At 46.0% G+C, this 71232-nt stretch overlaps 2 protein-coding genes across 5 annotated transcripts; both read left to right on the forward strand.

Moving 5' to 3' along the window:
* The first annotated feature begins 1047 nt into the window (after positions 1-1047).
* On the forward strand, positions 1048-40006 carry LOC111859933 (dynamin-2-like). Of its 3 annotated transcripts, none has more exons than XM_072711826.1 (20): positions 1048-1495; positions 11434-11507; positions 14141-14290; positions 14376-14579; positions 14783-14881; positions 20751-20911; positions 21187-21329; positions 21429-21564; positions 21937-22004; positions 23924-24062; positions 25749-25835; positions 25942-26012; positions 26108-26153; positions 33739-33849; positions 35182-35291; positions 35373-35484; positions 35882-36046; positions 36931-37157; positions 37880-38092; positions 38176-40006. In XM_072711826.1, the coding sequence occupies exons 1-20, from the start codon at positions 1335-1337 to the stop codon at positions 38237-38239; spliced, it is 2541 nt and encodes an 846-aa protein (XP_072567927.1). In that variant the 5' UTR covers positions 1048-1334; the 3' UTR covers positions 38240-40006. The 3 variants fall into 3 exon arrangements, with proteins under 3 accessions (XP_072567927.1, XP_072567928.1, XP_072567926.1); XM_072711827.1 differs by lacking the exon at positions 23924-24062 and adding an exon at positions 22675-22813 and having other exon boundaries at positions 1049-1495; positions 37880-38099; XM_072711825.1 differs by lacking the exon at positions 23924-24062 and adding an exon at positions 22675-22813 and having other exon boundaries at positions 1049-1495.
* A 22545-nt stretch (positions 40007-62551) lies between these two features.
* Positions 62552-70862, forward strand: LOC111859932 (tumor necrosis factor ligand superfamily member 14-like). Of its 2 annotated transcripts, XR_011991651.1 has the most exons (5): positions 62552-63016; positions 65342-65384; positions 65791-65868; positions 67776-69704; positions 70626-70862. XR_011991651.1 is itself a non-coding variant. In XM_072711828.1 (4 exons), the coding sequence occupies exons 1-4, from the start codon at positions 62813-62815 to the stop codon at positions 68156-68158; spliced, it is 708 nt and encodes a 235-aa protein (XP_072567929.1). In that variant the 5' UTR covers positions 62552-62812; the 3' UTR covers positions 68159-70862. The 2 variants fall into 2 exon arrangements, 1 of the variants encoding a protein (XP_072567929.1); XM_072711828.1 differs by having other exon boundaries at positions 67776-70862.
* Positions 70863-71232: the final 370 nt, after the last annotated feature.

Here is a 71232-nt window from a genome sequence, read left to right on the forward strand (position 1 = left end):
TACACCATACCGACAGGTTCTCCACCTCCCTCAAGTAGGCCGACTCATCGTTGTTGGTGATGAGTCCAATTACCACTGTGTTTTCTGCAATCTTCACAATGGTGTTGGAGCTGTTGGAGGCAACGCAAGTTATTGGAGGTAGCATTTGCAGCACTGCACTATGACTATGTATGCATGTCTATGCATGTATGTAAACATAATCTGCGCAGCCCAAGTTCAGACCACAGCCCGGCACTGTGTGGAGATGATGCACCTCATTTGTTTATTCAAAGTTATCATCTGAATAGAAAATCATTTCACCTGCTGTGTTACTTCTGACGCCTGCGAATACTGGAAAATATGCGCTTTCCAGTAGACTCATATATATATATATATATATATATATCAGGGCACATCATGCACTGCGCAAGTTCTTCATTAGAGCGCTACTGAATATTAACCGAGGTTCCCAACACCTGCAGGTCCACTGATTGTACGTGTCATTTATTGCCACCATGTGGACACAGAAAATAGAAAACACAAGGCAAAATGTTTCACTGAATCGCAAAGGAAAATATCTGCCGTCAGATCAATACAGGATCTTCGCTGATATTTAAGATACAGATAAGTGAACATGTTAGAATTAAAGAGCATGGAAAGGTCACGGGTAACGTACTATCTTTTAAATATTGAGACTTCGGTGAACATGAATAATGTATGGATAACTTCTTAGATTTCTAGTAAACATCCAGAAAGGATAGTGAAAGGTTATCGCTGATAATAAATACCAAAGTGTACAATAAACACAGCACCAGTAATCTATAATTATGTCAGATTGGAAGTTTGACTAAACCTGAACGAAGTTCATTTATTACAGAAAACTAGGTGGATAAAAAGCCAAAACCACCCCAAGTAAAATATACACCCGAGGACGCGAGTGACAGGAGAAATGGCCAATCGTGAGACTCTATGGAGTTCCGCGGTCCTGGGCTAAATATAACGACCTCCCTCACTTCGCCAATAACAGAGCTGATCGGCCAGACATTCAGCTATATTGGCCAATCAAGTAACGGTCGTTTGACATAAGGCGTGGTCGCAGTATCCAAGCGGAGGTCGGGTGTCGCCTGACCGGATGGTTGAAGTTTTGGGTACTGACTGGAGTTTTGTTTTATATATTTTTTTAATGCCCTGGAGTGTGCAAATTATATATTGGCATCTTTTGATAACTTTGCAAACATCCCTCGACGCCATCCCCACCTCGTCGGAGGGTACGCTTGAGACAAAAACGGAGAGGCAGAGTATTTCTGCAGCCCTACCGACTGTGAGGCAGGAATCCAGCTGAGGCGTGCGAAGCCATGGGGAACCAGGGTATGGAAGATCTGATCCCGCTCATCAACAAGCTCCAGGACGCCTTCAGCTCCATCGGGCAGAGCTGTAACTTGGATCTGCCACAGATCGCGGTGGTCGGCGGGCAGAGTGCCGGAAAAAGCTCAGTCTTGGAAAACTTTGTTGGCAGGTAATGAGGAGAACGAGTGCTGACGTGGGGAGCGCTGACATGGCGTTCGGGGCGCATCGGCTTTTTCCCTCGGGCTGAGCGTCCTGGGAGAGCTGCGGTCCGTCTCGAAGCGTCCTTATTCACGGTCATATTTGACGCTTCTCTCATTCTCGGGATAGTATTAGGCCGCCTGTGTCACAGTTGCGCTTGGGCTCCTTGAGGGAGCTAGGAGCTGGTTTAAAAATAACGGAAAAAGCAGGACGTGGTTTACGCATATGCTAAAATGGGGGAAAACTATGAAAAAGGTTGAGGGGGGGGATATGGCATGATTTTTTTTTCGTTATACACAACACCGTGGGTTCTCGGATAATGCAAGATTGGCTGTCGCCGGTAATTTGTGTACTAGGTAGCGGACTGAGTAACTGTGACGGTAGAAATTAAGTAGTTAGATATATTAATGAAGTAAAGCCTGTTTACTGAATATACTACCGTTAAAGTCGACTAGAAATTTTCGACCGGCCGGCGTAAGCGCATCTCTTCAGTTTTATCGAACTTTTCTCACGCTCATTCCTCCTGCTTTCCCTCGCGCGGCTCCCAATCTGTACTTACGAGCTTTCTGGTCTCGCTGCCCGGTTCGAGCCGGGTCCTCGCGGTCACCCCGGTGCCTCGTGAGCTTTTCCGAAGGTGGCGGTGAGTGAAGCGTCCTTTACGGTTTTACAGCTGCACATGTAAACTGTTGAGGTATTTACCGGAGTTATTTTTAATTTGTGTTTGTCGTTTTTTTGCCAATCCAAGTGCACTATATAGGCTTGATGGCGTTTGAAGGGCATCTAATTGCCTAATTGACACTTAGACTCAGCTGTGAAAAGTGGGATGCTACCATATTACAACACGATGAATTCGGTCCAAACCGAGACTCATTTAACATCTGCATGTAGAGCGAAAAACGCGTCGATATTGGGTATTAGACAAAAAATTAAGAATTAATTCCCCTAGACACTTTTGGCCAACATCGCTTAAGTAGCAGTGTTTTAATACGGCTCCTTCGCTTGAAGGAAACTGTACTGCTGCACTTTTGCATTTTAGTGCAGCCACACATGCGACCCGGTGTGGTGGCTTACGTACATGGTTTGTCTTTGCATTGATCAGTGAGTGACGGGGAAATTGATTGGGCCTGTTGCCCAGAAGCCGGTGGCCTAGAACAGCCCGGTCTTGGCGCACGTGAACAGTGACGTCATGGCAGGAAGACTGACTCAGGACCTTCTCTAGTATCTCAATGTATATTTGAATGGGTCAGTGTAAGCTTGTTGTTCTGACGTTTCCCTCTCTGCGTGTCCTATTTGATGCTGTCATTTGTGCCTTTTATTGTTTTTTTTTTTTTCTTTGTGGTGTTTCTTTACAAAGAGTAATGACCCTTAACCAGCCACTCCCTACCTCTGAAACTACTGACTCCCAGTTCTGGGAACCGTTTCTTTTTTTTCTTTTTTCCTCTCCTACTTTTCAAATTAATCATATATAATTGGCAGAACTCTTCATCTGTGGAACTAATCTGCCTCAGGCTGGTCACCCGTGTTTGTAGTGTGGTGCGTTCTTATGCAGCCAGCATGCAGCACATGTCTACCTCTCTGTCTGTGATTTATCATCTCACATGTGTGTCGCCCTCGGTCTGAGGTGATGCAGCATTATCTGCATGACAGCCCCATAATGCCACTAACAGGACAGATTGGGGTTAGAACCCTCCACGGTGCCAGCTGGACACTGTGGCCTGAACAATGACCCTTCAGTCTGCTGCCTCTGTCTTTCTTTGTATAATTACTTTGATTCTTCTGTTTTTTGTTTGTCTGTTCTTATGTTCAGTCGTGCATCTTAACTACGCAAAGTGCTGCTGCCATAGTGGTTGTGCAAATAAACATTGAACATGATTGGCCATACTTGTATATTATGTGGCTGTTCATTTGACATGGTGCTGAATGGACTAACTTGGCTTGGACAGATGTGTAAATGTTTAAATATGTTTGGATTCTTCAGAGCACTTTTTTTTTGAGAGGGAAGTTGCTTTTTAAAAATGTTTTACCACTAACTTAGTGACTGATATGGAAGTCATTGTACTTTAGGTTACTTCTGTTGCCTTTGTGATGTGAGGGAAGTGTCATGTCCTGTGAGTTAGGCCCTTTTTGAGCAAACATTCCAGTTTTTTCAGTTGGCAGTGCTTATAGTTGTAATTGGTTTTTCCCTTTAGCACCATTGACCTGGATTTAAATGACGACTGACTGGGTGTAATTCTGTCTCCATCGTCACTATAAGAACTTTAACCGTCTGCAGCCTAGAAATTAAACTTCCATAAATAATAACTTCCAGAGCAAGGAAGGAAAGGATGCATATAGGGAGGAATGGAATTTCTGCACTAGTGTTGCCAGGGATACCGAAATTTGCATGAGGACCCTCTTGCTGTAGATGTTGGGGTTTTGGCACTGTGTGTGTCGTACTAACTGGGTCTGGGACCAAGGGATGAATTTCATCAGAATGCAGTTACCCCGTCCCGCTGCATTTGGAGGCTTCCCTGGCTTGTTACTTTCTTCCTGGGTGTGAGACGCAATTTCTCTCAAGGGGAGAACATCACTGGTGTTAAAAGCATCTCTCTGAGAGAGACATGCAGAGCAAGTGCACCATTGAGTGCTAACTGTCACACACGAGTATCAGTCATAATGGCCTTTCGGGATTTGTTGTTTTCAGTCTCTCGCTCCCTTTCACACTCTCATCCATTGTCGTTAAAGGATTCTCTGCTTTTCCACTTTGATCTGTTTTTGGGCTGCAGTAACTCCTCCCTGGCCTCTCGACTGCCCATTCGGTCCGCATGCCAGTCTGGTCCAAAAGAAGACCTGCAGCTTGATGCCATAATGGGTCCCACCAGTGCTGCTGCCATCATGGCATGCACGTCCCAGTACTGTCTGAAGTGACCATTCCCATGTATAATTCACAGTGCTTCTGGATGCTTAAAATGCAATGAGCTCAGAGGCACTCTAAAGTGGTTTGTGTAAAAATGGCCTTCTTTCAGGGAAGAGTGGACAAGGTTGATTGAAACCAGCATTGACTGATTTGATTTTGGTTTGCAATTCGGTCTTATTCTGCATGTTTTAATCTTTAGCAAGTTTTAAAATGCAGTTCAGATTCTGCTGGAAGGTTTTTTGGAAAAACTGTGTTGGATTAAAATGCACAGCTGTAGATGACATCAGTTTGGTTTGTTTTTTTTTTTTTTTTTTTTTCTTTTTTTTTTTCTTCTTTTCATGACATGGTAGTCTTAAGACCATGAGGGAAAAGTGGACTGGGCAGTAAACTGCCTCTGGGCTGGACGTCCTCCAGTCTGACTAATCACAGCACTCCAGCTACATGTCTGTTACGGTTTCATCTTTGCTCTATACTATAAGGTGAGCAGAGGGAGGTGTGTCGGGCAGAGGGAGGTGTGTCGGGCAGAGGGAGGTGTGTCGGGCAGAGGGAGGTGTGTCGGGCAGAGGGAGGTGTGTCGGGCAGAGGGAGGTGTGTCGGGCAGAGGGAGGGGTCTCGGGCAGGAAGGTGGGGCAGAGGGAGGTGTGTTGGGCAGAGGGAGGTGTGTCGGGCAGAGGGAGGTGTGTCGGGCAGAGGGAGGTGTGTCGGGCAGAGGGAGGGGTCTCGGGCAGAGGGAGGTGTGTCGGGCAGAGGGAGGTGTGTCGGGCAGGAAGGTGGGCAGAGGGAGGTGTGTCGGGCAGAGGGAGGTGTGTCGGGCAGGAAGGTAGGCAGAGGGAGCCTCCAATGGCACCTCCCGCCCCCCCTTGAAGGTTTTTATTTAACTTTATTTTCTATATAGCGCCAGATCACAATAGAAGTCATTTAAGGTAACCTTTCCTATAGAACAGGTCTATACATTGTCCTTTTATTAAACAAACTAAATAGCCTTATGTTATCTTTTTTACACAATAGCTTGTCATTTTTGTCTCTACACAGTCGCGCGTTTACAGTTCTCCAATGCTCTCTGTTAGGGATGCACCGAAATGAAATTCTTGCCCGAAGCCGAATAATAATGAAATGCTTGGCCGAAGGCCGAAGGCCGAACGCGGTGTTTCGCATTTTTTTCCATTTATTTTGCCAATTTTTTCACCATTACAATAATTAAATAGTAAAAGTTTGCTTTTTACTATTTTGTGTTGCTTTTCAGAGAAATAAATCAAATAACAAAAATACAATTTCAAAATATTTATTTAACACTGAACATTTTTTTTTAACATTCCAGCAGATATTATACAAAGCACAATATAACTTAAAATAAATAAATTAGTAAAATAAAAAAATATTTTTATTTGGCCATCTTTGAAGCCCCCCTTCTTGAATAGCCTATGTTAGGCCTATAACTGACTGCTGAAAGAATGTAACTCTGTATGTCTACAACAACAAATGTGCATTGAATAGTGCAAAAAATGTGGATGAACCCACAACAAATGAATAACTGTCCTAGACATAAGCCTACTTAGCCTACTTCTTCAGGAAAAGTGGCAGGTTCTTCTTTATGAAAAGTAGCTTCTCTGCTTTCTCACATGAAAGTCGGTTCCTCTTCTCATCGATGACATGAGATGCAGCACTAAACAGTCTCTCGCTGTCTGTGCTTGTGCATGGAGCAGACAAGTACCTGCAGAATAGTTGAAATTTTTATTGCAGTTTTCTGACAGTTGCTCATTTCAAAACGAACAATGTCTTCAAGATAATGAAATGGTTGAAACCCAGTGTAGGCCTACTATTTTACTACACTGAAAATAGTTACATTTTCACAAAATACTACCTATATTTTATATTATGTAACACTTTACAATGTTTCCTTTTGTTAACATTATTGCATTAACTAACAATGAGCAATACATTTGTTATGGTATTTATTAATCTTCGTTAATGTAAGATAATAAAAAATATTTAGTTCATGTTAGTATAAGTGCATTAACAAATAGGCCTACCACTTTTGATACTTTTTAATTCAAAAATTAAAAATGTGATACTTAACATTTACTAATACAGTATTAAAACTAACATTAAGATTAATAAATGCTTTTAATAAGGGTTTTTCATTGTTAGTTAATGTTAAAAATAGAAACTACTTATAAAATGTTACCATAATCCAAAATATAAATAAAATCTTAAATTAATTTCCCATAGAAGTAGCCTACCTGCGTGCCATCTGCGCCAGGTCGGGAAAGTGGCCTTGATTGGTCCTCCAAAATTCGAGAGGGTTATTGCTCCTTGGGATGGGGACTTCTGAGAGAGAACCATCTAACTGTTGAGCGGTTGAGCTTGTCCTCTGTCTTGCAAATGGGTTATTCTCTTGGAGGATCTCATCGAACATGTCAGACAGCGAGACTGTGCGCGGCTCATCTGTAGTACGAGCCCGTTTATTCTCTGCGCTGTTTTCATCTCCTGCGCTGTGCATCACTTGACCGTCTCCATCACCTAGCGGCTTTCCCAAATCCAACTCGGCCTGGATCATTTCTCGTGTGCGCAGCTTTTTCCCCACATCCAAGTAATGATCTTTATATCGTGGATCAAGCACAGTCGCGATGCAGTACAGGGGTTCTGAGTCCGCCTGACTAAATCGTGTGCTGACAGCTTCTAAGAGCGCACTTTTAGTTGTTTTAAGTCCGTGGTCTGCTTTAGTGCTGCAAGTAAAGGTATGACGTCTGCCACAGATGCATCAGATGAGCTTATCTCTTTTGTTATCTGCTCAAAGGGGGCGAGAAGAGAGAGAACGTTCTCGATTAACACCCACTGGTATGCGGTGAATGTCGCGGGCAGGTCATGATCTGCTATGTATGTAGCCAAGACTCGCTTGTGCGCAAAAAGGCTTTCCAGCATATAATATGTACTGTTCCACCTTGTGCTCACATCTTGTTGGAAACGTTTTTGTGGCGTTCCGAACTGTTCTTGGATAGATTGTAGGCGCGCATAGGCAAGCGGTGAATGTTTAAAATGGCCAACAATTTTCCTGCCTATCGCTATCACATCTGCTATACTGCGCTGACTCAACAATCCCTCGTTGACCGCCAGTTGAATTGTGTGTGTGCCTTACACCGTATGCCTTTCAGATCACTATTTTCCATGGCTTTAGCCATATTTCTTGCGTTGTCACTGAGTACCGCATGCACTTTAGATCGGTCGATACGCCAAGTGTCAAACATGTTGGCGAACGCCTCGGATATGGCTACAGCTGTATGGGACCCTCTAAACTCTTGTGAGTGAAGTACAATCTTTTGTAGCTTGAAATCTGTGTCGATCCACTGCGCAGTTAAACTCAGCATACTGGTGGGGCTCACATCCGAGCTCCAAATATCAGTCGTGAAGCTGAGGGCTGCAATATCTGTAGCCAAGAGCTCATGGACGTGAGTTGAAACGACGTTATACATCTCAGGTAAGCACACGTCTGAGAAATGCCGTCTACTAGGCATGGTGTAACGGGGCTCAATATGGTCTATAAGCCTGCGAAATCCAACATCCTCTACAACAGAGAATGGTTGATCATCCAATGCGATGAATTCCATTATCCTTTTAGTAATACCTTTAGCTTTGGCACTGTCATTGGCAAACTTTTGTGCCTTTTCTAAGAAGTCAGCCACAGATGGAGTGGGTGTCCTAGGACTGGGAGGAGCTACTTTCCTTTTCACTGCTGCTGTTGCCGTAGCCGCCGCCGTGTCTTTCTCATACTCTGCATGATGTTCGGGGTGTCTTGATTTTAAGTGATAAATTAAACTTGAAGTGCTGTACGTTTTTGCAGATGCACCCCCTCTGGACAATTCAGCAGAACAGTGTCTGCAAACGGCCGTTTTTGCCTCTTTCTCTGACACTTTAAAGTGCTTCCACACTGCTGACATGTTTGCTGCATAAAGCACGCGCCTCTCACTCTACGCGGGTTACTATTTGATCGTGTCATTAAAAACGTCATTGTTCGGCAAAATTTATTCTGCCTTTTTACTTATTCGGCCGAACACCGAAAGTGCTTTTTTTGGCTATTTTCGGCCGAATAATTTCAGTTGCCGAACATTCGGTGCATCCCTACTCTCTGTATCGTGCGTGACGGTGAAGGTGAGCACACTCCCACCAGCGGACAGAGAGCGCGCATTGGAAAATATGTTGCATCAACCAGCAGAAAAGCAGACAAAAATGAACAGGGTAATAAACACGTTTCACAATGGGATTTTCTGCTTTAAACTAGAGATGCACCGATACCGATATTCGGATCGGTATCGGCGCCGATCCAGACCTATTTGACGGATCGGGAATCGGCCATGCGTGACCGATCCACGTCCTATACTTACTTATTTAGTTTTTGGCAATCAATCGCACGACAGCTCTTTCCCATTTTACATGTGTGTTTTTGCGGAATTCAAATCGAACGCTATCACTGCCCCTAAGTCTTTTTTGCTACTCAGTGGGTGTGAGTACAGTGACTTCCGCCTGCTGTGAGGTCATGCGCATACCCTTCGCAGTACGAGGAGCGTAAGATAAGACGTGACGATCTGGGAGTATTTTAGGCTTTTAACAGAAACCGGAAGCACAGCGTTTTGCAATCTATGTAAAATAAGGTTTTGAGGTGGGAATAGCGTTTAATGGAAAATCCCAACTGCGAGACAAAACAAAGCAATGGATGATTTGGGAGTCGCTAACTTAATTGGACTGTTTTGCGAACTCGTTCCTTGTGATACAAGAGGGGCTGCCATCGCAACAAAAGTGTAACTGCGCTGATGCCAATGGGAGAAAAACTGTTAAAATTTTAAGCATTCGCCACTTGTGTATATTTGCTTTGAAGATATTCATATTGAACTGCAAATGCCTCAAAAACGCTTAAAACAAATGAAGTGGAACAGTACGTTATGTATGTTTGTAGCAGCCTAATTAAATATTTTTTGTCATACATTTTTTCCATCTGTATTTACTAGCTTAAAAAAAATAATATGTAAAGTATAACAAAGTAAAAAGAGCTCTTGTATCGGAATCTGTATCGGTGTCGGCAGTTGTGTATCGAAATCGGATTGGAACTGAAAAAACGTGGATCGCCCATCTCTACTTTAAACTATCACTATTTTAAGCTATCAGCTATCACTTTTAAAGCCTAACAGTTGATGTATTTGCAGGTCAAGACAAACATACACAATAGGCTGCAAGGAGACCATCTCCAGATCTCAATAAATGGGCCAGACATTTCTGATTTCCCATATCAAGGCTCTAGAAATGTTCTTCCAGAAGCCCAGAAAGATACACTGCAGTGACAAAAGCTGCACACTTTGTGGATAATTGTCATAAAAATAAATGTTCTGATGTGTAGTTCAGTTGTTATATTGACTGCTGTCATTAAGACAGCCCTAGGGGAAACACTGAATTTATAATAAATGTGTCGGGGCAAAGTTACGAGCCTGGGACAGATCAGGACAAAAGAGAGGTAGCTAACGGCAATGTAGGGGTTAGTATTGATAATGCACTTTAGTGTGTTTTAGACAGTCTCATAGCATTTAAGGGTCATCATTAAATCAACTTCACATTTATAAAAACGCTCAGCTTGGCTTGTCTCCAGGGAACCCCACACATCTCCATGTGTGGCTGAGGTGAATGTGTGTCTTTAATGTGCATTAAATACATAAGGATGGATCCTCCATACGTGTTGTGTGGGACTGACTGGTTTGAAGTTAGATTACCCTTCAGGGCCTTGCCCTGGCTGTCAGGGGAGGTAGGTGACTGGTGTTCAGCACCTTTCAGGGCTGTGCGCATCGCTGCCCTGTAACGTGTGTGTGTGTGTGTGTGTGTGTGTGTGTGTGTGTGTGTGTGTGCATATGTCTGTCTGTCCTTCTGTCTGTCCCCGTCTGATCATGTTATATTTGGTCCCCCCAGTGTGATTAAAACACTGTTATGATTTTCGGTCCCACAATGGGAAACTCAATGAAAAACCTGTGACCCCAATCAAGAAAACTAAAAATGTCTTCTATTTTGTTTGGTAGCTTATGGTTAAGGTTAGGGCTGGGTAGGGGTTAAGATTGTCATTGTTGGGATTAGGGTTATGCCCACGGAAATGAACTGAGAGTCCCTATAAACATATGAAGTGTGTGTGTGTGTGTGTGTGAGAGAGAGGGAGAGATGGGAATTCAAATTCTGATCAGGCTGTCCAATCAATGCCTGTCGCACAGAGAGGTATCTTTTCATCCTCCCTTGTTCCCTCACCATCACTCGCTGTATGTGGAGGCCAAACTGCAGCCCCCACCGCTGCAGCTTCAGGACAGCAGCCTGTCTGGCTGTTTCTGCCCAGCAGTAGCGCTGCTCCTTTGTCAGGCTATTTGCTCATGTGTGCAATTGGTAATAAATGCCGTCATTCATGTAGATTAACCATCCATTAGTTTTTGGGAAATGTGCTATTCTCGACTACCAGGTCATGTCTTATTTGAAATTATCATACAGAAATGTCCTATATCAGCTTGTTATAAGCTGTTTTGGGTTAAATACTGACTTTACTCCATTGTCTGTGTGTCAGCATCGTATCATTTTATTTGTACTGTAAAACTGAACGCACCGGTAGAACATGGTCCGATACAGCCATTGGCTGGTGAATCAATGGCGTCATGGCAATAAGTGGGTGATACTTACCAGGAGACTAAGCAATCCGTAGTTTAAGGTCTGTGTGATGCAAGATGTGAGGCTTTTTTGGGGGAAGATTGTCTGTTATGGCACCACATGTCCCTGGAGGTGTGGCTTCCGCTGGTGGTGTGCGGAGCGTGTCCATTCTGTCTGAAGATGTATGCGGCTGCCTGTGTTTTATAAGCCCCAGCTGAATTCTGGCTGCACAGGCTATCAGCCCGAGCTCAGCGCTTGGTGAAAAACGCGCCGGCCTCCTAAATGGGCTCACTGTGCACTCCCTTGCTCTGTGACAAAGGGCTTCCTTGTGTCTCCCTCCTGCTCCACTGTAGGGACTTCCTTCCCCGGGGCTCCGGCATCGTCACCCGCAGGCCTCTCATCCTCCAGCTGGTCAACTGCGGTACAGGTGGGTTTCTGCCGTCCCACGTCTACCTGCCTGCTCACCCGGCTTCCTGCTCACCCGCTGCCTGGTTTCATTGTGTCCCTTGTAGCACTACCAGTCACAAATAATCTGGGTTACTTACATTTTCATAATACATATTACAGGACTCGCAAAATTCCTGAATCCCTGGTAACCTTTTGGCCTGGTATTATTGAGATTTTGGTAGCCCAAAATTAATTTTGATTGGCCCAAATAAAAAGACTATTTAAAACTTAGATTTATTTGAGAAAGCAATAATAATAAAATGATGATAACCTGGGACGCAGCGTGGTGAAGTATCCTTCTGCATCACGGACATCAGAGGAACGCAAAAAGAAAGGACTCACTCCCTGCAGCCGCACATCCAGGGATAATATATCGATCAACAATTTGCCTTTAAAACACATTCACTTATGTGCGATCAAGCCACATTTATTGTAATAACAGGCACAGCACTGTAACGTTAACATTACATCACAGATCAACATAATTGCTTAGCGTTACCATTACATGATGAAAATAATATAATACTAAACAATATATAATAAATTAATAATAAGCAGGAGGTTTATTTTGTACTTATCTATGACTACACAGAAATAAAGAAATAAAACCTCCGTTATTATCCACGATGTTTAAAAAGCAGCTAATTAACGATATTCTCATCACGTAACTGGTGGCTCAACCATTTTGCTTTCAGTGTGAGTCCCATCCAATAATATCTATTTTCTCTTTATATAGTTTGCTTTTATATAATGTTAGTTCATGTCACCTTGTGCATTGTACTGGATATGATTGGTGTATTAATATGGCCATAATTGTTTAACATGCTGGGAGTAATCTATTACCGTGACTGATAGTGCACCAAGACGGCGGTGGGCAAATAGCGATGAGAGAGCTTGATTGTCTAAGGACATTAGGATAGCAATTTTGTGAACCCTGAATAATAATAATAATAATAATAATAAACAGCACAGAGAGAATTTATGGTAAATCTCTAATAATAATAATAATAATTATTATTATTATTATTATTTATTTGGCTTTTTCTGTGTGAAGGTGTTTCCTTGTCATGTGTATATAAGAGATAAAAGAGTTGGGCAGTAGAAAGACATTTTGGGTGGTGTAGGTACTTGTTTTATTGCTGGAGACCTTTGCATTGCTTATTTATTTATTTAGCTGATTACTCTTTTCAATGTCGGTGGTCTTGTTTGGTCTTGGTGGCCAAATGTCCTTGCTCTCTCTCCCTGCAAGCCGCATCCCTTTTGTTAGGTGGTGATTAAATTTGGATCAGGTCACATAACACCTTTTTGTGTTTATATGTTGACGGAAAGCCTATCCTCGTCCCCATTTCCAGCTCTCACGGTGGTGCAGGTTTTGGTTTACACCCGCGGCCGGTCAGCCAGAGCTCTGACCTTTGGGCCGTTCCCTTTGGCAGGCCATCAGCCGTGGCTTGACCCTGGTAACCTCCGGGTGCACTTCTGATTGCAGAGCGAGACGCTGTCTGCTCTACGTTCAGCCTGTGTTCCAGTCTGCTGTGGGTGTCCCCAAATTGCACTGCTTTTGTTATTTGGAAAAATCTGTGCTTAAGTTGGTAGAATGACGGGAGTTTCAACTTTGGGTGCAATTTGTCTGGATGATAGTGGTGGTCCTCAACATGATGGCTTCGATTAGCGGTCCTCGTCTCTGTAAGTTGGTCTTTACAGCCTCATCTCCACATGTTCTCCTACGTGTTCCCAGCCTGGTCCCATGATGACGGAGATGAAAAAGCATTGTTTAAAGCCACCCACCCTCTAACTTTATGAACCATTAATCAACAGCAAAGAGCTTGGGGAATAGAGCCTACAGTCTTAATTTACCAAGATGATTGGAAATGCCGAAGTCTCATTGGTGAGTGAGACTCCTTCACGTTAAGGTCCTGCTCTCTGTATCCGTATGCTGGGGAATTTGCAGCTGAGTCAGCCATTAGTGTTTCAGTCATATGATTCTCATTTAGCCAGGGCAGCAGGTGACGCACTCATTAGGGACCCTGAAGGTTTCCAGTTCCCAGAAGCCCCAGCAGGGGATGAGTTGCTGTGAAAGAATATTCAAGAATTTATTTTGGCAAGAGATATTTATTCTGTCAACGTGGGTGGGGGGGGATAACTTGGTTGCTTTGACTAGAACTTCCTCAAACAACATCACTGCTCCTCAAAGATCATGAAGTTTTAGTCACCCTTTCTCATTTTGGGTGTGTGTGTGAGTGCAGTTCTTTGCTGTCTTTGTGTGTCTATTTTCCTGCAGTTTATCTTGTTGTGGGTCACAGGATGCCAGCATAGGGCACGGGGCTGGGGTCCACCCTGCCTTAGAAGTGCCAATTAACCTGACTACAGGGTAAAATAGCAGCATTGTAACCGGTGCCTCACTGGTAGAACATTAAGACTCTGCGGGATGTGGAAGCCCGGCTCTGATGGTGCTGAACAGAAGCAATGCTGTCAGGCTGACCCAACAAAACAAATTTGTGGCCTTCATTCTCTCATTTAACGGCACCTTCGTCACAAAGAGTGATGCACCTGCATGTGTTGAAGTGTCAGCGTGTTCTCCTGGCTTCACCTGTCTGTCTGGATGGCCCTCTGTAGAGTATGCTGAGTTCCTGCACTGCAAAGGCCGCAAGTTTGTCGACTTCGAGGAGGTGCGACTGGAGATCGAGTCCGAGACGGACAGGATCACAGGCTCCAACAAGGGGATTTCGTGTGTCCCCATCAACTTGAGGGTGTACTCCCCCAACGGTAACACACACCCCTATGCCTCATGAGCGTCAGTCGACTGTTGGAGTCAGACACACACACAGACCATGCCCCTGCTCATTTGCAGTGCTGAACTTGACCCTGATTGACCTGCCCGGGATGACCAAGGTGGCAGTGGGTGACCAGCCCATTGACATTGAGCATCAGATCAGGGACATGCTGATGCAGTTCATCACCAAGGAAAGCTGCCTCATCCTGGCTGTCACGCCTGCCAACACTGACCTGGCTAATTCCGACGCCCTCAAGGTTGCCAAGGAGGTCGACCCGCAGGGTAGGATTCACCGCCCGGCTTCAGAGCAGGACTGGGGACAACCGCAGGACATAAGAGAAGAATATAGGACAGTGCTTACCTCCTGGGCTGTTAGTCTGCATTATGTCAGGAGTGTTATTCTTTATATTTAATGTAATGATTAGAGGAGGAATACTGTTGCCATGGTGATGATGTATCTGGTGTCCTCCCCCCCCATGTCTCAGGGATGCGCACCATCGGTGTAATCACCAAACTGGACCTGATGGACGAGGGGACAGATGCCAAGGAGGTGCTAGAAAACAAGCTGCTGCCGCTGCGCAGGGGTATGTCAATGCAGTGTCAGTCATGCTGGTGTGTATGCGCGCCGCTGCGCAGGGGTATGTCAATGCAGTGTCAGTCATGCTGGTGTGTATGCGCGCCGCTGCGCAGGGGTATGTCAATGCAGTGTCAGTCATGCTGGTGTGTATGCGCGCCGCTGCGCTGGGGTATGTCAATGCAGTGTCAGTCATGCTGGTGTGTATGCGCACCGCTGCGCTGGGGTATATCAATGCAGTGTCAGTCATGCTGGTGTGTATGCGCACCGCTGCGCTGGGGTATGTCAATGCAGTGTCAGTCATGCTGGTGTGTATGCGCGCCCCTGCGCAGGGGTATGTCAATGCAGTGTCAGTCATGCTGGTGTGTATGCTCGCCGCTGCGCTGGGGTATGTCAATGCCGTGTCAGTCATGCTGGTGTGTATGCGTGCCGCTGCGCAGTGGTATGTCAATGCGGTGTCAGTCATGCTGGTGTGTATGCGTGCCGCTGCGCAGTGGTATGTCAATGCGGTGTCAGTCATGCTGGTGTGTATGCGTGCCGCTGCGCAGTGGTATGTCAATGCGGTGTCAGTCATGCTGGTGTGTATGCGCGCCCCTGCGCAGGGGTATGTCAATGCCGTGTCAGTCATGCTGGTGTGTATGCGCGCCCCTGCGCAGTGGTATGTCAATGCCGTGTCAGTCATGCTGGTGTGTATGCGCGCCCCTGCGCAGTGGTATGTCAATGCGGTGTCAGTCATGCTGGTGTGTATGCGCGCCCCTGCGCAGTGGTATGTCAATGCGGTGTCAGTCATGCTGGTGTGTATGCTCGCCGCTGCGCTGGGGTATGTCAATGCGGTGTCAGTCATGCTGGTGTGTATGCGCGCCCCTGCGCAGTGGTATGTCAATGCGGTGTCAGTCATGCTGGTGTGTATGCGCGCCCCTGCGCAGTGGTATGTCAATGCCATGTCAGTCATGCTGGTGTGTATGCTCGCCGCTGCGCTGGGGTATGTCAATGCAGTGTCAGTCATGCTGGTGTGTATGCGCGCCCCTGCGCAGGGGTATGTCAATGCCGTGTCAGTCATGCTGGTGTGTATGCGCGCCCCTGCGCAGGGGTATGTCAATGCCGTGTCAGTCATGCTGGTGTGTATGCGCGCCCCTGCGCAGTGGTATGTCAATGCAGTGTCAGTCATGCTGGTGTGTATGCGCGCCGCTGCGCTGGGGTATGTCAATGCCGTGTCAGTCATGCTGGTGTGTATGCGCGCCGCTGCGCAGGGGTATGTCAATGCAGTGTCAGTCATGCTGGTGTGTATGCGCGCCCCTGCGCAGGGGTATGTCAATGCAGTGTCAGTCATGCTGGTGTGTATGCTCGCCGCTGCGCTGGGGTATGTCAATGCAGTGTCAGTCATGCTGGTGTGTATGCGCACCGCTGCGCAGGGGTATGTCAATGCGGTGTCAGTCATGCTGGTGTGTATGCGCCCCGCTGCGCAGGGGTATGTCAATGCGGTGTCAGTCATGCTGGTGTGTATGCGCCCCGCTGCGCAGTGGTATGTCAATGCGGTGTCAGTCATGCTGGTGTGTATGCTCGCCGCTGCGCTGGGGTATGTCAATGCGGTGTCAGTCATGCTGGTGTGTATGCTCGCCGCTGCGCTGGGGTATGTCAATGCGGTGTCAGTCATGCTGGTGTGTATGCTCGCCGCTGCGCTGGGGTATGTCAATGCGGTGTCAGTCATGCTGGTGTGTATGCTCGCCGCTGCGCTGGGGTATGTCAATGCGGTGTCAGTCATGCTGGTGTGTATGCTCGCCGCTGCGCTGGGGTATGTCAATGCGGTGTCAGTCATGCTGGTGTGTATGCTCGCCGCTGCGCTGGGGTATGTCAATGCAGTGTCAGTCATGCTGGTGTGTATGCGCCCCGCTGCACAGTGGTATGTCAGTGCGGTGTCAGTCATGCTGGTGTGTATGCGCGCCCCTGCGCAGTGGTATGTCAATGCCGTGTCAGTCATGCTGGTGTGTATGCGTGCCGCTGCGCAGTGGTATGTCAATGCGGTGTCAGTCATGCTGGTGTGTATGCGCGCCGCTGCGCAGTGGTATGTCAATGCGGTGTCAGTCATGCTGGTGTGTATGCGCGCCGCTGCGCAGTGGTATGTCAATGCGGTGTCAGTCATGCTGGTGTGTATGCGCCCCGCTGCGCAGTGGTATGTCAATGCGGTGTCAGTCATGCTGGTGTGTATGCGCGCCCCTGCGCAGTGGTATGTCAATGCGGTGTCAGTCATGCTGGTGTGTATGCGCGCCCCTGCGCAGTGGTATGTCAATGCAGTGTCAGTCATGCTGGTGTGTATGCGCGCCGCTGCGCTGGGGTATGTCAATGCAGTGTCAGTCATGCTGGTGTGTATGCGCCCCGCTGCGCAGTGGTATGTCAATGCGGTGTCAGTCATGCTGGTGTGTATGCGCGCAGCTGCGCTGGGGTATGTCAATGCGGTGTCAGTCATGCTGGTGTGTATGCGCGCCCCTGCGCAGTGGTATGTCAATGCCGTGTCAGTCATGCTGGTGTGTATGCTCGCCGCTGCGCTGGGGTATGTCAATGCCGTGTCAGTCATGCTGGTGTGTATGCGTGCCGCTGCGCAGTGGTATGTCAATGCGGTGTCAGTCATGCTGGTGTGTATGCGTGCCGCTGCGCAGTGGTATGTCAATGCCGTGTCAGTCATGCTGGTGTGTATGCGTGCCGCTGCGCAGTGGTATGTCAATGCCGTGTCAGTCATGCTGGTTAGGCCTGTCACGATAACAAATTTTGCTGGACGATAAATTAGATTATTGCGATAAACAATAATATCGCAGTGACGTCATATCCGCCAGTGCGAAATACAGCTCATTTGCTTCCGGTTTGAGTAACTATGAGCACAAGAAAGGATAAACTTGTTTCAGAAGCTAAAAAAACAACAACAATAATAATAATAATAATAATAATAATTTCCTAAGTGCACCACGTCCTCAAAATACAATCGAGTTTTTAGTTTCCACGCAAACCTCTGGGAAATTCAGCAAATCCAACATATTTATACTCACATTTCATATGTTTTATTGCCACATTTTACTTTACCGCTTATAGTGAACACGTCTGCCTGGGCGAAATTGATAATTTTTATCGGATGATCATCATAACCGATTTTCTTCTTCATGTCTCAGTCTAACTGACACGTGTATATTTCTTACATGAATAATAGGTAATAAAACGGACAACGTCACTAACTGATTGCAAAATATATTACAACCGTTTCAAACGTTTTTCAAATTATAGTACTGTACAAATTAAATTACTGAACTGTGTATTATTAAAATATGCTATATAATACAGTATAATACTCTACCTAAATATTCAATTTTATTTATACAATTTCACAACATTGTCTGAAAGCGTTCGCTGCAGCATCTCCGTGGCTCATTTTATGGCAGTTTATCATAAGCTTTGATGAGTCTATATAACACAAATCTGAATATTGAACAGCTTTAATTAAAACTCTGAGAAATTACCAGTGCTGCCATACTTTTACACTATGATGTTTGACGTGCTTCTTCATGGATCTGAAGCAGCAACCTCCCCTGTTTGACACTAGGAATAGCAAAGACAGATTAACGCAATGTGTACTTAAGCACATATAGAACAAACTAAGTTAAACATTCTCCGCTAGAATGACTGGGGATGTTCATTGTTACTTCATTGCCACATGCATACACGATCACTGTCCAGGAGTCTATTAGCGTAAGCTATAGCTAACGCCAGCCACAAAGTTGAACGAATAAGACTCCCCTTCGTATCTGTGGATGTAAGACAAGGCAAACATCTTAAATCCCCTCTCTAATTTACTCGTCGGTACTTTGAAGAAGGATTTACAAAAGCGATGTACATCATTGATCATAAGTTTGGGCAAGTCCTGTAAACGGCATGTATAAACCAATGCCATTTTTCACAGTCCGGAAATGAGCGAGCTGCATTTCCATGAACGTGAAAGCTAACGTGCAAAGAGCCCACTGACACGACAGTTCACGCCTCATTACTAGTGATGTGTCGTTCGCGACTCTTTTTAGTGAACGATGGGAGCCGGCTCCTGTTCAAAAGCCGTTTTATTAATGTTTTATAGAATTGTCCGGGTTGTTGAGCTGCCTAAACATTAAGGACGACCGTGGCCGGAATACGTTGTCTTCCGAAAAAGCCCGCCCACGAGACGGCGTCTTATTTTTAACAAGCTCAAATCAGGTCACGCTAATCAGCATCAGGTTAAACGAAGAGAGGGGCGGGTTTTTTGTAAAAGAACCGTTTAGGAGCCGGAAGAGCCCGCTCTTCTTGGTGAGCTGAGCCAAATGAGCCGGTTTGCTAAAAAGAGCCGATATTCCCATTTGGTAGAGAGAGACACACGAGGAAAACAAACAAGCATGCAAAAGAAAATTCTCGTGGCTGGAAAAATTATCGACCTCATTTTAATTATTGTGCAATTAATTGGTTTATCGTTTATCGCGACAGACCTATGTGTGCGCACTGCTATGCTGGAGTATGTAAATGCAGTGTCTGTTATGCTGTCTTGTTTGCGCACTGCTGTGCAGGGGTATGTAGACTGTGTCGGTCACACTGGCCTGTATGCGCACTGACACACATACTGTGCTGTTGTGGTCAAAAGTTTGCATACAGTTAGCACAGACATTCATGTCATGGCAGTATTGCACTTTGTGATTTTTTTCTGCTCTTTTTCTGTTGTGAAATGATTATTATAACCAAAAAAAAAACAAAAAACATGGTACACACATTTGAATTTGGGCTTTCTGAAACCAAACCAAATGGTCATAATTATACATACCTTCTAGCTGATAGTTTGAGGTTCTGAAGAGCTCCTCCTTCATTAAGCAGCAGAACAGCCCCAGGGCATGATGCAATCACCAAGCTTAACAGCTGGTACAGTGTTAACCTCTTCACCGCCAAACAACTGAGTTTTGTCTCATCTGACCATAAAACCTTCCTCCTGGAGTCTTTTTCTTTGTCCTTGTGATCGGTCACAAACTTCGGCCGAGCCTGAACGCGTCGATTCTGGAGCAGGGCTTCCATCTTGCCCATGGCCATGTAAAACTCGCTTGACTGTGGAGAGTGATGCTGTTGTAGCAGCTTGCGCTCCATGGCAGACCTATTTCTTGGTGGTTCTTGGGTCGCATCTGACCACCCAGAACAATGTGATGATCTTGCCATCTGAAATTGTTTTGAAATTGCTCCAAGAGACGTTCCTGACCTGTGTAAGTCTACAGTCCTCTTTGTCCAATCAGCACCGAACTCCTTGGACTTTCACAATGGCCTTGACACCAGTTTAAATGACATTTTGGAACTCTCAGCACCGTGTAATTAATAATCTAAGTAGGTGTATGTATATGTGTATTATCTATCCCATTTGGCAAAAAATTGTTCCTGTGATGGTTTTAGAAATCCCACAATAAATGAAATTTAGCATTATTATTATTATTATTATTATTATTATTATTATTATTATTATTATTATTAATATTAATATTAGAGATGTGTGTTGTACAATGATTCTGCCACCAAAAAAGCAGTGGAGTTGTGGAGAACATCGAAAGCCCAATACTTCATGACAAGCTTGTCAGTTTTTGTAAGTGTATATAAACTTCTGACCGCAGCTTGAGGTCATCAGAACCTTGTGTCATCGAAACCTTTCAGTGGCGACATCCTGTTCAAGTTGATTCCTGCGCAGCCTTAGCTGTAATGTCAGCGGGTGCTTTCAGGCTCCCTCTTCCCTTTTTGCTAACTGATATAAAGGACGTCTTCCTGCCGCCGCCCAGGGTGACTAAGACCCCATTCAGGCTCCTTTGCAGCCTGCCCCACTCAAGGCTCACCGCTGCCACCTACAGGTTACATTGGGGTTGTCAACCGCAGCCAGAAGGACATCGATGGGCGGAAGGATATCCGAGCTGCGCTGGCGGCTGAGAGGAAGTTCTTCCTGTCGCACCCGAGTTACAGACACATGGCTGAACGCATGGGCACACCTCACCTGCAGAAGACCCTCAACCAGGTAGAGGGTGTGGTCTATGGTTGCACTGCCCCCTTTTCCTTCTGAGGCCTGCTCTTTTTCGTTTCATCCTCATGGTCTGCATACCTCTTGCTGTCTTCATCCATCGTTTCCCTTAAAATGAAATGTAAATCGTAAGCTTATTTATACCACTCACGGACATTTGGACACTTGGTTGCTGTTTTGATGACATACAGAAGTGTTTGATTGCGATGGTTGAAGGGAATGAAGGTGCCTCCCTCACCCCTTCTTGTCCTCCGGTGCCCCCACCACTATAGCAACTGACCAACCACATCCGGGACACCTTGCCTGGGCTGCGAAACAAGCTGCAGAGCCAGCTGCTGTCCCTGGAGAAGGAGGTGGAGCAGTACAAGAACTTTCGGCCTGATGACCCCACGCGCAAGACCAAGGCTTTGCTACAGTGAGTGCTCCAGCAGTCTGTCGGTGGTCTGTCATGTTGACGGCCTGTTATGGAGGTCTGCAGACGCACACGCATGGATATGGACATGCTGCCCCACAGGATGGTACAGCAGTTTGGTGTGGACTTTGAGAAGCGAATTGAGGGCTCGGGAGACCAGGTGGATACGGTGGAGCTTTCAGGGGGAGCCAGGATCAACCGCATCTTCCACGAGCGCTTCCCCTTCGAGTTGGTCAAGGTACATCGCCAGTTACCTTCGATGGCACCAGTGTTGTTACCATAGTTACACACGTCAGTGGAAATGCAGTCCACGATTTTCAGTGTTAATGTGCATTCCACTCAGAGATCTCTTTGGTAAAGTCTGCTTTGAACCTAACAGACATTGTAGTAAAGTACAGCGTGTTTACTGCCAGTGGTGCCTGAATAGTCTCCTTGCTCTGCCTGTGTTTGCCCCGCCTCCTATCCAAAGCGGGTGCTGAATGCTGTAGATTTGCCCGTCCACAGGGCAGCAGCAGGTGCCGCCCGCTTGACGTCCACATAAACGGTTCTGTGGAAGCCCGAGCCCTGATTGGTTGTCTCTGCTGCCACAGAATTTTTCTTTGACCCTCAGATGGAGTTTGATGAGAAGGAGCTGAGGCGGGAGATCACCTATGCCATTAAGAACATCCACGGAGTGAGGCAAGTGTGGGCTCTAGATGAGCCATCTCGCTGCCGCGTCCTGCAGATCCCATCACCTCAGTCCCCTGCGTCTCTGTGCCATGGCCTCTCCTGTCCTCCCTCTCCCTCTGTCTCAGCCCCCAGTCTCGTCATGCATTCCCTCTCCGTCTGTCTCCGTCTCCCTCTTCCTCTGACCCCAACTCTGTCACCCCCGAGTTTGCTGCTTATTCCTGTTTCACCGCAATGTTTGTCTTTTCTTTAAACAGTCCAGCTTTGACAAATGAGTGTTTTGTCTTTTGTGTGAATTCTAAATCTCTCTCTCTTCTCTCACACCCCCGTTCCTCTTGTCTTCCACCGCCGCCCACTTTGCTGTGCCTGTATGTTGTTTCTCTATAATGTTTGGGTGTGATCATTCATGTGTATTTTTCTGTGTGTGTGCACATGTGTTTTGGTTGTCTGTGTGCCCACCTCTCTGTTTCTCTATGTTGTCTTTGTTCTACATATGTCGTTGTGTAAATATGTGGTCTCTGACTGGGGTTATATAAATGTTTGGTCTGCACCCCTGTGTGTTCATCTGCATGTGTGATTGTGTAAATGTTTGGTCTGCACCCCTGTGTTTCGTCTGCATGTGTGGTTGTATAAATGTTTACTCTGCACACACGGATGTGTAAATGTCTTGGTCTGTGTGTAGGACGGGCCTTTTCACTCCAGACCTGGCTTTCGAGGCCATTGTGAAAAAGCAGATCATTAAACTGAAAGAGCCTTGCATCAAATGCATTGATCTGGTCATTCAAGAGCTCATCAATACCGTCAGGCAGTGCACCATGAAGGTATCTCCGCACGGAGGCTCTGCTGAAGGGGCGCCAGGGGCTGGCCAGCTAGTTCTGCTGTCCCGAATACCTTCTCTTGCTGTATCCATTTAGGGCGGTTCCCCCATATGTGACATGAATTGGTGTTTCTCAACCCACAGTCCCTGGAAGAAGTTAATTGGTCGGTAATTGAGCACCGGTCTGGGGCCACCGTTCCTGACAGCAGAGTGCTGCTGGTTGCCTTAATGGAGATGTATGTATGTTTGTGCACCCAGAAGTGTGACGGAGTTTTTCTGGCAGTATTACTTTCACACTTTTCCTCCGTGTGATAACCTTTTATTGGAGAGAATTGTAGCTTTCACAGTGGAGCAGGGTTGAGAAGCACTAATGGAAATGTTACCGTAAAGTGTAGAAAAGCTGGCTAAGATAATACGAAATGGACCTTCTAAAATCTTAATCTTAAACTTAATCCAAATCCAAGCACCATGTGCCCCACCCCGGCTAAAGTTCAGTGTGTTTTGGGGAAGATTGTAGTGGACCGTATCTGCTCAGGCACGCTGCAGGTTTCCTACCCCCCCTGTTTTTGAAGGGTGCCCAGCCGTTTGTGGATTTGCTGAAAGAGTAATACTACAAAACCCTCTGTGTATCCCCCCCATTATGGGACTTAACTGAATTTATGTCCTTGGAAAAAACAAATCCTATGATTTTGACCACAAGTATAATGAGTCAGACTCTTCCTGGCCCTTCACCTGGGCAGCTCCAGCTCAAACCCAGTTCATACCCTCCATCAGCATCGCTTATGGAGGGGGTTTGGCTTTTTGTGGTGTTTTATCCCTTTCAGGAGCTCTGCCCTTGACCCATCCCTGTGCTGGACATTGGGTTTCATATGAAAACCTGCAGCTTGTGCCCATGATGGTTCTCGCGTGTTGGTTTATGTCTTGTGTTGAAGTGGAAGTGCAAACTAACTAACTAAACAAAGTACCTTTTTGTCTCCTATTTTTCTTGCTGTCTTCTGTCTCTCTTGTGTCCTCTCTCTTTCTTTGCTGTAAGTACATTTTATTCCTCCGTTCTGTTCCTGCTCACCTTTCCAACTCTGCTCATTCCACGTGATAAACCCCCATAATTCCCCAGGACAGGCCTCTTTACGCCTGACCTGGCATTTGAGGCCATAGTGAAACAGCAGATCCTCAAACTGAAACAGCCTAGTTTGAAGTGTGTTGACCTGGTTTTGTCGGAGCTCACCACTCTCGTCAGAAAATGCACTGAGAAGGTAAAGACAGGAAGGAATGAATGGATGTAAGTTGAGGGAAGAGTGGATGAGAGGACAACAAGAAAAAAGAGATCCTGCCTTGATTTGGCCGGCCTGTTTTCCTGTGTAGTCCCCCTCCCCGGCTCTGCTGATTACCTTCCTCCTTACTTTCTGATCCTTGATGTCTCTTTCGAGTCATTCACTGCTCATCCCTGCACAGCAGCTACAGGATCTCTCTCCTCAGACGCTATCCTGTTGCTCTGGTCATTGTTCCTGACCCAAATCGAATCTAAGCCAGATGGATTTACCTCCCTGACCTAGAGCTGCTTGGTCTACCTCGTGTGTCAACCTGCACTGTAGCTAGAGCTCAGGTTCCTTCTGGGTCTGTACTGTTACATTTACATGCTGAAAAGCATCAATGAAATAAGACCAATACATCATTTACCACAAATACCTCCCCCCTGTTGTGTGTTGTCTGGCCTGGACACAAAACCCCTTACACTAACTGTTCCTGTCTCTTCTGCTTGGTAATTTAATTTCTTTGTGACACTTTTAAAGTGTACTCCTTGGAATTTGAACCCGCAACCCTTTGTATTGTTAGTGGAATGCTCAACTTGTTGAGCTATAGGAAGTTCCTGTAGGCTGCCATTTGCCCCCAATCTGCAGATTTTCAAGGCAAGGCGTTCTTCACCACATTGTTGTCTTTCGTGCTCTCCGTTAAAGCAAGAGAGTTCCATGATCACACGGTCAGATAAAAGCCAGTGTCTGAAAACGCGCCAGTCTGGCTGAATGGAATAATTACTCCATGGCTGTAACTGTAGACCAGCTATTTCAAGACACTCTAAACCCCAGTGACGACTCATCTCAGAGGCGCCCAGAGGAAACTGTCAGACTTTAAGTGAAGGTAAAATGACTGCTTTATTATTCAGCTCGATTCAGAGAATCGTGATGTTTCAGCGGAAAATCAGGTCTCTTCTGGGTGCTCACTAGAGAAAGCCCTCTCGTGTCGTCATGGTCTTGCTGATGGCTTAAAGTATGTTGGCAATTGAACTTGGTTTTAAAAATGCCAGTTCACAGGCCTTTGCCTGCTCCCTCTTGGGTGGGTTAAAAAAGCAAAAGGCCATGCTCTGTCACGGTGCTGTACTTGTGCGGTTGCCGTGGCAACAGCTGCATGTGTCTCCACCTTGTGGAAAATGGTGGAATGGCAGGGTCTGTTTCCTTTGCCTTTCCATTCAGATGATCTCCTTTAACTGCAGCTCCTCTGAAAAACCACCTCTGGTCCCTCTTCCTGTCTCCCCCAGCTAACACACTGCCTAATCAGAATTTTCCCATCCACTTGGAATGACTGTAATAAATACACGTTCCACCCAGCTGTATAAATCATGCATGAAGTTGGTCAGTTCTAGTTGATCTGAATGAGCTGTGTTAAGACGGTGGCCTGCCTTTTGGAGTAGAAACCGGTTCAAGCAGGTTCTGCTGTTCTGGTGTATCAATAAAATAAAACCCAGACAAACAGGTTCATTTCAAGTGGATTGTGAAAGACCAGCATGCATCACTGTCTGCTGTTTGTTGTGCCCGCATCAGCACCAGTGTGTGAGTATACAGTGTGTATACCCATAGTGTGCATTTGTCTGAGTGAGCGTGAGATTAGAGGAGATGGCATGAGGCCTTTCCAGCAGCTGCAGTCTGTGGGTGTGTCGCTCACAGCTGGCATCCTACCCCAAACTGCGGGAGGAGACCGAGAGGATCGTCAGCACCTTCGTCCGAGAGAGGGAGAGCAAGACCAAGGATCAGGTGAGACTGGAAGGGTGTGCCCCAGCATAGCACACAACAAGCAAGAGTGTTCCTATAGGTGCCAACTGAGATGCACCTCAGTATTAATGGGTGTCGTCCTGTGCAGGTGCTGCTGTTGATTGACCTAGAGGTCTCCTACATCAACACCAACCATGAGGACTTCATTGGCTTTGCCAAGTATGTACTCCAGTTCCCGACTCTTTCTCCATTTTCATGCATTTTATCTACCTGTATTCATACCTTTCTCTCTCTTCGTCCTGGTTATCTGACAGTGCCCAGCAAAAGAGCAACAACAAGAAGCGAGCCGTCCCGAACCAGGTACCCTTGATGATTCCGGTCCATTTTCACTCCCGACTATTCAGCAAGTTTCTCTGTCTGGCTCAGACCAGGTTCCTACACTCCTCACTTGCTTACTATGCCACTGTTCTTCTATTCCACCTCCTCCTGGTCCTTAATTAAAGGAACTGTCCTCAAAGACTCTCTTCCCTGTCCAGAATTAAAGGCCCCATTTGTTTTCTTTTTGACATTCCTGCCCACCCCACCAGCCGCGAATGCACTGGACATCCTTCAGTTTTGTTCAGCCCTTCAGAGTGGCCCGTAGGTCCTCAGTCAGGTGTCAAAGCTGTGTCTCTGGTGCTTCCTGCACATTCCCACACGACCTGCAATACTGTGCTGCTTCTGTAATGTCACTCTGTTTCCGCACTGCTTTGCACTGCAAGACAAATCAGCAAATGTAAAACAATGTGACCCAGTTGGTTTAAATTTGCTTGTTTAATTATTCCTTCCTTATTGTGTATAAGCTGCATGGCTCACCCTCTGCCAACCATCAGGTGGTGGTATAATTGGCTTGAGCTACACCTGATCTAACTGCATATAACTGTCTGTCTGTTGCTGCTTCTGTCCTCATTCCTTGTTTAAACCTGACCTGCATGGTCTGTTCCCTCTCTTTTCCTCTCTCTTATTTACTCTTTCCCTACTCTTAAACTCACCTTGACACTGTCTATCTACTCTCCCCACTGCCGTGAGATTTTGGTAAGTACCTCAGGGCATGTTATAGCCCATCCTGTCCCAGTAGATGTGATATTGCAGCAGTTGTCACCTAGTGTCCACTGTGCATTGACCTGAGGCCCCAGTAGGTCATCAGTGGGATGGGCGTTTCATTCCTCCTGCTTTGGCCATTTTCTCTGGTGTTCTGCTTCATCAGAAGTCTCCAGTCATCCTGGTTCAGTCATTCTCGTCTGTTGTTCTTACCCAAGTGTATTTACTGTCGTTAGTAGTTAAGGCAAACGTTTCCAATCGTAATGCTTTGGCCATTTTCTCTGGTGTTCTGCTTCATCAGAAGTATCCAGTCACCTAGGTTCAGTGGTGTCATCTAGGGCTCTTGTTTATCACAGTGTGTGTAGAACAGTTCCTAAAAGTACAAATCATTGGTACACTCAGGCAAATTGGTATTTATCACTCGTGGGTACAAACAGCTATACGGTCACAGCAAGACTAATTTAAATGAACACCCTCAATGACCCATATATGGGCATGTAACTTCCACATGACACACGATGAACCGCGCAATAGGAGAATGTGTTTTGAAAATGGAATCGCTTAAGAGACGTGTGTCTTTATTCCTGTTTGTAATACATTTTGTATTGTATGCTTGCATTGTTGTTTTGCAACTTCATTTTGCTGTTAAAGATTACAAAACAAACAAACAAAACATGCACGATAAGTAAAATGGAAGCACCAATAGGATCACAGCCCAGAGCTGGCATCTCCGTGCCACTGATAGTGGCCCATAGGGAGAGCCCATAGCTGCCAGCATAGGCGAAACAACTGTAACAGGAATCTCTCTAGATGGTGACAATGACAATGCACCTCCATCACCTGAGGCTGAGGCCAGACTGCCAGGAATGGACAAAGTACTGGGACACCTGGCCATTACACCCACAAGAACTTTTATGACACTCCATTGTAAACCCATAGGCATCAGTATGGAGCTGGTCCCCCCTTCGCAGCTGTAACAGCTGCCACTCTCCTGGGAAGGCTGTCCACAGGATTATGGAGTGTATCTGTGGGAATTCTTGCCCATTCATCCAGAAGAGCATTGTGTGGTCAGGTACCAATGTTGGGCTTAAAGACCTGGCTCACAATCTCCATTCTAGTTCATCCCAAATGGATTGAGGTCAGGGCTCTGTGTGGGCTAGCCTAGATCTTCCACACCAAACTCACCCAAATATGTCTTTATGGATCTTGCTTTGTGCACTGGGGCACAGTCATGCTGGAACAGAAAAGCCCTTTCCAAACCAAGTTGGGAGCATAGAATGATCCAAAATGACTTGATATGCATATGCCTGGTGTCCTTATAGTCCTTATATATGTCTGACTGGCTGCAGCGAGTAATATGTGTCAAATGCCAACAAGTCAATATTACTGAAAATGAATTGTTCTAGACGGGTCCGTTGTCTTGTAAAGCATTTATTTAGTGACAGTGATATATTTCTTTGGCGTTATATGACTTATGCACAGGAAGAAATTGATAAATACCATTTTATGCGGAAAAATTTAAGCACAAAACTGTTTGGACCCAAGGTTGATAAATGTGACCCCAGGTGTTCAAATCCAGTTCTAGTTACTGGATGGTCATATGTTAAGGCAGAACTTTCCAGTCGTGCTCCTCCAGCTGCCTTCTCTGGTTCTAATCCAGCAGCCTGTGCTTATCCTGTTTTGGCTGCCTTCTCTGGTTCTAATCCAGCAGAAGTCTCTAGTCATCCTGGTTTGACTGTCTTCTCTGCTCTTCAAGCAGCACTTCTTGTCCCACTAGAAGTCCTGTATGCTGTAATGTGATTGAGTTTCGCATCCTGTAGGTAGAGAATGAAGATCCTGAAGCTGGCACAGGTTCTTCCTATGGTCACTCTGCTCTGGCCCTATTTGCTGTCTAGCCCATGTGACCTCTTTGTGCTCCCAGTCCCCTCCCCACCACTGGAATGTGGCATAGAATTGGGGACCACAATGCTGATTTAAGTATTTTCCCATGTGTTTGTTTTTCCACATTTCAATCATGCAGGAACCAACCGCGGAGGATAAGGTAGCACATATCTCATCTCATCTGCTGGTGACTTGGGTTCAATTACGTAATTGTGTAATTCACACAGTCCCCACAGTTGCCTGTAATTGCTAATGACGGCTAGCTGTGATTACGCTAATTCAATGTGATAATTGCGGCAAACTTCGCAGATGTTGCCGCAGCCATCTACATTTATGTAATTGAACACTTGCATGTCTTGTCTTTGTAGAACTTAAAAACCGTGTGTGATGCTTCATTGCTCCTCAGTGATGCAGTGATTTATACTGTCATTGCCTACTTACTCTTTCTGTTTACAAAACGCATTTTCTCAAAAACTGCATTTATTGGAGGTCACTTGAAAATGAGATCAGTTGTCCTTCTGATCTTAAATATCTGCCATCTGATGTGTTTTGGTTTTTTTGAGTCTGTACACACACACACACATACAGACTCTCCATGTTCTACAGGTATACCACTCTGGAGATATTTGGATAACTGTGTGCCTCTGTGTTTATGATCTGTAAATTGGATAAACCCTGCTGATACCAATCCTCTGTCCAAGCTAGTCGGAGTTCCTGTTGTTTAGGGTATTTCATGGTTATATAAATGACTGTCACTTTAAGACTCTAGTTAGAAAATGAGTTGTATGTGAGTTCATGCTCTGTCTTAATCCCTATTTGCTTTCAATGCCTCAGCAATGTGTCATTGTTGGGACTGCAGTGCCCCCAGTGGTGGCACCCCAGTAATACAGCGATATGTCTGATGTCGGTGCCCCTGCCCTGGTGGTTACTGGTGCACCCTTTGCCATGTTTCCCATGCACACTGATTAGAAGATCAAAGGCCTGCACCAACCCGGACCCCCCTCCTCAATCCTGTGTGTTTGTGTCAGCAAGTGATTCTCAGCAGTTTCTCCTACATCTTCCCTTTTTTTAACAATCCTTCCAGAAGGAGACCCTCCCGCCCATTTTACCTGCCACACCCTTGGTCCTGGTTTTTTCCCAAGTCTGGAAATGGACCCTTTCAGCTCGTTGGCCACATGAAGCCCATACATGGAGTATTTTTATTTAAAAAGTTTACATTGTTAAAGTTACCAACCCCAGGAATAAGTCATCGGATCTTTACGTACTCCTTTAGAAATGTTCATGTGCCGATGCATAATGGATGCCACCGAACCAGCAGAGCCCCTTTTTGATGTTGGTATCGTCAGATCCATTGCAATGGATCTGAATACCAAATTGCATGTGTGGATCTGCTATTCTTCTCGTTCTTTTCCTCATTTGTCATGTTCTCGTCCTCCTCTGGATCTGTCTCTGCTCTACTCCTACTCTTCTTTTACCTGCTGAGTCTGATCCTTTTGCCTTGCCAGTCTTTGCTGCTCTGACCATAAATGCTGTCACTCTCTGCTTTGCCATGAAGCTTCAGGCATTTCCATCCCTAAGTAAACTGTGAGTTAAGGGTCAGTTTGGGTTTCGTTTTCTAATCCAGTGTTGCCCTAATGTACACTCTGGGGAAAGAGGATTAGTCCAGAGGTCCCTCCTCAGCAAAGGTGGCTCCCTGAAGCACTTCATCACCTGCTCTGTACTGTCTAACCCAGCAGGTTGACTTCTGCCTCGTAGACAGGTTGGCCTCGTAGCCTATTAGCTCAGCAAGTGAGGCTGATCCTATCCCCCAACACCAGCAATTCCCAGTCATGCAAAGTTGCACATGGTCTAGTTTAAGCGTAAAAAACAAGATGGAAAGATCAAGTCTGGCAAAACCTCTCCTGATTTTCTGTCTGACCATTGTGCTTCTCATTTGTACTGGACCAGCTGCGTTTTCACTTGGGACCTCCAGCAGCACTTAAACTGGAGATGAACCTTGCAGGCTTGTCTAAAAATGGGCTCTGTCCCCAGTGCACTGCACTTTGTATATTTAATTCATGTACAGTACATTAGACTTGATTTCAGATTTAGAACAGTAAGCTGCTGCTTTTAATTCTTCTGTTAGAAATAATTCAGATGACGTCCTCATTTCATTTGGTTGAATGTTAACATCATCCGCCTTGGTCTTGAGCATTTAGTTTAAGCAGAAGTTTGTTGCTCTATATCGCACGTGGGTGAGTTTCTGTGGAGGAGCCGAATCTAAGCCTCACCATGCCAGCAGGGGCCATTTTTAAATAATTATTTTCACAAACCATTAAAACTACAACAGAAGACTTGTTTTGTGTTGAGTGTTTAAACTAGGGACTAGGGGGCAGGGAGGTTACTTAAGAATATAGGAGGGGGGAGACAAAGCCCATAATAATGAAAGTGGGCCCTGTGAAAGGTCTACCCTTTGTGGTCTGTATGTAAACACTAGGAGCATTAGAAGGAAAATTCATGATTTAGAGGCTTTTATTTCATCAGACTCTTGCGACATTATATGAATAACAGAAACATGGTTGAGTGATGATGATGATGATGATGGAGAAGAATATAATATGGATGGTTTCATGTTGTTCCGTAGAGACCGGATAGGCAAGAAGGGAGGTGGTGTGCTAGGACTAGAGAACTTACAGGCAAGGGAGCTCACTGATAAAAATGAAAGTACAGAAGCTATATGGGTAAAACCAGATGCTAAAGACTCAAATGGCCTAATTGTCGGTGTTTGTTATAGAGCATCTAATGTAGCTGCAGAGGAAAGCAAAATGTTGTATGGTGATATCTGTATTATGAGCAATACAAATGATGTGGTAGTCATGGGTGATTTTAATTTACCTGGGATACAATGGGACACAGTCTCTGGCTCCACTTTGAATGAAATTGAGATGGTGGTATTGGTACAAAATTGTGTTTTAAATCATTTTGTTCAAACCCCTAACAGGGGAGAAGCCATTCGCAATCTTGTGTTCTCTAATATCCAGGATAAGTTGGAAAATGTTCACTTGACAATAGTTTCATGGTTAAGTTCGAGGTTAATTTTAGTGTCTGAAGAGCAAAGTCCAAAACAAAAGAATGCAGTGTTAGGAAGGCTAACTTTAATGGTATGAGACTGAAACTAGGAACAGTAAACTGGATGGAGTTAAATAGCAAAACTGTTGAAGAGGCATTGGGAATTTTAAAAAAGCACATTGTTGCAAGTGCAAGAGGACTTCATACCTGTTTACAGCAAAACTAAATCTAGGAAATGACAACCAAGGTGGTTTACTACGGATATTGACTGTAGTCAGGAGGAAAAGGGTTCTCCACAAATGGACAATATCTAGTGATGTTGGAATAAAGCTGGAGTATCTAAGTCTACAGGTTGAGTAAAACAATATTAGACTCCATAAGAGGAATGTAGAAAGAAAGATTGCATTGGAGGCTAAGGATGACATTAAAATTTCTTCCAATATTTTAACTCCAAAAGAGCTCTAAAAGCTGAAATCACTAATCTGCAGGATAGTAAGGGTTGTTTAATTGAAGATTAAATTGTGTATAATTAATGTTTAATGATTGTTTAGCATGGGTATTCACTGTAGAGGACAGAAGTAACATGCCGACTCATTTCTAATGAAGCTTCGTAATGGCCTCTTATGTACAGTTTTAAAAGGGATGAGGGATATTAACTTTAACTTTACTATTTCAGAAATCCTTATCTGCTGGTGTGGTACCTCTCATTGTAAGCATGCTAATATAACGCCTATATTCAAAGAAGGGGGTAGAAGTGGTCCATCAAACTGTAGGCCAATCAGTTTAACTTGCAAAACTGGAAAAGTAATGGAAGCTATAATCCTAGTGAAAATGGTAGATTACCTGGATTCAGAGAACATTCTGAGGGATAGCCAACATGGATTTAGGAGCGAGAGATCCTGTAACTAATCTACTTGGGTTCTTTGAGGAAGGTACAAGAGTAATTGATCACAGAACGGCCTACGATGTGATCTACTTAGATTTCCAGAGGCACAATATCACAGTGGACCTGCATTCAAAGTGCAGGAGAACATTTTAAACTAGATTTGAGAAAGCACTTCTCAAGGTGTAGTGAAAACTAAAACCTTGGGTTCCTTTAAATCAGAGCTAGATAAGATTTTAACAACTCTAAGCTATTAATCGAGTTTTCCCCAAATGAGCTTTATTGGCCAAATGGCCTCCTCGTTTGTAGATTTCTTATGTTCTTATATATTTTTTCCTTCCATTCTTTTTTAAGACCTACCCTCTGAATCAGTTTTTCTCTTTATTATTTTCTCTTTTCTTCTGGAGAGGCTTATTTTTGTGTGGAAGAAGCCGTTGAACCTGAGATTTTTGCGGTACCTTTACATAACATGTTCAGGGGGCATGTGTGACTCTGTGGTCGGAGCCTGACCTCAGCACGATAGTGTCATGTATATGGGCCCTTGGGCAAGGCCCTTAACTTCCAGCTCCTTGGGTGCCGTTGCCGGTGGCTGCCTTTCGCTGCCAAGCTTGCTCTCACCTACATGTGTTTGTGTTATGGAGAGCAAGACTGGGTGGGTAAAAAGACCATTTTCCCACAAGGGATCAGTAAAGTGTTGCTGCTCCTGCTGCTCCTGCTTTACTGATTGTGCAGGCCAATGAAAACTGCTCTTTCGCCCAGGTTTACCTTCTGCCATGTAGACGCAGGGTCAAGGTTAGGGGAATGTAATGTAAAGTACTTAGAGTTCAGCTTCCAATGTTTTCCTATTTAAGCATCTGACTGTTAATATAGTTAAAAGTATTGTAACTCTCTCCTGCAATCGATACAGTTTGCTCCCCAATTGTGAAAGGGCTTTGCGTCTGGCTGTCTTCCACCCTCCCCAACAAGCCCTGACACTGAGGCGAGAGCTGCCCAGAGTGTCCTGTAAGGACCAGATTTCAAGCTGACGTGTCCCACACCCCACTCCCCCTACAGACGATCCGTCGAGGGTGGCTTACCATCAACATCAGCATCATGAAGGGAGGATCCAAGGAATACTGGTTTGTCCTGACCACGGAGTCCCTGTCCTGGTACAAGGATGACGAGGTAAGGGATGGGGGAGCGTCATGCGTACTTACACTGCATTGTGGATACAAAGTTTGTTTGTCCTTTAACAGTGACCTCTACCACTCATTCTCCTTGTTCTCTCTGCGTTAGAGGTCCCTTCTGGATCGTTGCTTTGGTTTTGGGCTTCAGTTCATTTACCTTTTTTCCTTGCTGCAGTTCTGGGTTTGATGGGTTAAAGTTGATGTCCTGATTCATTCCATTCTTTTGATTGGTTGAGGTTGGTTATTGTTTTCCAGTGTACAGTTTTTTTCAGCAAAAGGCACCTCCGTGATGTTATATTAGCACAGTTTGCTCGGGTTATTCTGGTGAGTTGATGTTTAATCAAACTTTATGCTTTCTCAAGCACTGGAATGTTCTCACTGAAGGCTACAGCACCAGTACAATTTTCATCTGAACTGTATTGATGAGAAGCCAGGCTGTTGTCTGGTTCTTGAATGTACATCGCATCCGTCCAGTGCATCTTTGTCATCTTCAGCTGTATGATGCATGGGTCATACACTGGGGTGACATTTCAATCTTGGTGGTCGCAGTGCAAGAAACGTTAATAAATGGAATATATAAATATGTAAGACATTAACACGTGACATTGATACATGCACATAAGACTTTGTTACGCTTGCTTTCATGTTTAAATACCTGGTTTAAGGTACAGGAGTGTAGAAGAAAACGGTACACAGTCAAGTTCACATGGAGTTGCGTGGAGTTCTTTTCCTCCTGTGGTAGCTGTAGGGGGAGAAGGAGGAAGTTCAAGGTAGTCTGGGCTAAATGCAAGTGAACAAAGACGAAGTTAGCAGAGGTTATCATTAGCTTCCGCTATTTTTTGTTTGTTTTTTTTTGTTTTTTGTGGTTTAACGTTATCAAATTGAACTTTGAAGTTAACGGATTAGTAGTTATTGACTCTAAACCTCTAAACTTTCAGTTAGCTGTCGCCCACCAATGGGCATGGCAGGTTTCAGCTTGGTTGAACAACTGGGGAAAGTGTGTCACCAGCTACTGAGTCCTTGGGGATACTGCGCATCGTGTGCGGTTGGGGATCTTAAATGGAAAAGTCAAGGTGTGTCCCCACACACACACATCGTCCCAACTGGGTGGTCTTGTCCACAAAGTAAATTAAGGGCAATGAGCTAGACTGGCAGGAAATGCCCGTTGTAGCCTTATATTGACTTCTCGCACCTTTTGATGTACTTTGGAGGCCCTGGCGGGTAGGTTATGCCCGCCGTGGCACAGTTGGCACCTGTGGGGAGATGGAAATGGGTCCGGCAGGTAACCAACGAGAACTGATTGTGATGCTGTTTGGGTGGATGCTTGCAGGAGAAGGAGAAGAAGTACATGTTGCTTCTTGACAATCTGAAGATCAGAGATATTGAGAAGGGCTTCATGTCCAACAAGCATACCTTCGCCATCTTCAATACAGAGCAGAGGTATGGTGCTGCCCGCCTGCCCAGTCTGTGTTGGACTGTGTGCGACGAGCTGCCTCAGCCTGATGTTCCAGTTGTCCTCAGGAATGTGTACAAGGACCTACGGCAGATTGAACTGGCCTGTGCCTCCCAGGAGGATGTGGACAGCTGGAAAGCCTCCTTCCTAAGAGCAGGAGTCTACCCTGAAAAGGACCAAGTATGTTCACAGTGAACACCTTCCACACACCCTCCAACATATCGATGGTCAGGAGGAACTTGGCCTCCTCCAAGATAATTAAGTGGTTTTTCTGCTTGTTCTTCCATATTCCTTTAAAAATATATATGAAATGTTTCCAGCGTAGCTGCTTTTAGGAACACTGACAGTTCCTCTGAGGACGTTCTCACCATCTTGCAATATTTAGTGTAAAGTGATCTGGGACACCACTTTCTTATAGCACAGGCTTAGAAGGTGGGTCCTATGTAGCCTGTGTAAAGCTTACTTAAAATACTTTACAGTCATGAACACCTGGTGTGTACATTTGTAGGCATAGTTCTTCTTAGTCACCTCCAACTACGAGAGGATTAACATTGAGATTCTCTTCCCTCGGTCTCAGGTTGAGACTGAAGAGGCGGCCCCAGCTGACACCATCTCCATGGACCCCCAGCTGGAGCGGCAGGTGGAGACCATCCGGAACCTGGTGGACTCCTACATTGGCATCGTTAATAAGTCTATCCGTGACCTGATGCCCAAGACTATCATGCACATCATGATCAACAGCGTGAGTCAGCTGTACTGTAACACCCCTCCCAGCATGCACTGGGGCTCAGCACGGCTTCCCGGGCTTGTCCTTGGCGTCCTTCTCCAGCATGAACTTCTTCTCTGTGTTGGTGTAATTTACTTGGGCACCAAAGTGTCCCCAAGCTACTGACTTGGGAGGGTCTTTGAGCTCCACAGTATGTGACATAACCAACTCACAGCTGCCGTTAGCATGTTTTCCGTCTTGAACATCCACTTTGGGAATTTAGGTTTTGCCCATGTCAAGACATATGTTCTGATCAGCAACGACAAGTATGTTTACTGTTATGGCCCGTGTCTGTACATTACATAAAGCGTGGATTTGAACTTTGCAGCCAAAGCTGTTCTTTGTACATATTGAATTGGCAAAAAATGTTTGATATAATATCAAATCAGAAAATCTGCCAATTCCTACCACTAGTAAATACCATGCTCTGGGGCTGAAAAGCAGTGCAAACTGGACATGAACCAGCAATGTCTTGGACCCAGTCTGTTCCCTTAATCATTGTGCTGTCTGCTGTCTGAATGCTCTTCATTAACTCCTATTAAGCTGTTGCCCTTTGATAACCTCTGCGACATAAAACAGAGCATGTTTAGCAGGTGTTTTATGCTACAACAACAGACGGGAAGCAATCTTTATAGCCATCATAATTTCTGCCTAGATGATATTATATATTAAAAATTAAATTATGAAATTTTTGTTCTAATAATGTGATTTATTTTTTTTTCTCTTACCAATCATTACTATTATTAAATTGCTGTCTTCCTATATCAGGCAGATAAGCTTTGCCTCCTGGGCCTTCATGTTAGAACAGAGAGCAAGAAATGTTTGTTTATTCATGGTTATAAACACTCTCAACACCCCAGACCAAGGAGTTCATCCACTCGGAGCTGCTGGCCTACCTGTACTCAGCAGGCGACCAAAACTCGCTGATGGAGGAGTCTGCAGACCAGGCCCAGCACCGCGACGAGATGCTGCGCATGTACCACGCCTTGAAGGAGGCGCTGCACATCATCGGGGACATCAGCACCTCCACCGTGTCCGTGCCAGTGCCCCCACCTGTGAACGACGGCTGGCTCCAGAAGGACACCAGGTCGGGGCCCTCACCTGCAGTAGCAGTGTGGGGTCTTTCAGACACCTATGCTCTAATTCACTGAACACAGGCTCTTCCCCTTAACTGTGCTGTGACTTTTGGTTGGACAGTCTGGCCATAAGTCCCATCTGACTGTCTGCTGATGCCAGTAGGTGTGATGCCTCACTGCTGTGTGTATTTCTCAGGCTTCTTAGGCCTAAAGCAGGTCCTGCCTTAGCGCCGTGATCGCATGGCACTCGCTGCCTATGCTTCTGGGTCAAGTAGGACACAGGGTCACTTTCTTACAAACGAAACAAACTGAAAGAAACACGAGACCTTTCAGAGGGAAGGACAATAAAACCTAAGATGCATGTCCTGCATTTAAACTGCATTTGCACAATGTGAAATGTCATGTTGGAAATGCATCTCTGGAAAGGTTTGTTGGGAGCGGATCCCATCGCCTTCCGGTTGGGAGCAGATCCCATAGCCTACCGTTTGGGAGCGGATCCCATAGCCTACCGGTTGGGAGCGGATCCCATAGCCTACCGGTTGGGAGTCATGATGACGTTATCATTGCTGACGGATCTACTGTTTCCTAAATAAACTGGCTATTCGTTCAAAACAAAAGCAGTAATGAAAGCTAGAGAGCATTTTGTTCTTCCATAATGAAAGAAACCTAAGATTGAGGTGAGTGGAGCAGCACTTCACAGGTTCTCTCTCACACCTTTTATATTCTTTTCCAGCCCTCCATCCCAGCACCGGCCCCCTACGGCTGCCCCTGTCCCCAGCCGCCCCCCCGCAGCCAGGGGCCCCACACCAGGACCTCCCCCAACCCCTAACTCCTTTGGAGCCCCACCCATCCCCTCTCGGCCTGGGCCAGGGGGCAGCATGGACACCCCGCAGGTCCCCTCCCGGCCTGCCCGCGTCCCCCCTGCTCTCCCCCCTGGAGTGCCCAAGTGAGCTGTGAGCTGTTTAATCCTCCTTTGGCTCCCCCTGCTGGCTGAGCTGTCTTACTCACTTGTTGCTTCTCTCTCCACAGCCGAAGACCCCCGGCCGCCCCAAGCCGCCCCACCATGATCCGGCCAGACTCCCTGATGGACTAGGTCCCACTCCTCGGCACTTAATAACCTCCATGGGGGGCAGGGTCAGGTCTTGCAAAGGGGAGTGGCTTGTAGCATGGAGGGGTGGGGTTACCACTGGGTGAGGAACTCCACTGGTGGAATTAACCATACATCTACTGGCTACCCATTCGTCCAGTTCTCTTCCCATGTAATCTGTTTCAGATAGACACTAATTTTGGGATTTTCCTATGATCTGGCCAAAGTGAAATGTGACAGATTTGGATTGAATGAATAGTTATAATACAAGTGTGGGCCATGTGAGTCATTTCTGTCCCTTCTTAAATTTTACCATTAAAAACAAAAAAACCCAAAATCACAGTTGCTCAGTGGCTGCCCTGCTATCGACCCCTTTTGTAAAGCCCTGACCTCTGACCCTTAATACCTCCGTTAACATCCAGAAACACATTAGCCAGCCCCCCCTGGTTTTCTAACCTCTGTCTGAAAATAGACTTGTTGTTGATGTTGATGATGATGATGACACTATCATGATACGATTCTTTTTATTTTTCATTTGCTCAAATTGTGAACTTTCTACTGACCTTGTCTCTAGCTTTAAAGCAATTTTCTAAATGCCAGTATGTAAGAGGAAAGATGAGGAAGGGGTATTCGTTAGGTGGATTTGGGAGTGTGATTTTTCTCCTCAGTTGTGTTTAAAACGTTTTCTGTTCTTTCTCAACGCACTCCAAAAGTGACGTCTCTCCCTGTCCCAGAGTAGATCCTGGGAACACCAGCACTTCTGGGAGAGTCTCTGCACAGCAGAGGAGTAGACCAGCCAATGCTGGGCCTTTTAGTTGGCGTGGAGCATTCCCGGAGGAGCTACATGAGCTCCTTCCTGTAGTCAGCCCGCCTGCCTCAAACAGGGCAGTACAGCATTCCCGGAGGAGCTACATGAGCTCCTTCCTGTAGTCAGCCCGCCTGCCTCAAACAGGGCAGCACTTCCCTTTATGCTCAGTTACTAGCGCATGAAGTGAGTGATGGAATTTTATGGCGTATATTTTATGGATACGTACATTTTCAAAGAGCCTCCTTTCATTCTGTCATTGTGTTTTTTGCCTGTGCAGGTTGAGTGGTTTGATTCCCTGCTTCTGTCACCCCGGTGACCATCAGTCACATGCGCTGTTGTAGAGAAAATTTAGGGAGACGTTTGCTACCAGAGCGGAAATGACACTGAATTATTAGTGAGGTCAGCTGGCTCACCCACAGTAACGAGTAACAAGTACAGTACTAGTAGATATAACATGCTAATCCACGGTAACTCCACTGCCTGGACATGCAGAGCTTTGATGCTGGGCAGATAAGGGGGCCCCTGGCCGCGCGCTAAGGGGGCCCCTGGCCGGCTTTCATGCTCAAGGGAGAGTAGAATTCCCATCCCTCACAGAAGCAGGCCCCTTCACTTACTCTGCCTGGGCACCTACTCTGGTCCTTGGTGGTTTGGCACTACCCATCAGGCTCCTCGCTTGTTGAGTATGAGAGGCAGCTGCATCTCTCTGCTGCCTCGTGTGGCACTGATGCTCGCTGCAGCCTTCAGGCTCACACATCCCCTCCATCAGCTCTCAGCTCCCATGCCCTACTCCAGAGCTCTGCTGTCCATCAAATGTGGCTCCTGAGTGCCTGTGTGACCATTGCAGGACCTTCAGATACATCAGATATTATATCCGGGGAAAAAAATGCCCTGAAACTCTAAAGAAAGTTGTAGAAACTAAGCTGATATGACGGGAGAGTGTCCAATAAAGGAATTGCTTAAGGTCACTGGTCTGTGTCATCTTGTTTCTGTTCAATGGTCCAGAGCTTCCCCCACCCTACCCCCAGTACAATGACTCCTGACTCTCAACTCCTTCATCTCCATCCTCACACCAATAGTATGTAAAAGGTGGGTTTCTCAACCTATGGTGAGATACCGTGTTATCAGTCTCACATGGACCAGACAGTACCGCAGTCCTGAGTCGCAGTGTTAATAGTCATATTATCTTTTTGTAGTCTTTCCATTCATCTATCCATGGGCCATCATTTATCCCTGTCCGGATCACAGGGACAGCAGTCTAAGCAGGGATGCCCAGACCTCCCTCTCACCAGCCAGCTCCTCCGGGGGAATATCAAGGTGTCCCCAGGCCAGCCGATAGATCTAATCATACCAGCCTTTTTTTGTTCTGCCCTCGGGTCTGGTAGGACAGCCCCGAAACATCTCCCCAGGGAGGCATCCAAGATAAATGCCTGAGTCACCTGAACTGGCTCCTTTCAATGAGGAGGAGCAGCTGCTCTCCTTTGAGCCCCTCCCGAATACCAGAGCGTCTCACCCTGTCGCTAAGGCTGAACCCAGACGCTCAGCAGAGGAAATTCATTCATGCCACTTACATCTTCAATTTTTATATAGTGCCTTTCACAAGAGTCGTTCCAAAACGCTTCACTTGGATGTGTTGTGATACGTAAAACAACATTAGAGACAGAATGGGGAAAAGGGAGGAAAAATAAAGCCAGAAGACATCAGAGGAGAGGAACCAAAAACTCCCAAGTAAGGAGAAAAAACCTCTTGGGGTCCAAGGTCACCTGGCTGCCCAAATAAAATAGTCCGCATTTACACTGTTACCACAATGGATTGTCCCTCGTATCGTTTTTAAAGGTGAATGCGTATTTGTGTACCAGTTATGTCCATCCCTGACTATATGGTTTCCATGTTAATAATCATGCCTATACTGTCCAGGTTTCCTCTTGTTTATCTCGGAAAAATTTATCCCTTAAAACTTTTTTACACAAAATAATGTGACAATTAATAATAGTTTCTGAAATGCCTAATTGTATGACATTTGTTATCACTTTTGCTTTATCTTATTTCTAATATTTTGAATACTGCAGTGGCTGAGTGGCTTTTTCGATTAACTCTATCTATACTTGGGCATGATTAGGTTGCTACACTGATATGTTTTTCCAAATGCCTTAATGGCGAAAACATGTTTAGACACAACCTGCTGTATCATAAAATGACCACAAGATGGAACCAGAAACAAGGAAAACAAATGATCAGCGCGGACCTTCACACTTTGATTCAGAATTTTACACAGCAGGATTGCTGCTGGAACTGAAACTTGCATCCTTAAGGATTAATTTCCATTAAGAAAACTCTGTCATCATCCCACCGCTATGTGTTACTCTTTCATATATTTTTATCTTAGATTTTTGTATTGTGCTGCCGTACTGCTATATGTGACTGTACTATTAGGCTGGTGTATTATGGCTGCTAGAAACTGAATTTCCCGGAGGAAGCTTCTCGAGGAATTAATGTCTGTCTGTCTGTCTGTGGTTTTGGCAAGTGTGAGAGATGGAGAAAACATTTTTTATCATCATGATTCGCAGGTGGAAAAATAGTGTGTAGACGACTAAACAGCAGAGGATGTGGGCTTACAAAAGCAATGAGGAGTTTTAAATATACTCATCTTACATATTTTTTCTCATCTTACTGTATCATATTGCACAGTAAAATTTCTGCAATATTTTTATTTTAAGGCCCCAGAACTCATTCACTGGATAAGTTGTTATCATAGTGCTTTATATTCAGTGTGTGAACTTGAAGGGCAGCTCTGAATATGGAACCTAAAGAGGGTTTCAAAAAAGTCCCAGATAATGGAAAGTGAGTGCATGGCTTATAAAGAGAGTAAAGAAAGGAACCCCACTGTTCTTAATGTCATCGAGGGCTTCAGTTTTCAGGAAGTGGAAGTTACAGGAAATCAGAGCGACTGCCTAGACACAGTTGTCCCTCAAAACGGCGGAAAGGACAGAGAAAGGACATAAGAAGCCAGACAGAAGCCCACTCAAGGAGCTACGGAGTAGTCAACAGCCAAATAAAGGTGCACCAGTAAACCTCATTGCAGTTTTTCTCGATTGTATTGGCACAGTTTTTGAAACATACTTACCATTCTCATGACTATAAGAGCATTTCTTACAAAAAGGTTTCTGCATGGAGCACAGCACAGTGGTTCTCAGTCACTTTGGCTCATTTCTTGAAAGAATGGTAACATTGTCAAAAGTCTGGGTACATTTGCCAAAATAGCTTATATGATATAACACAGCACCTCAGCCCAGTTGCAATAGGTCACCTTATATGGAACAGAACAGCACCTCAGCTCACTGGCAAAAGGTCAGCTTATATGGTACAGTTGAAGTGTGCATTACAACTAGTATTTGCAGGTATAGCTTTGGTATGTATTACACCTAGTGTACTATGGGAAGGGAAACCCATGGCACTTTGCAGTACACCAGGTGTAGTACACACCTCTGTTTTATCTGTAAATACAAAGGACAGGAAACCCAAAGCACTGTGCAGTATACCAGGTGTAGTACACAGGACTGATTTACCTGTAAATACTAAGGAAGCGAAACCCACAGCACTCTGCAGTACACCAGGTGTAGTACACACTACTGCTTTACCTATAAATACTAGGGAAGGGAAACCCATAGCACTGTACAGTACACCAGGTGTAGTACACACTACTGCTTTATCTATAAATACTAGGGAAGGGAAACCCACAGCACTCTGCAGTACACCAGTTGTAGTACACACTACTGCTTTACCTGTAAATACTAGGGAAGGGAAACCCACAGCACTCTGCAGTACACCAGGTGTAGTACACACTACTGCTTTACCTGTAAATACTAGGGAAGGGAAACCCACAGCACTCTGCAGTACACCAGGTGTAGTACACACTACTGCTTTACCTGTAAATACTAGGGAAGGGAAACCCACAGCACTCTGCAGTACACCAGGTGTAGTACACACTACTGCTTTACCTGTAAATACTAGGGAAGGGAAACCCACAGCACTCTGCAGTACACCAGGTGCCTTTGTTCATTATTTACCCGGCCAGGTTCCTCCAAGTTCAGAAATTCTAGTCATTCTGCTGTAGTCAAGCTCAATACAGTAAATATGTTTGGCAAAATCCATACTCATTAATTGCAGTTCTCACTTCCCATAAGAGCATTTCTCAAACAGTTCATTGCACAACACTATGGTTTAGCTGCAAAAGTCTGTAACTTGCACAAAACAATTAAACTCATGACTCAAAAGCAAATAATTCCAGCAATTAATTAATCAGCGCTCATTCAGTTTTTCTTAATTGCTTCAGAACATTTCTCAAATGACAATTAACATTTGCAAAACAACGAGTGTAATCCCCACACCATAATGTCATTTCTGCACAGCAGAACATAATTTTTCATTGTTTCATACAAATTTATAAATGTTTTAGTACATATATGCAAATGAAATTGTATAATACTAAATGACAGAAAAGTTAAGCACCGAGAAGTAATGGTCCAATTTGGATGTAATTTGGTACACGTGCAGACCAGTGATGGGTATGTAAATGATTAAATTTGGAAGGGGCTGCAACATCTAGTCACCAGAGACAGAGGATGCCTCGTAGACACATTAGAAAGGATCACCAGCATGTGATGGAGTTTGATCGGGGCTGCATTGTCGCTTGAGGCTGGTTGGTCATATCATGCAGTTGGAAGGAATGTGGGGCATGCAGATGTCACTGTCGTCCCATGTTGGAACCAATGAACACGTGAGGCCACCCACACACATCGTGAAGGTTCCGGTCGCCCAAGACAGACCACACCGGGGGTGATTGGTTGTATTGTGTGCCAAGCATTACAGAACCCCACGACTTCTGCGCCTGCCATCCGGACTCAGGTATTGTACTCTCTCCAACACCCTGTGTCATCCCGCATCATGTCTCAATAACTGACATCAGGCAGGCTACGAGTTCACCGTCCCATGCATAGCCTGCCATTAACACCAGCGCACAGATGGCTACGTTTGCACTGGTGCCGTAAACGGGGGGCATGGGCTGATGACGAATGGCTTTGTAGCAAATTCAGCAATTAATCTCTGTTCTGCATTACCATGGATGACCGTCGTGTGTATATGGCAGCGTTATGGGGGGCGGACCAATCCTGCCAATGCTGTGGAGAGACACACCTCCTGGCATCATGGTGTGGGGAGCCATAGGGTATGACTTCATGGTGTGGGGAGCCATAGGGTATGACTTCATGGTGTGGGGAGCCATAGGGTATGACTTCATGGTGTGGGGAGCCATAGGGTATGACTTCATGGTGTGGGGAGCCATAGGGTATGACTTCATGGTGTGGGGAGCCATAGGGTATGACTTCATGGTGTGGGGAGCCATAGGGTATGACTTCATGGTGTGGGGAGCCATAGGGTATGACTTCATGGTGTGGGGAGCCATAGGGTATGACTTCATGGTGTGGGGAGCCATAGGGTATGACTTCATGGTGTGGGGAGCCATAGGGTATGACTTCAGGTCATCTCTGGTAGTGATTTGGGGAACCATGATGGCACAGCGCTACGTCAGTGACATTCTGTGTCCGTATGTCTTACCCCTCCTGAGACGACACCCTGGTACAGTCTTTCAACCAAGCAACACCCGTCCACACATGGCGCACGTGTGTCTATGGACTGCCTGTGTCATGTTGAGGTCCTCCCATGGCCAGCCAGGTCCCCCGATCTTTCCCCAGTCGAATATGTGTGGAATAATCTTGGACGTCAACTCAGACCCATTGGGGGGGGGGGGGCGAGGGGGTGCCACACCCTACTGACATGGGACCAGCAGTGTGCTCATAATGCTAACTGCTGTGTGACTTTTTTGTTTGCCATTGTACTGTGTCTTGAGATCTGAAGAAGTTACATGTGCATGCGAGTGCTTTCTGTTGCCACATTGTAATATAGAGCCTTGCAATGTTGAAACCACGATGGGATCAAGAAGTGGACAGGGGAGGGGAACGCCCACACAAATTTCTGTTCTTCCCACCCAGTTGGTTAGCTTTAGCCTGTGCCATCTGAATCTGCTAATCACGTTTATTTCAAGAGTCCCATCAGATATTCTTATGTGGAGCATTTGACAGTAGAGGAGTAATGTCACTTTATTCTTATTAAAGCTCCTTCTTGTTAAAATGTATCTTTTGTTGCTATAGTTTGTTGCAATGTTGTGTTGAATAGGGATCTTTGCTGGTAGTGGTGTAGTTAACTCTTAGTTAGCTAGCTAGCTAACATTACTGTTGGCTAGGAAGCTCACTAGAGCAGTACAGTGGAACCCCTGTATCCGCTGATTTGGTAACCAAAAAAGTAATTCATAGTCTTCGCTACTATCCACGGTTTTGGATCTCCACAGTAGGTCTTGGATGGTATCCCCCCTGGATACGGGACACTACTGCATTTAACATGACGTTCCTATCAGCACAGAGCTGCCACAGAGCTGCAGTGAGATTTTCAATTCGAGACAAGTCTGCAGATACATGCACACATATTTATGTATGTATGTATGTAACAATTTTATTACCTTAATAAATAACCATAATAATAAATAATACTCTGTAGGGTTTGCAAATTACCCCAAAGCTTTTGATAATTGTAGGTTTATAATGGAATAATATAGATTTGTCGCAATACTTCTTACGTGAGAAGGTGAAAGCGTGAGTTTCACGGCAGATGCAATGAGAAGCAATGAGAAATGATGTTCTGCTGTGCAGAAGTGACATGGTGTGGGGATTACACTAGTTGGTTTGCAAATGTTAATTGTCATTTGAGAAATGTGTGATAGCAGTCTAGAAAATCTGTAATACACAGAAAGAATCTAGAGAGAGCATATCTTGCTTGCAAGTAATGCAGCCAAACCCAAGTTGCGACAGAAAAGAGAAATGAAACTGGATGACATTGGGAAACAAGCATGTACCCTGGTTTCTGTCTGATCGACCTCTCTCTCTCTCTCTCTCTCTCTTTTCTCAGAGCATAATTCCACACACATGCATACATGTAGCTCTATACGGTACAGTAAGCAAAGAGAATGCTTCCAAAAAAAAAGCACAATTTCCAAATTAAGAGTAGCGGAATAAAAAACCACTAGAATATCTTTTGTTCTCCAAAAAGTCACTGATATCTTGTTGGACACAAATTCAGCTGCCAGACTTCTTTTCAGGGGTAGCCCAGCCATTCCATGTAGTTTTAAAATTTCACCACCAGCTCACTTTAAGTAACTAACTTAATTATTTAAACAGGGTAGTGATTATCCAAACACAGTATGCTAAGTTTGCTCGAGATATAAGTATACAATACTCTGAATGATGCATAATCAGCCAACACACACACTGACTCATCTGAGCACAGTAGCAATTTAGCCACAGTGACACCATGTGTCATTTATGCTGGAATTTACCACTGCCCAGCGCCTGACCTTTATCCTGGAGATATCGTTACAATGTGGCTGCAGCAGGATACAGTACATACTCTGATGTGAGCAGCCTAAGCTCACACGAGCATCCAGGGAAGGCCAGAAACATCCTGCATTTGTAAAAAGTTAACGGGTGCAGAGTGATCATGCCGAATACTGCTGCTGAACAGGCTCGACATGCCCGGAGTCGCGTTGAAAGCCGGAGTAAATAAAAACTCTTCATTATGAGGCTCTTTAAATGAGTGTGATCAGTCTGCAGGGATGAGAGAGGGCCGCGCTAACGTGACGCACGCTTACAGTCTGCAGGGATGAGAGAGGGCCGCGCTAACGTGACGCAAGCTTACAGTCTGCAGGGATGAGAGAGGGCCGCGCTAACGTGACGCACGCTTACAGTCTGCAGGGATGAGAGAGGGCCGCGCTAACGTGACGCACGCTTACAGTCTGCAGGGATGAGAGAGGGCCGCGCTAACGTGACGCAAGCTTACAGTCTGCAGGGATGAGAGAGGGCCGCGCTAACGTGACGCACGCTTACAGTCTGCAGGGATGAGAGAGGGCCGCGCTAACGTGACGCACGCTTACAGTCTGCAGGGATGAGAGAGGGCCGCGCTAACGTGACGCACGCTTACAGTCTGCAGGGATGAGAGAGGGCCGCGCTAACGTGACGCAAGCTTACAGTCTGCAGGGATGAGAGAGGGCCACGCTAACGTGACGCACGCTTACAGTCTGCAGGGATGAGAGAGGGCCGCGCTAACGTGACGCACGCTTACAGTCTGCAGGGATGAGAGAGGGCCGCGCTAACGTGACGCACGCTTACAGTCTGCAGGGATGAGAGAGGGCCGCGCTAACGTGACGCACGCTTACAGTCTGCAGGGATGACAGAGGGCCGCGCTAACGTGACGCACGCTTACAGTCTGCAGGGATGAGAGAGGGCCGCGCTAACGTGACGCACGCTTACAGTCTGCAGGGATGAGAGAGGGCCGCGCTAACGTGACGCACGCTTACAGTCTGCAGGGATGAGAGAGGGCCGCGCTAACGTGACGCAAGCTTACAGTCTGCAGGGATGAGAGAGGGCCGCGCTAACGTGACGCACGCTTACAGTCTGCAGGGATGAGAGAGGGCCGCGCTAACGTGACGCAAGCTTACAGTCTGCAGGGATGAGAGAGGGCCGCGCTAACGTGACGCACGCTTACAGTCTGCAGGGATGAGAGAGGGCCGCGCTAACGTGACGCACGCTTACAGTCTGCAGGGATGAGAGAGGGCCGCGCTAACGTGACGCACGCTTACAGTCTGCAGGGATGAGAGAGGGCAGCGCTAACGTGACGCACGCTTACAGTCTGCAGGGATGAGAGAGGGCCGCGCTAACGTGACGCAAGCTTACAGTCTGCAGGGATGAGAGAGGGCCGCGCTAACGTGACGCAAGCTTACAGTCTGCAGGGATGAGAGAGGGCCGCGCTAACGTGACGCACGCTTACAGTCTGCAGGGATGAGAGAGGGCCGCGCTAACGTGACGCACGCTTACAGTCTGCAGGGATGAGAGAGGGCCGCGCTAACGTGACGCACGCTTACAGTCTGCAGGGATGAGAGAGGGCCGCGCTAACGTGACGCACGCTTACAGTCTGCAGGGATGAGAGAGGGCCGCGCTAACGTGACGCACGCTTACAGTCTGCAGGGATGAGAGAGGGCCGCGCTAACGTGACGCAAGCTTACAGTCTGCAGGGATGAGAGAGGGCCGCGCTAACTTGACGCAAGCTTACAGTCTGCAGGGATGAGAGAGGGCCGCGCTAACGTGACGCACGCTTACAATCTGCAGGGATGAGAGAGGGCCGCGCTAACGTGACGCACGCTTACAGTCTGCAGGGATGAGAGAGGGCCGCGCTAACGTGACGCACGCTTACAGTCTGCAGGGATGAGAGAGGGCCGCGCTAACGTGACGCAAGCTTACAGTCTGCAGGGATGAGAGAGGGCCGCGCTAACGTGACGCAAGCTTACAGTCTGCAGGGATGAGAGAGGGCCGCGCTAACGTGACGCACGCTTACAGTCTGCAGGGATGAGAGAGGGCCGCGTTAACGTGACGCACGCTTACAGTCTGCAGGGATGAGAGAGGGCCGCGCTAACGTGACGCACGCTTACAGTCTGCAGGGATGAGAGAGGGCCGCGCTAACGTGACGCACGCTTACAGTCTGCAGGGATGAGAGAGGGCCGCGCTAACGTGACGCACGCTTACAGTCTGCAGGGATGAGAGAGGGCCGCGCTAACGTGACGCACGCTTACAGTCTGCAGGGATGAGAGAGGGCCGCGCTAACGTGACGCACGCTTACAGTCTGCAGGGATGAGAGAGGGCCGCGCTAACGTGACGCACGCTTACAGTCTGCAGGGATGAGAGAGGGCCGCGCTAACGTGACGCAAGCTTACAGTCTGCAGGGATGAGAGAGGGCCGCGCTAACGTGACGCACGCTTACAGTCTGCAGGGATGAGAGAGGGCCGCGCTAACGTGACGCACGCTTACAGTCTGCAGGGATGAGAGAGGGCCGCGCTAACGTGACGCACGCTTACAGTCTGCAGGGATGAGAGAGGGCCGCGCTAACGTGACGCACGCTTACAGTCTGCAGGGATGAGAGAGGGCCGCGCTAACGTGACGCACGCTTACAGTCTGCAGGGATGAGAGAGGGCCGCGCTAACGTGACGCACGCTTACAGTCTGCAGGGATGAGAGAGGGCCGCGCTAACGTGACGCACGCTTACAGTCTGCAGGGATGAGAGAGGGCCGCGCTAACGTGACGCAAGCTTACAGTCTGCAGGGATGAGAGAGGGCCGCGCTAACGTGACGCAAGCTTACAGTCTGCAGGGATGAGAGAGGGCCGCGCTAACGTGACGCAAGCTTACAGTCTGCAGGGATGAGAGAGGGCCGCGCTAACGTGACGCACGCTTACAGTCTGCAGGGATGAGAGAGGGCCGCGTTAACGTGACGCACGCTTACAGTCTGCAGGGATGAGAGAGGGCCGCGCTAACGTGACGCACGCTTACAGTCTGCAGGGATGAGAGAGGGCCGCGCTAACGTGACGCACGCTTACAGTCTGCAGGGATGAGAGAGGGCCGCGCTAACGTGACGCAAGCTTACAGTCTGCAGGGATGAGAGAGGGCCGCGCTAACGTGACGCACGCTTACAGTCTGCAGGGATGAGAGAGGGCCGCGCTAACGTGACGCACGCTTACAGTCTGCAGGGATGAGAGAGGGCCGCGCTAACGTGACGCACGCTTACAGTCTGCAGGGATGAGAGAGGGCCGCGCTAACGTGACGCACGCTTACAGTCTGCAGGGATGACAGAGGGCCGCGCTAATGTGACGCACGCTTACAGTCTTTTTGCAATTGCTTAAGCACAATTTTGAAAACAGAGCCCAGTTTTCACATAATGAGCAGAACAGTACACCCAAGCAGCACAACACCTCAGATCATTTGCTCAGATCAAAACTGTACAATTTTCTTACAAAAACCTGATTTTCATGTCATAACTTAAACACATCCATCATACGGTCTGATTCTGTTTGAATCAGTTAAACACTCCTATGCTCCAGCCTAAAAGACGTTTAGCATTTACACAGAGAAAGCATAAAAATAAATTCAACACTACATGGCACCAATCGTGCAGACCGATTAAAATTTTATTTATTTTCATGTATTCAAGTCAATCAGTAATGAACTTTTCAACAAAACATTCATAAGAAAACATTTTCCAGTTATCATACAGTATTCCTGAACGTATCATTGGACGGTAAGCTACCAGTAGGAACATAAAGCAACCAGTTCAGAACTGAAAAAAAGAGAAAACGAAATATCATCTCTCCGGCTAGGTGGACCTGTCCACAGGACCACATCAACATCGCAGGCTGTGTTTTCCTTTGCAAGGCAATGTGGAAGAATCTTCTGGAGTGACGAATTCAGCCTTGTATTGATGCTACATTAATTTGGTCACAGGCTTCCTCCATAGCTTGGATGAGTGGCATCTGGACATACGGCCGGAGATCATACACCTTCCACCGCCATGCTGAGAAGAGCCCCTCAGAGGGGTTTAGGAAGGGGCAGTATGGTGGAAGTTATTAAACTGTAAATTTATCGATGAAGCCAGTTTTGGGCCTCAGCAGAACGATGAAAAGATGCATCGTCCTAGACGACAATGTATCGCATCTGGTCCCTTTGGTTTGCTGCTGTGATAATATTGTGTAATCCAGGGGACTCAAACTCCAGCCCTGGGGGGCCAGAGCCCTGTGTAGCTTAGTTCTTTCCCTGTTCCACCACAAATGATTCAGCTGTGTGGTAATTAGCACAAGGAATTGAATCAGGTGTGTTAAATGAGGGTGAACCAAAAACTGTGTAGGGCTCCGGCCCCCCAGGACTGGAGTTTGAGACCCCTGGTGTAATCTCTCTAAAAATGTAAGAATGAGGTAGGTGTTATAAGGACCCAAGTTGGCATGGTGGTGGAGGACCCCATTCTGTGAAATGGCAGCACAAAGGGTAAAGTTGCCCCCAAGTTGCCCTGGTACACTGTCAATAGCCCTGTGGCCAATGATGTTTCTCCCCCTTCTTCTCACTGTTCTCGGGTTAGATCCAGCCTCATCAATGTGTATAAACTCATGCCGGACTTCGTCCGCATCCATTTGCAACACTCTCGGAAATACAGTAAAAGATCATATTGTGTAGAACAATATATACTGTAGGTCCGCTGTTCAGTAAAATTACATGTACAGTTACAAAAGGTTATGTGTGCAGTGCACAATACCACAGTCAGTAAACACAACTTACCTCTGCATATTCGACTTTGAAACAGACAGATAGACAGACAGACTGTGTGGGAGAGTGGCCACTGAGACAAATGAACCTGTGTACGGGCACGTCATCAACCATGGACCATGACTTCACGCAGCTTATGACATTTGTGTACAAACATACATTGGCGATTGATGTTTCAGCATGGTTTCAATCTTTTCATTTCATTCTATTAGCAACTTTTCATTCTATTTTCACTCTATTTTCATGCTATTCTTGCAATAAAACAGACTTGTGTTTCCATATACTTAGTGAATGTGTCTTTCATTTTGCAGGTCAGTCAGCATGTGGGATATTTTGTATAGATATGACAAGCTTCAGTGAAGGTTCCCATGTCACACACACAGGTTCAGGCTGCCTTGAATTTCAGCTAGCAGTCTGAGCACACAAATGCAAATGTGCCAGGGTTCACAGGAAATTGATGTGTTTGCACAACAAAAGCAGGAGGACAATGGGGCTGAAGGCCTGCAGAGGTTTAGGAGTCCTAGGTATTTTTCACCAGAAAATAAAAAGGTTAGTAGTTCTAGTGTTAATCCTATGTAGGCCAAACAAAATTCATGTAGCTGTAACTGTATAGTGATACAGGAATAGGTACCAACACTGTTGACAGAAGATAAGTTTCTCACCAGTGCTCTTGACAAAATGCCACTGTGTACCTGCTTAGTTTAGTCTGTACCCTCAGTGTTAGTCTGTGGTTTGCAGTTTTTCTCGATTACTAAAACACATTTCTTGAAATTATACCTCAGTTTCCCGAAACTCTGAACACAAATCCATAACTGCTCACTCAACTTCTGAAACTTCCACTATTCGGGTCAAAACCAAACTCTCCACTCAAAACCATGCATTTGACAGGGGCAGCACCTGTTTGTCTGAGTCTTTCTTGTCTTCCCCTATTGTCCAAGTCTTTAGTGTTTCCTCTGTTCCCCAAATAGCTGCATAGCTCAATGAGCTGAGCATGTGGCTACCTATCAGTCCCTCAGTCTTGTAATTAAATCCCACCTCCTCTTTTTTTGTATTTTTGTAGATTTTGTTCTCTTGTGTTTCATTTGTATCAGTTTTCTAGCTCCTGTGTTTTGATTTGTATTTGGTTTTTGCTGTTTGTGTTTTTATTCTCTGTTATTCCTGTGTTAGATTCTGGTTCCCTGTTTGATTCCCTAGTTCCCTGAGTTAATTAGTTTCACCTGATGCCTGTTTTCTTGTGCCTGTCCTTCTGTATTCTACCCTGATTGCTCATTGTCCTGCACCCTCCCTGATTGGTTAATTGTTTTCACCTGTCATGTATTATCCTTGTTAACCTTTTGTATTTAAGTTCCTGATCCTGTTCAGTTCTTGTGGGAGTCATTGATGATGTTGAATGTTCTGTTATTTGTAACCTGCCCGACCCTTTTGTCATTAGTCTTTGTTTATTCCTTTTACTTTTTAACCCCTCACGGTCCTTTTTATTTTGTGGTGTTCCTAGTGTTTTCTGTTTTTCTGTTAATAAACCCCGTTTGTTCAGTGAGTTGCAAGTGGGGCGTCCACATTCTGTTCCAGCCTGCACCATGCCATGCCCTAGTGCAAAACTTGCCCGGGTTCATGACTGCATTCTCACTGAAAAATCAAACTTTGCCCTCAGACATAACACACAAGTCCTCAAAATCATAGTATGACACACTGCTGAGTAAAAACCACCGATGAGTAATGTTGCTTATGTTGCTTCACAGAAACTGCTTTACATGATGAACGCATTAAAACACCATTAATGTTCATATTTACACATTTTTTTTATTTCTTCATGTACTCCCCCAGACAGAGAACATCAAAACCAATATTCAGTGAAGTATAAATGAAAAAACAGTGAATACAGAAATCAAAAACTTAGTCTGCCACAGCATCTCTTCTCTGGTATGGATCTGGCTAAAGAATCTCATCTACATGGATGGCAATATTAGCCCTCGCCAGGCAGTGAGGGAAAAGCCTCTTGGCATGTCTTATCCACCCCTGACAGGCCTCTTCCATGGCCTGCAGGAAGTGAACACGAATGTTACAGAACCTTGGGATGTTGGTGAACTAGGCAGACCAGAGAAGCCTGATGGAAGCTGACGTTGTCCCAAATGATGTTTGTCCCAAAAACATAGCGAGGCTCTTCTGGTTGTGCTGGGTCTAGCTGGTAGACATGGTCTCTTAGACCATTAAGGAAGGCAAGGAGGAGCATGGTGTTATAGAGACCAGGAACGGCATGGTAGTGGAGGACTCCTCGGAGACGATGGCAGCACACATACAGTACTGTAGTGACATTCCCTCCTCTATGACTGAGGACACTCACTGTAGCCCAATGGCCAATTAAGGTCAGGTTAAATCCTACCCTTCTGTCTATCTATTGAAGGCTCTGATTGGTGTGTGAACAGTTTGGACTCCTGTTTCCATCTGGATAATCATGTGCTAATTGGGTTCACGTTCTGCTGACTTGAGTGAACAATATTGACTGCAAGTGCTTTGTAAATGAGCACATGGTTTAGGCAATGAGAACTGAAGGGATTTGTGTGTAGAGTAGAGATGCGCGGATGGCGGTTATATCCGCGGGCGCTGCGGATAATCCGCGGGTTGGGTGGGTCGGGTAATAAAAAAATACATTTTAATTAATTGCGGGTGGGTCGCGGGTGGATGAGATCAATCATTAATGATGCAAATATCAACTACATTCTCTAAAATACGAACATGTTTTAAATGCATTTTTCATCAGGCAGACAGTCGCTAATTTGCGCTCTCGTTTTAAAAAAATACGTGCGTGGCGGGAGGAGGGGGGTCCATTTCTTAAAGCAGAAACGGAGGCGAAACAGATCCGAGAGAGACTAAAAAAGGGAGAGTTAAAAACAAAACAAAAGGAAGGAAAGAAAAGTGCTGTGTGGGAGCGGTTTAGCGAAGTGCCTATCGCCTGTTACCTATCGCCTGTTACCTATCGCCTGTTACCTATCGCCTGTTACCAAGTGCCTACGAGTTTTTTTTGTGAAAAAAAGTTCTTAATTGTTCTCTCTTTTTTTTTAATTTATTTGGAAAGCATAATATTCTGTATTATTTGAATAGATAGGGCAAATAAATTTGCCGTTATCCAGTCATTGTGTGTTTATGTGTTGCAGCGACAGAAACGGTGATATTCCCATTAAAGTCTGAATGGAGTAGGCTAAAGACTGTTTATTTTATTGAGAAAATGTTGGTTAATCTGGCCAAAGACAGAATTTGTTTTATGAATAAATGTTCATTTAAAGCAGCATACGATACGCGTATTATTTTACTATCAGAGATGCGCAGATTAGCTCTAAAGTCACTGAATCTGCTGTTAAAAACGAAGAAGCGGGTGCGGATATCTATATCAGAGAAAATTATAGGTGGTGGCGGGTGGATGATTTGTTTAAAGCCGCGGATTCGGGTGACATTTTAGCTGATCCGCGCATCTCTAGTGTAGAGTTTTGCTCTAACAGTTCAACAAATCTGAATCGTGTCAAAACAGGGGAATAGTGTCTATAGTTTAGGGAAATGGGTGTGTTTTCTGCTAGTTGGCGTAATGGTTTTAGAAATTTAACTCATAAGCCTGATAATATTGTGTAAGCAATTGAGAAAAACTGTATTACAAGGTCCACAAGTATAGCACTAATTTCATCAGACAGATTTTGTCGTCTTCTTCTTTGTGCACATCCTACCCCTCCTCCAGGTCTTCCTCTACCTCAGCCTCTTCCTCCACCTTGTTCTCTCTGGATGTCTCCTCTCATCCACTCTCCCCCTCTTTCTCTGACACTGTCCATTTTTGTTGAAAACAGGTGACCTGTTGCCTTTTTAATAGTGCTTGTAAACCTGATTGGTGTGTCATATTCATGCACCTGTGTGTGTGCACACTTGGTGGTTGTGTTTAACCAATTGATTGATGGGTTCAGTTGAAAGCCTTTGCTTTGAAATTGCAAGAAAGTAACATCATGATATATTTCTGTGTCAAATGTATACAAGTGTGTTTACTTTAGTGTTTTGCAAATCACTGTGTGTGTGCGCGTGCGAGCGTGTTTACCAATCCTTATGGGGACATAATGTCCCCATAATGTGATAAATATCTGTTTTTTTTTCCCTTATGGGGACCGGTTTCCTGGTCCCCATAAGGGAAAACTCTATTTTATAAAAATCGGTGACTGCTTTGAAAAAACTAAAAATGCAAAAACTCTTGTATTTTGTTAGGTTACTTATGGTTAGGGCAGGGTAGGGGTTAAGGTTGTCATAGTTAGCATTAGCATTTTTCCCATTGAAATGAATGAGCGGTCCCCATAAGGACATGTTTACCCTACATGTACGTGCGTGTGTGTGTGTGCTCTTTTGCAATAAGTGTGAAGCTGTGGTCCGCACGCCGCGTCCTCCTGGGCCATTTGCTGCGTCCTCCTGGTCCGTACGCTGCGTCCTCCTGGGCCCTGATTTATCTAATCAGACACTGTACTAGGTAATAAACAATGCTTCCTCAAGTGCGTGACCAGACTGAATGTTACTATTTGCACAAACTACACAGAATCGGGACATTTGCCCCAACTATGGCCAGTAATTGAATTTAGTGAGAAACTGACAACACTGTTCCACCATGATGCTGTGCTGTAGTGTGAATGATAGAATGACAGCTACTTCATTAGTCATCTGAAAATATTTAATCAAAAGCACACTGTTGTTTTGCATACATCCCACTAACATAATCAGATCTTTATTATTGAATACACACAATTACAGAATTAAAGTGAATGGTGTGATAAAGTGAAGCTTTCCTTCAGGTAAATGAGAGGCAGTACAGTAAGAAGCCAAATGTTGAAAAGCTGATAAGTTTCTTTGATGCGCTTGATGGAAACAGCACCGTTTGCTCTGATGCGGTGTGGAGTTTGCAGAGATGCATGGTTGCATCCTCTCTGAGGCTACTGCTGTTGCTGCTGTGCAACAAAGCTGCTGAGATGGTTGGAAAAAGAGACAGACTGCAGAATCTCTGTGACACGCATGCGTGTAACTGCAGTTTTTCTGTGACACACATGCATGTGACTGCAGTACAGTATCTCTGTTACACACATGAGTGTGACTGCAGAATCACTGTGACACGTGTGTGACTGCTTTATCTCTGTTACACACATGTGTGTGACTGCAGTATCTCTGTGACACACATGCGTGTGACTGCAGTATCTCTGTGACACACATGCGTGTGACTGCAGTATCTCTGTGACACACAACCCTGTGACTGCAGAATCTCTGTGACACACATGAGTGTGCTCCCACACGTGGAGGCTTCATTTCATGCCAGCTGCACACAGTCTCTCTCCATTTTTCAGGTCCCCACGAAGATCTGTCAATGCAATAAAAAAACTAAAAATATTTATTACATTGTGTGTGTGTGTATGTGCATTCTGGAAATGTCCATTTGTGTCAATTCTGATGGAAAAATCCATGACCTGAAGACATAAGGGGTAGAAAGATAAAACAGACTAAACAGACTAAACTAAGTGAACAAGGAATGAATCTGTGCCTTGCTGCCCAACATGATGGAATCTGTGCCTTGCTGCCCAACATGATGGAATCTGTGCCTTGCTGCCCAACATGATGGAATCTGTGCCTTGCTGCCCAACATGATGGAATCTGTGCCTTGCTGTCCACATGATGGAATCTTGCTGCATTTGCAAATGAAAGGCAACAAAACTGCTGGTCATATCAAGGGAGATGTCATGTGATACAACACTAAAATGCCCAATGCACACACAATGGCATGCCCACCTCTACGAGAGAAGCCCAGTGTGCACCCTCACAGTTTACACATCACAATGACATGCCCATCCTCTACGAGAGAAGCCCAGTGCGCACCCTCACAGTTTACACATCACAATGACATGCCCATCCTCTACGAGAGAAGCCCAGTGCGCACCCTCACAGTTTACACATCACAATGACATGCCCATACTCTACGAGAGAAGCCCAGTGCGCACCCTCACAGTTTACACATCACAATGACATGCCCATCCTCTACGAGAGAAGCCCAGTGCGCACCCTCACAGTTTACACATCACAATGACATGCCCATCCTCTACGAGAGAAGCCCAGTGCGCACCCTCACAGTTTACACATCACAATGACATGCCCATCCTGTACGAGAGAAGCCCAGTGCGCACCCTCACAGTTTACACATCACAATGACATGCCCATCCTCTACGAGGGAAGCCCAGTGTGCACCCTCACAGTTTACACATCACAATGACATGCCCATCCTCTACGAGGGAAGCCCAGTGTGCACCCTCACAGTTTACACATCACAATGACATGCCCATCCTCTACGAGGGAAGCCCAGTGTGCACCCTCACAGTTTACACATCACAATGACATGCCCATCCTCTACGAGGGAAGCCCAGTGTGCACCCTCACAGTTTACACATCACAATGACATGCCCATCCTCTACGAGAGAAGCCCAGTGTGCACCCTCACAGTTTACACATCACAATGACATGCCCATCCTCTACGAGAGAAGCCCAGTGTGCACCCTCACAGTTTAAACATCACAATGACATGCCCATCCTCTACGAGGGAAGCCCCGTGTGCACCCTCACAGTTTACACATCACAATGACATGCCCATCCTCTACGAGAGAAGCCCAGTGTGCACCCTCACAGTTTACACATCACAATGACATGCCCATCCTCTACGAGAGAAGCCCAGTGTGCACCCTCACAGTTTACACATACTCTACATACTCTACATACTGTACATACTGCACAACGACGAATGATGCCGAATGGTTCTGTCATTGGAATGTTTGGGCAGATTTTTTTTCTCCCTTATTCTTTTCAATCTTTCTTTTACTTTTCAAATTAATAAATTGCAACAACAACAACTATAATAATAATAATAATGATAATAATAATAATATCCTAAGTGCAGCTTAATATGTCTGTCAGTCTTAATGTCAGTAACAGTGCATGCACCACCTCAGTAATAATAATACTGGTATTGCCCCATGCTCTGCAGCATGATGTCAGTTTGTGACTTCCTGCCCCCCCTCCTCCCCTCGAAACCTATAATGTGTTTTCCATGTAACACTTTCAATTCCAAACGAATTTCATGCTGTGTTTCCAGGACAAAATCTCCCAAACGTGACATTTACACCAAAAAAGAAAGAGAAACCCTAGTGAGACAGTGAGCTGCCCCTGCAGTATCGATTCTCCATTCTGGGTGACGATGACCTCGTGTGACTGTGACTCCCCCTGCGTGCTGCTGGGGGGCCTCCTGCACACCTTCCTTTCTGGGGATTCACTAGTGTGCGCAGGGGAGACCGAGTCTCACTTTTGCTTCTCTTTCTGTTTTCGCTTCACATTCCTCTCCAGCCTCTTGCCAAAAGGTTGGGGAACCCCTGGGGTGGGGTGGGGGGGGGGCAACCAGAAAGCAGAAAGTATCTGGCAGGGAGATGGGGGGCGGGGGCTGACATGATGCGTGACAATGGGGGCTACAGACCTCCGCCGTGATGCTTTCAAAGAACAACGCTCTCCAGTGCTACACCCACAGATACTCACTCATATGACTGACTATTGTTACCACATTACTCAAATGTAAGTCATTAAAATGTAAATATAGATGCCAATCATTTTATTAATTTAACACGGTGCCAGTCCTAGCTTGTTGTTGTAGCCAAACAACAAAAAACTCATGCAAAAGCAAGAAACTTCATTATCGATGTAATGCCATTTGCAACTCAAATGTCTTGTATGTGTCAGATTTAGCCTAAAATCCAGTCTGTCTGCAGAGAGCAAAGTTACAGTAACTACAACCACAGAAGAAGGTGGAAAGCAGAAGCATTAGAGAGATATAATCAACAGGACAGGGACACCCTGGGCCTCAGGATCCCCCTCCCCAGACCTTGAGGACCCCCCCAGACCTGGATCTGGCCCAACATTGTTGTCTGTCCCCTCCATTGATCTTCTAGATGACCATTTACAGATATTTAATGCAGGATGTGATGTGTGAGTGTCACTGCAAATGAGGTGCCTATGCTCCAGATCAGTGACAAGGCGTGTGATTGCCCAGACTGCCACAAGTCACTGCACTGCCCCCCACAGCGATGACACACTGCACTCTGATGTGTCACGATCAGATACCCATACATGGCTCACCAGCTGACGCGGCCCACTTCGTCTCTGCTCTTTAATTAGACAGTGACCATCTGTCAATGGGGGGTTTCTAAACATCTCGTCTGATCACCCACCCCCCGCCCCACGCCAGCCACAACGGCAAAGGAAATGGCACATATCTAAAAAAACACACTGTGAGCGTTCAGTGGGAGGGGGAGTTCGGGGGGCAGTAGGAGGTTTGGCTGCATACGTGCTCCCTGAACGTTTTTTATGCACAGTCTGCTGTCCGGTTAGCCCGCCTGACCCTGAACGTTTTTTATGCACAGTCTGCTGTCCGGTTAGCCCGCCTGACCCTGAACGTTTTTTATGCACAGTCTGCTGTCCGGTTAGCCCGCCTGACCCTGAACGTTTTTTATGCACAGTCTGCTGTCCGGTTAGCCCGCCTGACCCTGAACGTTTTTTATGCACAGTCTGCTGTCCGGTTAGCCCGCCTGACCCTGAACGTTTTTTATGCACAGTCTGCTGTCCGGTTAGCCCGCCTGACCCTGAACGTTTTTTATGGACAGTCTGCTGTCCGGTTAGCCCGCCTGACCCTGAACGTTTTTTATGCACAGTCTGCTGTCCGGTTAGCCCGCCTGACCCTGAACGCTTTTTATGCACAGTCTGCTGTCCGGTTAGCCCGCCTGACCCTGTACGTTTTTTATGCACAGTCTGCTGTCCGGTTAGCCCGCCTGACCCTGAACGTTTTTATGCACAGTCTGCTGTCTGGTTAGCCCGCCTGACCCGCCTGACCCTGTATGACAGGGGTTTTGTGGAGGCTGAGGTTTGGAAATGCCCTCTTTGCTGATATTGTGCCCCTGATCTGTAGGCATCTTTGGTTAAGGGCAACTGGCGACCGTTTGCCAGGGCCAGTTGAAGCCCATCTTGTGCCCAAAGCCAGCTTCAGCACCACCCTGAAGGCTTCACTTTTTCCCAGTTTCACTCCAATATGGGTGCCCTGTCCTGCCATCCAGCCTACCAGCTTCTAGTGTCCCAAGCCTGTTGAGAGCATTCTGGTCTCTGAAGCATGCTCGACATTGGCTTGGATGCTTTCCATGCAACACGAGATAAACAAGAAGCCGGTACTGGTTACGTCAGACCTCCTCTGGGTGTGTACTGGGTACTTGAGGCCTCTTGTGGGTATGCACTATTTATGACAGGCCTCCTTGGAGTGTGCAGTGGTTACAGCAGGGCTCTTCCAGTTGTGAACTGGGTGTAGCAGGCCTCTTCTGGGTGTGCACTGTTTATCCTGGGATGGATCTGTCACCCAGAGCATAGGCACAGAGGTGGAGCCAGGGCCACCGGGCATGGGGCTGTGATGGGGCTTTTGGCAAATATTATTTTAAACGATTACATCTGGAGGGTGTGGCATGGGCCACAGTGTTGCATTGTGGGAGTAGAAGATGGATTCTTTCCCCCCTTGTCGTGTCGGCAGTTTAGCAAGCAGGATGTTAGTCTGGGTGCCTTATTGTGCCAACACTTTTATTTTAACAAGTGGAGCTTCGGATTTAAGCTCCTCTTGTTACTTGAGGTATACTCTTTATTAATCATTTTTATGTCAATGCGCCACAAAGCCGGAGCTGACAGGGGGGGTTAGTGGGCAAGAGATAGAGAGAGAAAGTGAGAAAGGAGAGAAAGGGGTGAGAGACAGAGGAAGTAGAAAAATAAATAAATACATAATAAAAATAAAAATAAAATAAGGAGGGGGGTCAGAGAGAGAGAGAGAGACAGGGAAGAGAAATAATACATAACAAACAGTAGAACAAAAAGGAAAGAGTAATAAAAGGACAGCTTCTGCATCTTGCTGCTTTACACCGTATGATCACACCAGCTGCTGTATCTGAAAGATAAGATCCAGGGACACACACAAACAGTGTACACACAAAGAAACCAGTGGTACCATTATGACATGGGAATTTGCTTGTGCCAGTATCTGCTTCTGGAATTAAATACGTTAATACCAACGAAAGAAAATAAATATATATGCATAAGCAGACCACCAGGAACACTGTCTAAATATCGTCGTACCCGTATCTGCATCTGAGAGGAGGGAGTGGAAGCCACACACCAACTTTCACACACACTCTCACACACACACACACCCAGACAAGGAGAAAGAGGGATAAAGTAGGGGAAGAGAGCCCTAGGCTCTCTTGTGTGTGTGTGTGTGTGTGTGTGTGTGCATGTCTATGTGTGTGTGCATTCTAAGTGTATGTGTGTTGATATGAAAGTGTGTGTATGTGTGTGCGTGTGCATATGTACGTGTATGTGTGTGTGTGTACGCATACGTGTATGTGTGTGTGTACGCATATGTGTATGTGTGTATGTTTGTGTGTTGTGAGTGTATGTATGAGTGTGCAGGTTAACATGGAATGATTCCCAGTGAGTGTGCGAGGCCACAACAACACCGCCCCGGGGCCCCCAGACTGCCGGGAGAGCCCCGACGGGTCATGGATCCAGCCGCCCCACAGCGGCCAGGTACCCGGGCCCCCCGCCACCGGATGGCTGCGCGCCCACCCAAGGAAGGCAGGGGGGGGAGGCACCGGGCGCCCCCCACCGGCGAGCACGAGCCAGGGACCCCACGGCCACTAAGGTGTCGTTGAGATATGGGGGAGCATATGGGGAAAAGACACCCACCGGCCCCCCCAAGCCCTAAGTGTCTAAAGTGGAGTTAAAATAGAGGGGAATTCCTGACTGAAGTCCCCTGAGGCATTCAGGTGTGATGCTCTTCACCTAAAGAAAGTTACTGAAATACTTAATGATGTGAAACAGAGAAAGTCAAAATTGTATAGGAAAGTCCAGAGAAAATGATCAATATTACAGTGTTTCAAAAGATCCTGCAAAGATTATATGTATTCTAATTAAAAGCATAATAGATAGGCTGGTATCTCTGGGACGAGTTGTCCGGAGGGACCAGCACAGCACAACTGATACCATCTTCAGCTCATATTCACTGAATAGGTAGTGAAACAAGACAGAAAGACTCAGGCTGTAAGACGGAAGGAGAGAGCGAGAGAGCGAAACAGGAAGTGTCATGAAACGGACGAGACAAGTGTGAAGGCGTGGCCGGCTGGTTTAAAAAGCCCAGCGGGGTCAGCGCCGGCAGACACACTCGCACATGTGCTAACACTCCACTCTGCCCTGCTCTACGCCGTGCACACTACAGCGTGCCCTATGCCGAACTCTACAGCACTGTCTACACCAGTGTTTTCAAAGACAACACTGTGCCCGGCTGCAGCGCTGCAGACATGAGCTCTTCTCACGCCTGCTGATCATCTCCACTTTCTGGGGATTCATCTTTATTTGTTATTTTTACAAACTGCACTGCACCCGCCATCCCTGCTTCGCCCGTCGGCCCCATGGAGGGAGCCTCCGTATCTCCCCAGGTGTTTGTGGTGGACAGCCAGGCCGGCCCGCTGCCGCGGCCTGCCGCCTCTCCCTGGCAGCTCAGTAAGACGGCCTGCAGACTCCTCTTCCTGCTGGTCTTCCTGGCTCTATTCGGCATGGCTGTGGAGGCCTGCTTCGTCTACTACCTCTTCAAGCACTCACCGTCATCGCTGCAGGTGAGCCCAGCCGACTCTCAGGGCACTCATGCTCCTTTGTGCCCGCGCTCAGAGGCAGTGTGAGCGAGCAACAGGCAGTGGGGCAAGCAGGTGGAGGTGCGAGCGGGCGGGGGTGCAAATGTGCAGCTGGCGGGGGTGTGATTGCGCAGCTGGCGGGGGTGTGATTGTGCAGCTGGCGACAGTGCTCTCGGGCACACAATGCACACGCCAACCGCTTATTCCATTGGAAACTTCACCGCTCGTTCTGCTCATGAATGGCCTGGAGTACGAGTATCGGTGTGAGGATCAGTATGACTTATTACTAAGGTATTACATCTGCTGGATGCCATCTGCAGACAAGTGAGGAAGTGTCACTGAGGTCAAGGTCACATTGAAAGTGTGTGCAGAACTGAAAGTAAGTAAGAGTGACATTAAATATTTATGTAAGATTTGCTGAATTTGTATGGTGTCTGAGGTTCTGCAGGGCTGCCTGTCCCTAATTGTAAAGGGGAACCTTTATCAGTTCCCATATGCTGGGGGGCGGCTTCTTCGCGGAACAGATAAGATCAGCCCATTTGTCTGTTTTGTTGTCAGTCCCCCCCCCCCGCCCATCCCCATCACTAGGGCGCCCACAGGGGCATGACTTGCCCGGCACACTTGTGAAACAGCTTCCTGAATCAAGGTGGGGGTTTGACAGCACCCCCCACACACAAGCACACCGCTGTTTTCTGTCGTGTTTTCACACTGAATCTGGGAGTCAGGAGGGCTGTGATAATTGTGTCATGTGTGGTTTAGGCAGGGGCTCCGGCCACCTGGTTATCGCTCGCGGCAGAGCGGTGGCTGAGGCGCCTGCGGTGGGGTGAACACGCGAGAGCAGCGGCGTCCCTGTCGTAATGTGACTGGACCGTCATCATGACATCAGGTCAAAGGTCAGCTGAGAGGTAGCGGGCCACGAGTGTGGAACCTGGGCAGCCAACACTGAACTTTTGCTCTTGGTCACATGTGGTTATTAGTAAAGCTGTATTTCCTGAGAATGTGCTCTTCAGCAGGAAAATATGCCCCAGCTGTTACTAGTTAATGGTTTTGTGACTGTTCAGTGGTGGAATATTGCCAGAGTTCATGTACGGTCCATTAAAATGGTGGAGGTTTCAACCCTCCATACCCTCACTGTATGAGACGTGTGTCTGTTCAGAAGCTTTCTGGTTCAAATCTCATTGTTGGCAAAGCAATAGTAATATCAGTGCTGGGTCCCCCAAACCTGAAGAAGGCTCCTGGGACACCAAAAATACAGATGACCTGTGCTCTGACCTGACGTCTGAGAAAGGCAGAGACACAGGCGACCTGTGCTCTGACCTGACGTCTGAGAAAGGCAGAGACAGACGACCTGTGCTCTGACCTGACGTCTGAGAAAGGCAGAGACAGACGACCTGTGCTCTGACCTGACGTCTGAGAAAGGCAGAGACAGACGACCTGTGCTCTGACCTGACGTCTGAGAAAGGCAGAGACAGACGACCTGTGCTCTGACCTGACGTCTGAGAAAGGCATAATTCTTAAACTCTGGACTACAAATGAAAATCTCATTCAGAAAGAGTAAAATATGATGCAAGTATGAGCACAAGGTCTGCATGGTCATCCACAAATGACAGGAAGTCAGGGGTTTTCTGAATGATGTAATTCAGGCCATAGCTGAGCTTCTTCCTGGTAACTCAGATGTCCCCTAATCCTCTTTCCAATTGCCAGCTTCCATGACCAGTGATTAAATATCTCATATACATGACACTTAATTAAACATTGAAGTAAAACAGAAAAGCAGTGTTCTGTACATGCAGTCGGGTCAAACTTGTCCCTTTTTTAAATGTTAAACTGGCGAGTTACTCAGTAATTCAAACATATTACAAGGTGTAGTAATTCCCTGTCACTTTACTTATTGCTAAAAATCTATAGAATACTAATTTTAAAATTTTGACCTTGTTTAGCTTCTGTGTGTATGTGAGGAAGACTATATCTGGGTTTACTTTAGTCCTTTTGCTGTGTGTGTGTGTGTGTGTGTGTGTGCGTGATGAAAACCTTTTTGACTTGTGATTATTTTTCAATCCTCGCAAGGGAAACTCAATTTTATAAAAATCTGTGACTGCAATCAAAAAACAAAGAATGCCAAAAGTCTTGTATTTCCTTTGGGTACTTGTGACTAAGGTTAGGGCTGAATAGGGGTTAAGGTCGTCATTGTTGGGATTAGGGTTTTCCCATAGAAATGAATAGACAGGCCCCAGAAAGATATCCAAGTCCAATCATGACAGACAGACAGACAGAGAGACAGACAGAACTGACACATTGTTCCTTTTTCAGGAAGACCATGGCCCCACTGCGCTGAAGGGCTCTTCAGATCTCGGTAAGACTTCAGGTCTTTGATCAGTACAATCATGGACCATTGGTGACACAGCAGAGAGGGGCACCTAAAAGGCTGCATGCACAGCGCTCCCTCGAATGTCTTAACAATATGTCTTAACAAGCAACCCTAACCCTAACACCTAGTGAGTAAGCCACAGAACACATTTTAGAAATAAACAATAACTGTGAGCATGGCCACCGCCTCGTCCCCAGCTTCCCAGTTAGCTCTCTAGATTATTCCTATGTAGAAATTCCTCTCACTGTAAATAAGGGTGAAAACCTGCTGATTTTGGGGATATTTGTGTATTGAAGTTGTCCTGTTGGTAAGTTTTTGATGGGCTCTAAGACCTGGACAAGCTGTCAATGTTAAAACTGTGTTTCTGTTCATGGTTTTCCACACACAACAGAGAACAAAGTCATAGTTCCTGGCAAAAACAGAATGCAAGCGTCTGTGAGCCCATCCAAACCTTCGGCTCACCTCACGGGTAAGACCCCTTCTCCATTTGCCCTGAGCTAAAAGTTTAGCTAATCTTTGTGGGAAATCCCGGAATAGCGGGCAGCCTGAAGGCTCCGAGTGGATGTCCTCTGTTGACAGACACACTCCTCGTCTGAGTCACAGGCAGGATGCTCATTTACTGTAAGGAGAGGGCGAGATAATGTCTGTTTGAGTCAGAGGTTTGCCGTTTGTCCTTTTTATAATTTGCCATAAAAATGTTGAGATTTACAACAAATATCCATGCCTATAACATTTCTTTGTTCTATTTTTCATATTTAAAAAAATGTACATTTGCTTAATGGTATGTAATTTCACTCTATCGTGCAACACATATATGTACATAGGTGCAGTCAGCCCTCGTGCATTTGCGATTCACAGATCCGCGAAAATTTCATTGGAACCGAACTTATTTGCATCCGCGATTTTTTCACACATCTGCGAAATTCTTGACAATTATAAACTACTTGAAAGGTGCTAATGTTTACGTACATAGCAAATGTGTCCCGGGTTTCCCTCTCGAGACACATTTGCTATAAACACTGAACGTACATGTTTCCTTTACGTATTGTATTAAATTGTACCTCGGTTACGTATATAACTTCTGTCAATGAGTTTACAGTCCCGTTCGTTTACTCATTTACCTTAGTGTGAATGCAAAAGAAAACGGCAGCCAATGCCGTGTTCTATGAATTATTAGGGGTAACATTAGTATACTGTACTGTAAATGTACTAGTGTGACAAATATCCGTTAGGCTATACTGTACTCTATTTTTACATCAAACATTTGTTTTTTTAAAGGTAATGTACTAAGCTAAATTTTAAATGGCATATTTAGGGTTTAAACTATAGAAATAAGCACATATTACCATTTTTAGTGACTCTACCAACCATCCACGAATCTTCCTCACTCGTGACGGGTTCTGAAACCTAACTTCGTGAATGTCCGACGTCTGACTGTACATTAAAGGAAGATTTTCACAGCATGATTGACATAATTTAATAAATATTTTTTCTGATATTAAACAACTATTAAGGAACCGGCACCTGTAATGTAATGTAATGAATTGATATACTGAGAGACTGAGAGAGATAAGGCACCTTTGGAAAATGAGTAAAAATAGATACTGGGCCCTTCAGCTTACCACTTCCTCTCCTGCCACGGTAACCTAGTGTTCAGCCTTAGGGGGTAGAATGTACAGCCTACAGAGTCACAATAGTCCAGAAAATGCTTAGTGTCTGCAGTTTTTAGGTGCTCTATGCCTTGATGACCTGAGGTCTCCATCACACGTGTGCTCTTTGTAGCTATCAGAACATTGATATTCGCCATTATTATTAGATACATCTACAGGGAAACAGCCTGCATGCTATGGGATATTTATTCACAGCATTATTGAACAAATTTCAATGTGGTTTCATTTGCTGTGAGAGATTATAACAAAATAACATCACAGAAGACTGAAGTGGCCTGGGGTGATCTTCTTCAGAAAAGAGCTTCTCTCGAAAGCCGTGTATGAACCCTAAGAGTTCAGCTTCTCTCCTGTTTTGCTGGCTTAATTGATACTTTAATCCATAGCAGTAGATGTTCGGGCTCCAGTAATTCACTATGGAAGCCATTCCACATTTACCCAGACGGCCATTCACAGCGGGTTCCACAGCAATGTTCCTCTAGAAGCCCAGTGGATGTATCAATCAATCAGTCCATCAATCAGTCAATCATGCTAGTAAGTAAAAGCCCTGGAAAATAACGTTTTCAACTGGACCTAAAGGTGGTTACCGAGGGTGCTGACTAAAACTGTAATGGCAGGCTGTTCCATAGTCTGGATCGAGGAATAGTACGACTGCCCTCCTCAATCAGTCACGCTAAAACAGCTCCCTTCTCATTGTCATCGCTTGCAGGGAGCAGCAACAACGGGCTCCTCATGTGGGGCGAGTTTGGGGATGCCTTCCTCCATGACATGAAAATCCAGGACAACAAGCTGTACGTAACCAAAGAAGGATTCTACTACATCTACTCCAGCATCATGTTCATAGAGCCACACCTTGGCCCGTTCAAGCACAGTGTGCTGAGGCACACACCGCGCTACGGCAGCGAACTGGAGCTCATGAAGGCCATATGTTACAGCAGCCAGGAGCAGAAGATGAGCAACATGCGAAACAGCTACCTGGGTGGGACCTTCCGCCTCTACGCCGGCGACAGCTTGTCCATCAAGCTGGAGAACAACACGCTTGTGCGACACCAGCTAGTCACCGACAACTTCTTCGGCGCCTTCATGATTTAAAGGGGCAGCAGATCGGCCAATGCTCGAGGCTTGGCAACCTTGGCTTCTCTGCTTTTGCGACAGGTCACCCCACATGCAAGAAATCCGGTCACCAAATGGTCGTAGAGATTACATAGACTCTTGGCCACGTTGTCTTAAGCAACCCTTGACTCACACTCACCTCAGCTTGCCTGATATTCAGGTGCGAAAACACGGCTTGCACAAGATCACTCTTTTTTATTTATAGAGGTGGACAGTATATAAACAAACTCAACCATGCATTTCAGCTTATGATCCGGGCTCTGAAGCTACCAATCACAACTGCATTCTCACGCATCTATTTATAGGCAGAGCCCTGGGGGAGCCATCAAGTGATGGGATTCATTCTGCTCGCTACTGCTTGGTCACTGTAACAGATTATGTACTCCTTTTCAATCCCATTATTTTATCTCTATTTTTGGCACTTAGGAACGCACTAAAATTAAGCCATGTGGAATCGATGTGTTCATGTGCTTGTTGTTTTTCATCTTTCTGTACGTTGTTTTATACTGTAGCTGGGGCTTGTCTGACGTCCACATGAAAGACGTATAATTGCATGATGCCGTAATCCGAGAGGACTAAGGACACCAAGAATTTAGGCATATTTTCCAATCGTCCCCCTTACACTCAGTACACAGAAGCCCTGGCCCATAACAGTGACCCACTCTCATTTGATAAATTCCTGATGATCACCTGCATCACTGGTTAACCGGCTACAGAGCTGTTACTGGTTAACCAGCTACAGAGCTATCAGTGGCTAACTGGCTACAGAGTTGTCAGTGGCTAACTGGCTATAGAGCTGTCACTGGCTAACTGGTTATAGAGTTGTCATGGGTTAACCAACTACATAGCTGTCATTGGCTAACCGGCTACATAGCTGTCATTGGCTAACCGGCTACATAGCTGTCATTGGCTAACCGGCTACATAGCTGTCATTGGCTAACTGGCTATAGAGCTGTCATTGGCTAACTGGCTATAGAGTTGTCATGAGTTAACCAACTACAGAGCTGTCACTGGCTAACTGGCTACAGAGCTGTGACTGGCTAACCAGCTAGCTGGAGCCCAGGAAGGACTAACAGGTTTAAACTGCGTGCTGTGTGAAAGAAGCTCCTCAGTTTGGTATCACTGACCTCAGTGGCTACAGATTAAGACAGGAGGCTGACAGATTTAACATGCTCTCCCTAGTTCATGGTTCATGTGCACTGTACACTGATATGTTTTTTCCCCCAGATATTATGTATATAATGCTTATATTTATTTATTCATTTCACCAGTGAAGAAATCCCTATGCCTTTTACAAAGTCTTGGTAAAAAATAAATCTGCTGTAAAATTAGGCATCATAAAAGGAAAGAAATAAATGAAATGAATTAAATAAATAGTGAAATACACCATGGAGGCTTTGCTGTTTTGGAAATGTTTCTTCTTGTTGGCGGGATGTGCTGCAGTGTCTTCACCACAATGCCAGATGCTGGCCTGATCACAAGAGTGCAGTTCTCACGCGCCGCGGAGCAGGAGGTGAAGCTGCAGGTAGGATGGAAGGCTGAGTGTGCAAAAGGCTGCAGCGTGACCCATTTATGCACTTTGCAGTGGCTGCTACGTGCAGAGGTCCTGCTTTGTCACCTGAAGCGTGGTTATGCCATGAGTAGGATAATGCCCAATGTGCTGTGCGTCCATGTGTCTGTGTGTGTCTGTGTCTGTGTGTGTGTGTGGGTGTGTCTGTGTGTGTGTGTGTCTGTGTGTGTGTGTCTGTGTCTGTGTGTGTGTGTGGGTGTGTCTGTGTGTGTGTGTCTGTGTGTGTGTGTGGGTGTGTCTGTGTGTGTGTGTGTGTGTCTGTGTGTGTGTGTGGGTGTGTCTGTGTGTCTGTGTGTGTGCGTGGGTGTGTCTGTGTGTGTTGGTGGGTGTGTGTCTTTTTGAGTGTGTTTATGTATCTGTGTGTGTCTGTGGATTATGTTTATGTTACATTTTGGGGATCAAATGTCCCCCACGATGTAATAAAAACAATTTTTGTCTGTCTTTTTGAGTGTGTGTGTGCGTGTGTGTGTGTGTCTCTGTGTCTATGTCTTTTTGAGTGTGTGTGTGTGTCATTGTGTCTATGTCTTTTTGAGTGTGTGTGTGTCTCTGTGTCTATGTCTTTTTGAGTGTGTGTGTCTGTGTCTCTGTGTCTATGTCTTTTTGAGTGTGTGTGTGTCTCTGTGTCTATGTCTTTTTGAGTGTGTGTGTCTGTGTCTCTGTGTCTATATGTTTTTGAGTGTGTGTGTATCTCTGTGTCTATGTCTTTTTGAGTGTGTGTGTGTCTCTGTGTCTATGTCTTTTTGAGTGTGTGTGTGTCTCTGTGTCTATGTCTTTTTGAGTGTGTGTCTGTTTGTGTTTGGCTTTATCTTCCCCTGCTATTTACAGAAAGTACCACTGCTGCTTCCGTAATCACCAGCCGCTCTCACTGCGCTGCAGGGACTTTTGCCGGTAACAGCAACCGAGAGAGTGGTCAAGGGCCTGCCCACACGACACATTTCCATGCCGACGCTGGGACAGGCCGCACTGCACCCCCAGTCTGAAAAAACAGAAGGCAGAGCAGCGGCCACAGGTGGCCTCAGAGAACTCCACCCTGTGTAACCAGTAGAGGTTGCATTTTTATAAATATTGTATGTGCTTTATTTTTCAGTTTTATTAAATATATCAAGGAGTTTTTCTTTGCTTTTACTGTGTATTTTTGTATTTTAGTTGTTTGGAAAATGATTTTATCTTTATGTATATTTACAGTGATCTTGTTGTTATGCATTGTCCCTGTCAAATAAACCATTAAAAAAGAAACAAATCGAGCAGTAGCATAGCTTAGCTAGCTAACTTGAGATTAGATGGATAGACAGACAGAAAGAAAGAAGTAAAAGAAAAAAATGATTGTTTATTATTTCTGTGACTCATCTGTCACGTATCTGTTGTTGTTGAGATGAAATGAAATGAAAATGGAAGCAGTGACAGAGGAAGTCTGTGATTGGGGGTCTCTCTCCTGTCACCTCTGGCCACAGTGCTGCTGGTGACATGTAACATGTTTAGGTGT

The sequence above is a fragment of the Paramormyrops kingsleyae genome, chromosome 5 (genome assembly GCF_048594095.1).
Source record: "Paramormyrops kingsleyae isolate MSU_618 chromosome 5, PKINGS_0.4, whole genome shotgun sequence".
Lineage (NCBI taxonomy): Eukaryota > Metazoa > Chordata > Actinopteri > Osteoglossiformes > Mormyridae > Paramormyrops > Paramormyrops kingsleyae.

Bases quoted from the DNA above. Each gene is read 5' to 3' on its own strand.
- LOC111859933 (XM_072711826.1), top strand. From the start codon at position 1,335: ATGGGGAACCAGGGTATGGAAGATCTGATCCCGCTCATCAACAAGCTC. The intron at 14,291-14,375 runs GTAACACACACC...GCTCATTTGCAG, and splicing joins GAGGGTGTACTCCCCCAACG to TGCTGAACTTGACCCTGATT. The intron at 38,093-38,175 runs GTGAGCTGTGAG...CTCTCTCCACAG, and splicing joins CTCCCCCCTGGAGTGCCCAA to CCGAAGACCCCCGGCCGCCC.
- LOC111859932 (XM_072711828.1), top strand. From the start codon at position 62,813: ATGGAGGGAGCCTCCGTATCTCCCCAGGTGTTTGTGGTGGACAGCCAG. The intron at 63,017-65,341 runs GTGAGCCCAGCC...TTCCTTTTTCAG, and splicing joins ACTCACCGTCATCGCTGCAG to GAAGACCATGGCCCCACTGC. The intron at 65,385-65,790 runs GTAAGACTTCAG...CACACACAACAG, and splicing joins GAAGGGCTCTTCAGATCTCG to AGAACAAAGTCATAGTTCCT.